Source organism: Mustelus asterias, chromosome 16, assembly GCF_964213995.1.
Source record: "Mustelus asterias chromosome 16, sMusAst1.hap1.1, whole genome shotgun sequence".
Classification (NCBI taxonomy): Eukaryota; Metazoa; Chordata; class Chondrichthyes; order Carcharhiniformes; family Triakidae; genus Mustelus; species Mustelus asterias.
Genome location: NC_135816.1, coordinates 24,366,306 through 24,438,394, shown reverse-complemented (window position 1 = coordinate 24,438,394; position 72,089 = coordinate 24,366,306). Strand labels below are relative to the sequence as shown.

The window sequence follows — 72,089 nt, the reverse complement described above, 5'->3', positions numbered from 1 at the left end:
GATCCGGCTGGAATAAACAGCTGGAAAATTCCAGCCCTGGTGTTGGTTACTTCCATTTAACCCATGGACATGCATAATACTTTCTTGAAGCTTACTAGTTCAGTGATTTGGAACTTTTAAAAAATTCAGTGGTGTGGGTATCACTGGCCAGCATTTATTACCCATGTTTCATTGCCCTTAGAAGATGATGGTGATCTGCCTTCTTGAATAGCCGCAGTCCATGTGGTGATGGTACAGCCACAGTGCTGTTAGGGAGGGAGTTCCAGGATTTTAACTCAGCAACAATGAAGGAACGGTGATATACTTCCAGGGCAGTTTGGTGTGTGATTCAGAGGAGTGTTTGCGAGTATATGATGTTCCCATGTGATTACTGCCCTTGTCTCTCGAAGAATAGAGGTCATGGATTCAGGAGGTGCAGTCAAAGTAGGCTTGGCGAGTTGCTGCAGTGCATCTTGTAGATTGTGGGAGGACTGAATGCTTACGGCCTGCCAATCAACTGGTTTCTTTGTCCTGGGTGGTATCAGAGTTTTGTTGCAACTGTCCTCATCTAAGCAAGCACAGAGCATTCCATGACACCCTTGACTTGTGATGGTGAAATTATTTCGGAAGTGACTAGGTAAGCCACCTACGCAAAATATCCAGCTTTTAACTTGTTCTTGCAACCACAGTAATTATGTGACTGGTCCAGTCAATATTTTGTCCAGTGGTAACCAACAGCATGTCGTTGGTGGACGATTGTTATGGAATGTCAAGGTGATGCGGTAAAAGTCTCTCTTGTTGGAGAAGATCATTGCTTTGTGCTTGTGTGGTGTGAATGGTAGGCGATGTCCTTCAAAGATGTATTTACTGACCTTGACAATTCTTGTGAGGTAATTGGACTGTTTCTGATAGTGCAGTCAACAAGTCAGGGCCAAACTCTGGAGTTGACTCGTCCAGCCATCTTCTCCCATTCCCTTCTCAGGAAACGTTTCCCAGTCCCCACTGGAAATGGTGTCTTTCTTTCTTCCCACCTCCAACCCTAAGGCCTCTGGGGCCACATCAAAAAATCTTCAAGGGAGGGGAAACCCAGGGGAGAGAATTTCCTCGGCCACAGGGGATTGGGCCTGAAAAGGCAGAAAACCCCCTTGCTTGGAAACCAGTCCACCAGGTTTCACTGATAGGCTGGATACCTGGCGCAACCACCATGACAGAAAAGACACAGAATCATAGCTCAACAATTAGAAATGCCAGAAACATTATCAGCCTTGTCCTTTCTTAGATCACGGTCTGATCAACATCTGTGTTCATTATTTATTTATTCGTGTCACAAGTATGCTTACATTAACACTGCAATGAAGTTGCTGTGAAAATCCCCGAGTCGCGACACTCCTGTTTGGGTACACTGAGGGAGAATTTAGCATGGACAATGCACCTAACCAGCACGTCTTTCGGACTGTGGGAGGAAACAGGAGCACCCGGAGGAAACCCACGCAGATGTAGGGAGATTGTGCAGACTCTGCACAGGCAGTGACCCAACCGGGAATCAAACCCGGGTCCCTGGTGTTGTGAGGCAGCAGTGCTAACCACTGTGCCACCACTCTGCCATGGTTAGAATCACATCACACGGCCGTCACATTAGAATCTGGTTACTTGCGTGCCGTCTTGGCTGGGAAATTATACTTGGTACAAGGAGATGCAAAGGGAGGAGGAAAACTGAATAAAAACAAATATTTTATTGCTTGAATCAATGGGGTTGGCTTGGCAACAGGAAGGAGTGAAGTAATCTGCCTGCTGTGAGCAGTTGCTGAATCTGAAAACACTAATTATTATTGTTTTCCTCACCTCATTTTAACTGTTAGATCACAAATGGAAATGGTGATGAAAAAAAGTGGAATAGACAACTAAGGCACAAACGTGGCCTTGCTGTATCTATTATTCTGGTGCTAACAGTGATGATTACCTTAGGTTCACATACAGCCTAGGGATTCAGGGATTATTTAAATTTGCTCCCTCTCTTTCTCCTCTTCCTCATCTTCCTTCTTCTACTTGCAGCTTGTCCTGCTCCATGTGTCCTCTGTACGTTCTCCCAGCCATACTCAGTTCCGAAGGGAAGGTAAAGACTGGCAGAGACTGCTTTTATGCAGAAGCCTTGAAGTCAGTAAAAGAGTCCTTCAGCTCCTTCATAAGGACGTAAGAAATAGGAGCAGGAGTAGGCCATCTAGCCCCTCAAGCCTGCTCCGCCATTCAGCTTCACACCATTTCCTGTCAATCTGAAACAAAATTGCAAAGCATAGAGTAATATTTGTAGAATCGCACAGCCACAGCCAGAAGGAATCAGCAAGAAACTCAGCTTGTTGATCCTAAGAGATGTTTAGGAACCAAAATGGTGTCAGATGTGCATGTACACAGTTCCACCATGAATCACACTGGATGTTATTTTGGTGGAGGTATTAGCATGCATGCAGTGAAAGTGTACCAAAAGTAGGTACAGCACGTACAGTCTGCAATACTGATTTGATGTCAGGGGTGGCTGAACACTGTATCTCATGCCCTGTCCTAACCTTGCACAGCTAAGTAGTGATAAGCAGCAGGGAGGACCACACCACTGGTGCTCTTTGAAGGGAACATCAACTACAACAAGTTGAGTTTCTTGCTGATTCATAGAATCATAGAAACCCTACAGTGCAGAAGGAGGCCATTCGGCCCATCGAGTCTGCACCGACCACCATCCCACCCAGGCCCTACCCCCACATATTTACCCACTAATCCCGCTAACCTACGAATCTCAGGGCAATTTTAACCTGGCCAATCAACCTAACCCACACATCTTTGGACTGTGGGAGGAAACCGGAGCACCCAGAGGAAACCCACGCAGACACGAGGAGAATGTGCAAACTCCACACAGACAGTGACCTGAGCCGGGAATCGAACCCGGGACCCTGGAGCTGTGAAGCAGCAGTGCTAACCACTGTGCTACCGTGCTTGTGGCTGTGTGATTCTATAAATATTACTCTATGCTTTGCAATTTTGTTTCAGATTGTCAGGGAATGGTGTGAAGCTGAAGGACTCTTTTACTGACTTCAAGGCTTCTGCACAAAAGCAGTCTCTGCCAGTCTTTACCTTCCCTTCGGATCTGAGTATGGCTGGGAGAACGTACAGAGGACACATGGAGCAGGACGAGCTGCTAGATGAAGGAAGATGAGAAAGAGAGGGGGCAAACTTAAAAAGTCCTTGAATCTCCAGGCTGTATGTCAACCTAAGGTAAACAGGAGGCCCTGTATCCATTCTAATTAAGGGAGAAGGAGGGCACCTCAATCTTGAGGCCTTCAGACTGAAAGAAAGGTCACAGTTGAGGGGAAGCCTCTCCTCTGCTGCTGGGAGGTCACATTCAGGCACTGTTGTGTCTGTGAGTTGGCTACTGATCTATGGCCTTAGTTGGCCTATGAATGAGGCCAATGAGGCAGCACGGTGGCACAGTGGTTAGCACTGCTGCCTCACAATGCCTGGCATGGGTCACTGTCTGTGTGGAATTTGCATGTTCTCCCCGTGTCTGCGTGGTTTTCCTCCGGGTGCTCCGGTTCCCTCCCACAGTCTGAAAGACGGGCTGGTAAGGTTCATAGACCCGGACAGGCGCCAGAGTGTGGCGACTAGGGGAATTTCACAGTAACTTCATTGCAGTGTTAATGTAAGCCTTACTTGTGACCAATAAATAAACTTTAACTTTGAAGTTAACTAGCTATTCGCCACTAGCGGACAGGTAGTCAACCCTGTCTCTGATCCAGCCTTCCCCATATGGCTCAGCGTTGAGATGGTGTCAGCACTGGATGATGATGTGAAGTTATCGGCTTGCTGTCTCAGTTTCCTGCCCTCTTGGGGACCAGAGCTGAGGTATTCAAGGTGTAGCTGGATTAGAGCACAATAGCTTTCGATAATCATCTCTTCTGGTCTATATTTCACTTCTTTGGCTGTATGGGTGTACATGGCTGTAAACATTCCAGAAATGTTTCAGCAGATGGGCTTGAGGGAGTACCTTTGCTGCATTTGTCAACGTGTAGGTTGCAATATGGAGAGCGGTTGTGTAGGAGGACATTGCAAAAGTCCGATAGCTATTACAGATGCTGCAAATGCTTTAGCAGAGGATTGGAGAACTTGCTAATTACAAACTGGGATGTGGAGATTGGTCCAGTTGTGTTGACCATGTTCATACGCAATAAATGGGCTTTTTCATGTGACCACATAAATTACCATTAAGCAATGAGGCTCATTCTGCTTCGTAATTCGAAATGCAAAAAGGTTAAATAAAATTAATTCCCAGGCTGGTTTTACCCAGTGCACCTAATGTGCATTGCTACCCCAGAGAGGTGAGATGAGAAGACAAAAGATAGGTAAAATGAGAAAGCCTGCAAACTGAATTTGCAGTAATCTCACATGGACGCTGCATATGATATATAGGAGCTGTCTTCATATTTTTCTTGACAATTATGTTAGTGCATAAGCTGAAGATAATTAATGTAAGTACTGGAACTTCTCTCAAAGGTTCAAACTCAATGCAGCTCCCACAAGTATTGTTGGAGGCAAGTGAAATTAGCATCTGAAAATTCATGAATATTAATCCCTTAAAATACAAGAACTGTAAAATGTTAAATGTTAATTCACAACTGCTGTAAATATTTATTTTGAATATATTTTAGTATTAAATTGTATTTAGTATTCTGTTTTATATATACATTTGAGAGTCTTGCTATTTCATTACTGTTCCGTTCTAAAGCTCAAAGGAAAGTCTTGCCATCAGTACCCAATGAAAACCCTTTTGGCTTTATCTATTTTTGTTTAAATATTAAATACTTTTCTTTCAACATTAGGCTGGTGATGCGTTCATTAGGGATGGTAATAGGGCAAACCCAGGAAGTGTGAGCTGCAGCAGGAGAGGAAAGAATGGAAAGGGTTAAACAGACAGCCTGACTGTAGTATCCACACTCACTACAGGCAAACACTGGAGAAATTACAAATAACTACATCCCAGACAGCACTAAACAGTCACACCCCAGGTGAGATCTTTCCGAGGTTACGGCAACAATAAGAGAAGCGATACCACTTATCGAGACTCCACAATGTCTAGAGGAGCCACTGTGCCTCTGGAAAACTAATCAAATATCAGAGAAATGGGAAGAATTAACACACCATTGAAATCAGCTTGGTTGTGGGAGAGCAAAGAATCCTAGGATACATTGGTTGTGGGAGAGCAATTTGGAGATAGTGACCACAATTCGGTGTCTTTTGTTATTGCAATGGAGAGGGATAGGGCCGTACGGCAGGGCAAGGTTTACAATTGGGGGAGGGGTAATTATGATGCGATTAGGCAAGAATTAGGGGGCATAAGTTGGGAACAGAAACTGTCAGAGAAAGGAACTAATGAAAAGTGGAATTTTTTCAAGGAACAAATACTGGATGTCCTTGATAGGTATGTTCCTGTCAGGCAGGGAGGAAATGGCCGAGTGAGGGAACCATGGTTCACAAAAGAGGTGGAATGTCTTGTGAAAAGGAAGAGGGAAGCTTATGTCGGGATGAGGAAACAAGGTTCAGATGGCTCGATTGAGGGTTACAAGTTAGCAAAGAATGAGCTGAAAAAGGGGCTTAGGAGAGCTAGGAGGGGACATGAGAAGTCCTTGGCGGGTCGGATCAAGGAAAACCCCAAGGCTTTTTACTCTTATGTGAGGAATAAAAGAATGACCAGGGTGAGGTTAGGGCCGGTCAAGGACAGTAGTGGGAACTTGTGTATGGAGTCAGTAGAGATAGGAGAGGTGATGAATGAATACTTTTCTTCAGTGTTCACCAAGGAGAGGGGCCATGTTTTTGAGGAAGAGAAGGTGTTACAGGCTAATAGGCTGGAGGAAATAGATGTTCGGAGGGAGGATGTCTTGGCAGTTTTGAATAAACTGAAGGTCGAGAAGTCCCCTGGGCCTGATGAAATGTATCCTAGGATTCTTTGGGAGGCAAGGGATGAGATTGCAGAGCCTTTGGCGTTGATCTTTGGGTCCTCGCTGTCCACGGGGATGGTGCCAGAGGACTGGAGAATGGCGAATGTTGTTCCTCTGTTTAAGAAAGGGAATAGAAATGACCCTGGTAATTATAGACCGGTTAGTCTTACTTCGGTGGTTGGTAAATTGATGGAAAGGGTCCTTAGGGATGGGATTTACGACCATTTAGAAAGATGCGGATTAATCCGAGATAGTCAGCACGGATTCGTGAAGGGCAAGTCGTGCCTCACAAATTTGATAGAATTTTTTGAGGAGGTAACTAAGTGTGTTGATGAAGGTAGGGCAGTTGATGTCATATACATGGATTTTAGTAAGGCGTTTGATAAGGTCCCCCATGGTCGGCTTATGATGAAAGTGAGGAGGTGTGGGATAGAGGGAAAGTTGGCCGATTGGATAGGCAACTGGCTGTCTGACCGAAGACAGAGGGTGGTGGTCGATGGAAAATTTTCGGATTGGAGGCAGGTTGCTAGCGGTGTGCCGCAGGGATCAGTGCTTGGTCCTCTGCTCTTTGTGATTTTTATTAATGACTTAGAGGAGGGGGCTGAAGGGTGGATCAGTAAATTTGCTGATGACACCAAGATTGGTGGAGTAGTGGATGAGGTGGAGGGCTGTTGTAGGCTGCAAAGGGACATAGATAGGATGCAAAGCTGGGCTGAAAAATGGCAAATGGAGTTTAACCCTGATAAATGTGAGGTGATTCATTTTGGTAGGACAAATTTAAATGTGGATTACAGGGTCAAAGGTAGGGTTCTGAAGACTGTGGAGGAACAGAGAGATCTTGGGGTCCATATCCACAGATCTCTAAAGGTTGCCACTCAAGTGGATAGAGCTGTGAAGAAGGCCTGTAGTGTGTTAGCTTTTATTAACAGGGGGTTGGAGTTTAAGAGCCGTGGGGTTATGCTGCAACTGTACAGGACCTTGGTGAGACCACATTTGGAATATTGTGTGCAGTTCTGGTCACCTCACTATAGGAAGGATGTGGAAGCGCTGGAAGGAGTGCAGAGGAGATTTACCAGGATGCTGCCTGGTTTGGAGGGTAGGTCATATGAGGAAAGGTTGAGGGAGCTAGGGCTATTCTCTCTGGAGCGGAGGAGGCTGAGGGGAGACTTAATAGAGGTGTATAAAATGATGAAGGGGATAGATCGAGTGAACGTTCAAAGACTATTTCCTCGGGTGGATGGAGCTATTACAAGGGGGCATAACTATAGGGTTCGTGGTGGGAGATACAGGACGGATATCAGAGGTAGGTTCTTTACGCAGAGAGTGGTTGGGGTGTGGAATGGACTGCCTGCAGTGATAGTGGAGTCAGACACTTTAGAAACATTTAAGCGGTTATTGGATAGGCACATGGAGCACACCAGGATGATAGGGAGTGGGATAGCTTGATCTTGGTTTCAGATAAAGCTCGGCACAACATCGTGGGCCGAAGGGCCTGTTCTGTGCTGTACTGTTCTATGTTCTATTAACTACAGTGCTTTGATATGGCAAGACAGGATATGTTCAGAAAATGATTAAAGATAAAGTACACAGGACAATGGATCAGCATAATGTGATCAAAACAGAACTTCAACAAATTTGAAGTAACAATATAATGACTTAATCGAAATGTAGCATTTTGTAACATGAAAATGTGTAAGAATTTGTAAGCATCTATAATTAGCAGAGTAGCTTGGGAGCAAGCTGGAATTACAGCTCTGAATACTGCTCTCCCTCATGCATGTTGAATAAAGCTAGTTTTGTTGAAGTTCTATATGGTCTTGGAAGACTCAGTTCATTTATTCCCTCTAACAGGGACTGATTGTCCCCATTTTAACTCCAAGTGGGTTTCGGGCAGATGGATGATACTAGTGCAGGAATCAAGCTATTTTAACATATTGCTGGCTCCAACCTCTAACTGCAACAAGCAAGAAGTGGACTGGAAGCACTCCCATGGACACCCATCAGCACTTGGATAACTGTGGAGATGGAGGTAGATTCACACAGGTTTGGGTGAGTGGGGGGTGGTAAGGAGAGGATGCCCAAAGCACGAGAGGCCTAAAATGTCCTTGTGGAGCCTGGAAGTGTACTCCTGCCCTCATAGTCCCACAAAGGTAAGCATAAACCTTTCCTGTTTTGCCCTCTTCTTCCTGGCAAGTCTCAATTCTCATTGGCATGGAGGCAAAGCCATGGTGACTCAGGCCTAGCTATGACATTGTTCTCTGGTTTGCATATTTCAAATATGACCTTGCACACTTGGGCCGGAATTGTCCCGTCCCACCCGCCTCAGGAATTGTAGCAGGCAGGACATGGACTATGCGACGGTCCGCTGACCTCGGGCAGGATTTTCTGGCATTAGGGTGAGCATTGCCAGAAAATCCCACACTTGATGTTTAACACAATTCAAAGTTAAGGGACAGCACCCATTGACATCGAATGGGGTGACGTGTGATGATTAGGTGAAAGTGCCCAATTTCAGAACCCGCCTGGAAAAAACACTTGATAATATTCTCTACAATTCAGTGAGGAATCACCATAATGATGACCAAATGGATATAAAATCCTAAATTCAGGAAACTCGTCAAAGATGTTGGGTAGAATCATTCACTTCCACCAGTATCACGATTTATGGCGAACTTGGCGTTATTCAACAAACCTGTTTTCCAATGGTGGGAAGAAATGTTGGAATTTTGTTCTCCTGCCTTTGAGGCTCCCTGACGAGCAATGTCGGGAACCTTATTTACATGGATTAACATGCCATCAATGTTCATTAATAGACCAACTCGGTGGAATCACGTTCTTGCTCCAAATTAAGTTCCCCGTTCAGCGGGTAATTACAACATTCAGTTTTATGATGAATATGAGTGGTGCTCACCTGGCAAGCTCACCAGCAGTGACCTGGCTTCTTCCAGTCCTCCATGTGTCACAGACCTCAGCTGCCTTTGCCTCCACCAACTGTGGAGCCAGGTCCATGAGCTGATTACCAGATTGTGACCCTGATCCTAGCCTAGAACTAGAACTCACTGAGGTGTGTGTATCTGCGCTGGTGGAAGGTGCAGGGGAATGGTGTGCCTGTGCTTCTCGGAGGATACTGAGGCATCCTTTTCAGCGGTGGCCTGGGGGCTGGAGCTGTGGTGTGTCCTGGCTACTGTCCTCCCCCTTTTCTTGCTGGTACTGGAATAGAGCAGAGTGATTTAGTGATTGACTCACAATTAAAGATCACTTACAGTCAATGCCTAGGGATGTATCCTCACTGTGTTGTTAGGGGAAGCTGATCTCACTTTCCGTGCAGACATAGCCGTGCTCCTCTCTTGTAAGTTCATCAGCCTGCTCCTCAAAACTTCTGGGGGGACAAATTTCAGGTGTAGCACTTCCAATCTTGGCCCATTCTGTGCTATCTTGTCCCTGCAAAAAAGACAGAAGAATTGCCTGAGGGTGGCAATTGGTTGAATGAGCAGTTCAGAAGCAAGCATGCCTATTGCCTCTGCTGAATGATATTAAGTGATTAAGAAGCTATTTGTCTTGGAACTGCAATGAGATAGAGAGCTTAAAGTGGCCAGCACACATTCAGTGCTGATGTTCCATCTGCTGGTCACACAGAGGGTGGTGAGTGTCTGGAACAAGCTGCCAGAGGTAGTGGTAGAGGCGGGTACAATTTTGTCTTTTAAAAAAGGTTTAGACAGTTACATGGGTAAGATGGGTATAGAGGGATATGGGCCAAACAAATGGGACTAGCTTAGTGATTAAAAAAGGGGCGACATGGACAAGTTGAGCCGAAGGGCCTGTTTCCATGCTGTAAACCTCTATGACTCTATGTGACATCTCTGTGCACTCTAACCCTTAGCTGCCTGATGCCCTTATGAGAATGAGAGTTTGCGATGAGTAGATGATTCACTTACCCTGGTGGAGGGCAGTAGATCATTCATCCTTTTCCTGCACTGCAGCCTGGTCATTCTTTGGATCCCCACGGGCTCTGCCAACCCTGCAACCTTCTCCTCGGCCACCATGGCAGGGTCTTCTGCTGCCATCCTGAGGAAACAGCACCTTCTGCCTTTCCTGGATGGCTTGGCGGAAAACTTTGAGGAGCTATGGGGCTTTGTTCTCCTGGACGTGATTGCCCACACAGATCCGGAACTCCTGGCCAGCGGGGGATGAGTGGTTGGAGGTGCTCTTTAAGTATGGTGGCAAGTTCTTTGACCCCATGAGGTACTGGTGGCGCAGGTGATTTCCTGCCCAATCCGCCATGAGATTCCTGGTGAATGCCTAACTAATGGGCTAAACACCCGAAGATCGCACATGTACAGCCATTCTGTCACCCAGCAGGAATCACTCTGACTTCCCTACCTGAACCTACGCTTCAGGGTGGAAGCTTCCACCCATTGTTTTGAGATGGACTCAAGTTTGATTACACTGCGAACATTTCTGCTTTGGCAATGTAATGATTTTTTTAAATATGAGATTATCATCTTTCCAGAGCTTCTACACAAAGAGAGAGATGTATTGCATCAATCCATTCCATGACATTAACACAGGCTGATGAATGGTGCAATGATAGGTTACAGAAGCAACAAAGGGAATGCCTGGCTCAGTAAGATATCAAGGGATTGAATTTCCACAAGTGTTTGCCTGACTCTCTCCTGCAAGGTCTGCAGAAGCCCTAGATAAATGATGTAAACAGTGGATGACTAGATAAACTCGGCAGAAATTCAATCCTGAGAAGCCAGGATCACAAGGATCTGTAGAAACCAGTTAATTTTGGTGTGCCAGTGAAGCTGCTTTGAAAAATAGACTTTACATTTTCTGATGTGTAACCTGTAGTTTCCTGAGTATATAATAACGATCCTGGGGTCTGTAACTTGTCAGGTCCAATCTGTTCTGTTCTCTTAATAAATTTATTTTTATCTTAGAGAATATGATATCTTTCAGCTTTATAAAAAAATATAGATCCCACTGGTCCTTAACCCTCCTGAATGTGAGAGGGCAAGGTGCTATCTTGTTATCAGCTTCCTGTGAGTGCTGGTTTTAAATTAGCCACAGGGAAACCTGTGATGGTGGCCTGACACTGACTCTAATTTTTGCTCGACATCTCACACAGAAATGCGGTTCAGATCTGTAACTAAGCAGAGTGCTCCTCTCCACTCGCTGTGCCTTGTCGTTTCAATCACCATCATTTTGAACTTTTTTTTATTACAGCTCCTTTCAATCTTTTTTCTCTGATAAAGCACACGTTGAGTTCTCTGTGCCTGTCGCACTTCAGCCTACTCTTACATTCTGCTGGTTTTGAGAAACTCTGGTTTAGACCGTGGAGGTGATTTAATAACTGGGCACATTGGAGGGGGATTCGTAGGGTAAATACATGGGGTTTCGGGGATTGGGATTGTTGTCGGTGCAGACTCGATGGGCCGAATAGCCTCCTTCTGCACTTTGAGGCGTGACTGATAAATAGACAAGGCTGATGTTGCCAGGAACAGAAGGCTTTTATTCGCTAAAAAGGAACGATGTGGAACAGACAATAAACAGAACAATATTGGGCATGAGGATCTCCCGACTGAGGCCGGAGGGGAAGGGCTGCAGCCTTTATACCCTGAGGGCGGAGCCTCCAGTTGAAGGTGCAGCCGAATTAAAGGTGTCAGGGAGTGCCTCATATACGAACAGTAGTGGCAACAATATATACAGCTCAACCGTGCCGAAGGCACAACAGTGGTTTACCACACACTTTAAGGATTCTATGATTCTATGACATCTCATACCTGCTTCATCATCTTGTGTGTTTTGTTAAATAAAGACTTTGGCTGCGCAGTTGGGCTCCACAGTCCTGCTGATGTTGGCACTGCAACAGCTCCAAACTCTCAAAATGGCCACACAGTCACACGCTTGCAGTCACTTCTGGCACAGTTTGTATGGTGACCCATTGCAAGAGAGGGCACTAGCGCAGGAGTCAGGAATGTTAGGAGTGTTCAGATCATTCAGAGCCAGCCTCTCCCCTCAACTCTATTGTTCTTTTGAGGGACAGGCATTCAACTTGCAGATGATGTGCTTTTGACTTCTGTCATAGTAATGTTTGTGGGAGTACTGTAGTTTGTTTTTGGAGCTGCTTTGGTAAGTTTTTGGATACGTTCAGTGAGGGCAGAGGATCTGGTCACCTGTCTACACCAGGTCTGACACAGGTATGAGGACTGCAGTGCAGTGCCTCTAGGGGATTTTCACAGCAACTTCATTGCAGTGTTAATGCAAGCCTACTTGTGATCCGGGGTCGTTCTCTGGGGACCCAGGTTCGAATCCCACCATGGCAAATGGTGAAATTTGAATTCAGTAAAAAATCTGGAATTAAGAATCTACTGATGACCATGAAACTATTGTCAATTGTTGTTAAAAACCCATCTGCTTCACTAATGCCCTTTAGGGAAGGAAATCTGCCATCCTTACTTGGTCTAGCCTACATGTAACTCCAGACTCTCCAATGCACATACACAGCTTTGCAGGCCCCCCATGTCAATGGGGAGAGGTACAGGGCCTGCAAGGGCTGTCGTTTCATTAATGTGTGGTTGGTGTGAAGCCATACACAAATCATTATGTTAGTGAATGCCCACTATTCCAGCAGCAACTGTAGTCATCTCAGAAGGAGCAGGAGGAAGGGCAAGAGAAGAAAAGGAAAAGGAGGAAGCCAAGAGGGGCTGTCCAGATGCACCGACTCAGACTCTGCTTCCCAAAGAAGTTCATCCTTTCACCATCATATTTCACTACTGCCCCACCTTCCACTTATCGGTGTCCTGTGGCCAAGATCCTACAAGAAAAGACACCGACAAAAACCTACCTATAACATCTTTACCATTCAATTATACAAACATAAATGAACTAGTCACTCTTACGTATTCCCTCAGTGTCAGACAGGCGGAGTACCTGTCCTGCGGCTCCTACGTTGTATTACCATAGTGCTTATGGAAGATCTTAGACTTTCACTGAGGTGGTCTGCAGGCCAACCTTGAACAGCTCTTGGCCTTAAGGGCTGAGCCCAGCTTTGGACTGTACCACCTTGGCATGGGCGGCAGTAGCTTGGACTGGCTGACAGATGGACAACTGCGAGGACACTGCTGGAGTGGCAGTGGTGGGAACATTAATACATTCATTCTGAGACAGGACAGCAGGTTGTGCTCCACAGGACCACTCGAGTGGGTATCTGAAATAACAGTAAGTGTGAGAAATCCTCAGCAGTTCTGGCAGCAGCTGTGGAGAGTGAGTGAAAGTGAGTGTAACATTTCAGATCAATGACCCTTTCAAGAGAATTCTGATTCTCCGCATACACTGCCAGACCTGCTGAGTGTTCCCAACATTTTCTTTCTCGTATTAGAAGGAGGGAGTGGAGTGATGGCGAGGGACGCAGGGTGGGGTTGTGTCTGATTGACAGCAGGACTAGGGTTTGGTGGGGTATCAGAAGGGACATAAGGGACAAACCAGCCTCCCATCCATTGACTCTGTCTACACTTCCCACTTCAGCAAAGCAGCCAGCATAATTAAGGATCCCCGGACATTCTCTCTTCCACTGTCTTCCGTCGGGAAAAAGATACAAAAGTCTGAGGACATGTACCAACCGACTCAAGAACAGCTTCTTCCCTGCTGCTGTCAGACTTTTGAATGGACCCTACCTTGCATTAAGTTGTTCTTTCTCTACACCCTAGATATAACTGTAACACTACATTCTGCACTCTCTCCTTTCCTTCTCAATGAACGGTATGCTTTGTATAGTGCGCAAGAAACAATACTTGTGACTGTATGCTAATACATGTGATAATAATAAATCAAATCAAATCAAATCAAAGGCAGCAGGATACTATTTGTCCTCAATGTTCTCATGGATGTTGGATTCAAGAGGTTATGATACAGCCGGCTCCCTAATGTGGAGAGCACCATCTCCTCTACAATGCTTGGCTAATGGGTGCAGCTGTCCCCGTGACGGTTCTGGTCTGCTCCCTTTGATTTTGTGTCATGTTGTCATGTTGTTTCAGCGCTACATGTTCTCAGGCCCAGACCGAGAATCGACCTTGCTTCCCAGTGTCAGGAAACACACAATGTCTCTCCCCCTGTTGACTTCCATCATCACATCTGTGAACCTAGGTACTCCTTTATGCCTCTGCTTGCAGTCACGTCCAGTGGGGTGGAATGGGTTCACACCAGGGTGGGGGTGAAGGGTGTTGGGGGGACTCGGTGGTGGGATACGGGTGTCAATAGCAAGAGCAGAGGATGGCTTCCTGGGTATGCATTCTCCCCACCCCCCTCCAACCACCAGCTCCACTTCCTGATGCCAAGTGCCCCATCTGGGCAAAGAGTGACTTTGAACAAGGGACCTGCCTAGCGGGCTGCAGGCAAACTCTCCAGGGTTCCCTGGAAGGCTGCCCAGATGCTGCGTTCACCTGTCCGTAGTTGAATACCAGCAGCAGTGGTGTGAGGCCCTTAAGTAGGCACCGCAAGTCTCCCCACGTGGAATCAACTGGAAGGAGGCAGGAAGGCAGCAGAATCTCCATCCCACACTCTCCCATCCGCTCACACGGCCCCCCTCTCCCAACTCCAAACTCACCTCCACCAGGGTAGTTAAATTCCATGTTGTGTTTGTACATTCCCTCAGAGTACAGCCTCTGTTTCTTTTGGATATTATTAAGCAAACTCCAAATTCTTAAATACTACAACCTTCAGCTCCAAATGTGATGCTGTGGAAAAAAAATTAAAGTACCTATATTTATGCAGAATCTACAGTATTAAAAAAATTGACTCAATCAAGTGGATAACCAGGTATAGATTTTGTTCCCGTATTATTTTTTCTCTTTTGTTTCTTAGTAAGGGAAGTTAGCAGGGATGTCAGTACAGGCAGTGCAATGTTCCTCCTGTGGGATGTTTGAGGTGAGGGACACCAGTAGTGTCCCAGTTGAGTACACCTGCAGGAAGTGCACCCAATTCCAGCTCCTTGAAGACCGTGTTAGGGATCTGGAGCTGGAACTGGATGAACTCAGGATCATTCGGGAGGCAGAGACAGCTATAGATAGAAGCTACAGGGAGGTAGTTACTCCTAGAAATGAAAATACTTGGATGACTGTTAGAGGGGGTAAGAAGCAGTCAGTGCAACGATTCCCTGTGGCCGTTCCTCTGTAAACAAGTATACCGTTTTAGATACTGTTGGGGGGCCGACTTACCAGGGGTAAGCCATGGGGTACAGGTCTCTGGCACAGAGTCTGTCCCTGTTGCTCAGAAGGGAAGGGGGGGAGAGGAGTAGAGCATTAGTCATTGAGGACTCCATAGTTAGGGGGACAGATAGGAGATTCTGTGGGAACGACAGAGACTCGCGGTTGGTGTGTTGCCTCCCAGGTGCCGGGGTCCATGATGTCTCGGATCGTGTTTTCAGGATCCTTAAGGGGGAGGGGGACCAGCCCCAAGTCATGGTCCACATAGGCACCAAAGACATAGGTAGGAAAAGGGATGGGGATGTAAGGCAGAAATTAAGGGAGTTAGTGTGGAAGCTCAGAGCTAGAACAAACAGTTGTTATCTCTGGTTTGTTACTCGTGCCACGTGCTAGCGAGGAGAGGAATAGGGAGAGACAGCAGTTGAACACGTGGCTACAGGGATGGTGCAGGAGGGAGGGATTCAGATACCTGGATAATTGGGGGTCATTCTGGGGTAAGTGGGACCTCTACAAACGGGATGGTCTGCACCTGAGCCAGAGGGGTACCAATATCCTGGGGGGGGAAATTTGCTAATGCTCTTCAGGAGGGTTTAAACTAATTCAACAGGGGGATGGGAACCTGAATTGTAGCTCCAGTGTAAAGGAGATTGAGAGGAGTGAGGTCATGAATAAGGTTTCAAGGTCGCAGGAGTGTACCGGCAGGCAGGAAGGTGGTTTGAAGTGTGTCTACTTCAACGCAAGGAGCATCCGGAATAAGGTGGGTGAACTTGCAGCATGGGTTGGTACCTGGGACTTCGATGTTGTGGCCATTTCGGAGACATGGATAGAGCAGGGACAGGAATGGTTGTTGCAGGTTCCGGGGTTTGGATGTTTCAGTAAGATCAGGGAAGGTGGTAAAAGAGGGGGAGGTGTGGCATTGTTAGTCAAGGACAGTATTACGGTGGCAGAAAGGACGTTTGATGAGGACTCGTCTACTGAGGTAGTTTGGGCTGAGGTTAGAAACAGGAAAGGAGAGGTCACCCTGTTGGGAGTTTTCTATAGGCCTCCAAAAAGTTCCAGAGATGTAGAGGAAAGGATTGCAAAGATGATTCTGGATAGGAGCGAAAGTAACAGGGTAGTTGTTAAGGGGGACTTTAACTTTACAAATATTGACTGGAAAAGCTATAGTTCGAGTACTTTAGATGGGTCAGTTTGTGTCCAATGTGTGCAGGAAGGTTTCCTGACACAGTATGTAGATAGGCCAACAAGAGGCGAGTCCACATTGGATTTGGTACTGGGTAGTGAATCAGGCCAGGTGTTAGATTTGGAGGTAGGTGAACACTTTGGTGATAGTGACCACAATTCAGTTACGTTTACTTTAGCGATGGAAAGGGATAGGTATATACCGCAGGGCAAGAGTTATAGCTGGGGGAAAGGAAATTATGATGCGATTAGGCGTGATTTAGGATGCATAGGATGTGGAAAGAAACTGCGGGGGATGGGCCCAATTGAAATGTGGAGCTTGTTCAAGGAACAGTTACTGCGTGTCCTTGATAACTATATACCTGGCAGGCAGGGAGGAAGTGGTCGAGCGAGGGAACCGTGGTTTACTAAAGAAGTTGAATCTCTTGTGAAGAGGAAGAAGGAGACTTATGTAAAGATGAGACGTGAAGGCTCAGTTAGGGCGCTTGAGAGTTACAAGTTAGTCAGGAAGGACCTAAAGAGAGAGCTAAGAAGAGCCAGGAGGGGACATGAGAAGTCTTTGGCAGGTAGGATCAAATAAAACCCTAAAGCTTTTTATAGGTATGTCAGGAATAAAAGAATGACTAGGGTAAGATTAGGGCCAGTCAAGGACAGTAGTGGGAAGTTGTGCGTGGAATCCGAAGAGATAGGAGAGGCACTAAATGAATATTTTTCGTCAGTATTCACTCAGGAAAAAGACAATGTTGTCGAGGAGAATACTGAGATACAGGCTATTAGACTAGACGGGATTGAGGTTCATAAGGAGGAGATGTTAGCAATTCTGGAAAGTGTGAAAATAGATAAGTCCCCTGGGCCGGATGGGATTTATCCTAGGATTCTCTGGGAAGCTAGGGATGAGATTGCAGAGCCTTTGGCTCTGATCTTTATGTCGTCATTGTCTACAGGAATAGTGCCAGAAGACTGGAGGATAGCAAATGTTGTCCCCTTGTTCAAGAAGGGGAGTAGAGACAACCCTGGTAATTATAGACCAGTGAGCCTTACCTCTGTTGTGGGCAATGTTTTGGAAAGGATTGTAAGAGATAGGATTTATAATCATCTAGTAAGGAATAATTTGATTAGGGATAGTCAACACGGTTTTGTGAAGGGTAGGTCGTGCCTCACAAACCTTATTGAGTTCTTTGAGAAGGTGACCAAAGAGGTGGATAAGGGTAAAGCAGTTGATGTGGTGTATATTGATTTCAGTAAAGCGTTTGATAAAGTTCCCCACGGTAAGCTATTGCAGAAGATACGGAGGCATGGGATTGAGGGTGATTTAGCGGTTTGGATCAGAAATTGGCTAGCTGTAAGAAGACAGAGGGTGATAGTTGATGGGAAATGTTCATCCTGGAGTTCCGTTACTCGTGGTGTACCGCAAGGATCTGTTTTGGGGCCACTGCTGTTTGTCATTTTTATAAATGACCTGGATGGGGGCGTAGAAGGATGGGTTAGTAAATTTGTGGATGACACTAAAGTCAGTGGAGTTGTGGACAGTGCGGAAGGATGTTTCAGGTTACAGAGGAAACAGATAAGCTGCAGAGCTGGGCTGAGAGGTGACAAATGGAGTTTAATGCGGAAAAGTGTGAGGTGATTCACTTTGGAAGGAGTAACAGGAATACAGAGTACTGGGCTAATGGTAAGATACTTGGTAGTGTGGATGAGCAGAGAGATCTTGGTGTCCATGTGCATAGATCCCTGAAAGTTGGCACCCAGGTTGATAGGGTTGTTAAGAAGGCGTACGGTGTGTTAGCTTTTATTGGTAGAGGGATTGAGTTTCGGAGCCATGAGGTCATGTTGCAGCTGTACAAAACTCTGGTGCGGCCGCACTTGGAGTATTGCGTACAGTTCTGGTCGCCGCGTTATAGGAAAGATGTGGAAGCATTGGAAAGAGTGCAGAGGAGATTTACCAGGATGTTGCCTGGTATGGTGGGAAGGTCTTACGAGGAAAGGCTGAGGGACTTGAGGCTGTTTTCGTTAGAGAGAAGAAGGTTAAGAAGTGACTTAATAGAGGCATAGAAGATGATCAGAGGATTAGATAGGGTGGACAGTGAGAGCCTTTTTCCTCGGATGGTGATAGCTGGCACGAGGGGACATAGCTTTAAATTGAGGGGTGATAGATATAGGACAGATGTCAGAGGTAGGTTCTTTACTCAGAGAGTAGTAAGGGCGTGGAATGCCCTGCCTGCAACAGTAGTGGACTCACCAACATTAAGGGCATTTAAATGGTCATTGGATAAACATATAGATGTTATTGGAATAGTGTCGGTTAGATGGGCTTTAGATTGGTTTCACAGGTCGGCGCAACATCGAGGGCCAAAGGGCCTGTACTGCTCTGTAATGTTCTCTGTTCTATGTTCTATGAAAGGATTGACACTGAGTTGCAAACAATCTAAGAAAGGACAAAGCAGTGTTTGGAATTGGGAGCAGTCTCTCGCTTATGGTCTAACAAGACAAGTAAACATATTTGTTAGTGTTGGAGTACTAATTTAACACTGGAAATGTGAAAGACCTGGTGTCCGTGACCAATCCCAGAAGTCTTAGGACCCTATTTTACCATTTTGATTCTAAGTGCTGGGCGGACTTGAAACAGGGAGTGTTTCAGATTCAACTTTTAGACCCGTTCTCAGACGCCCCCATACGCACTCTGCCTGAAAAAAATATCAGCAATTCCGAATTGCGCTGCAGAAGCCTGTGGGCGGGGCTTAATGCGCCCGAGATTCTGCAGCTCCGATCGGCGCCTCCAGCTGCGTATGCGCAGAAAAAAAAAGATAGAATGCGGCTCCCCTATCACATCGCTCCCGGGCCGGATAATGCCTCCCCCCCGACATTGGCCCACCCCCCCAACATTACTGACCCCCTTATCCCCCCACACCCTCCGCCACCCAGACCGACCATGGGCCCTCCCCCACTTTTCCCCCACCGATCTCAGGCAGAGTGGCAGCAGACCCCTCCTTCCCCCCCACTGATCTCAGGCAGAGTGGCAGCCCCATTTGCCCCCACTGATCTCAGGCACAGTGGCAGTGGATCCCCCTCCACCCCCCACTCATCTCAAGCAGAGAGCCGTCGGACGCTCAGCACTTAGCTCCTCACTAACTGGAGCGCCCAAATTTGACTTTTGTGGAGCATGTCTGTTTCGTGCCGATTCTGGATGGGCAAATTTGGTGGTAAAGGGGGAAGTGCTGGTAAGGTTGGGCGTGCAGCCCATTAAGTCAATTTCAATGCATGCAAATGCATTTAAATGGCTGTCGGGCCCGTTTTGGGCACGGTCCCGATCGCGGCCATTTTCGGGCCTTGGTAAAGGGGGAACCGGCGTGGAGGCGAGTGCAGATCGCACTACTCGCCTCACACCCAACTTTACCAAGTTTACACGTCCAAAAATGGGCACAACTTGATGGTAAAATTGGGCCCTTAATGTCTCTTGACATCTTGTCAGCTCAATCAGTTTGGTTCGACTGGAAACCAAGTTTCACTCTTTTTTTCTTCAGCTGATATTACCATCACCGTTCCTCACAAAAGTAAATCAGGATATGGGATGTTAGTTCCATCAGATGGGGACAAAGTCCCCTTCAGAGTTTAGCAACTAAATGCCCAAAACCTGTGGTCATATAATTGGAAGGAAATTTTCCAATGACTTGTTTGTCATCCTGCTCCACCTGTCACCCCAAAATCACTCCCCCACCCCCCCCCCCCCACCTCCCCTCCACAAACCCACCCCACCTCCCCTCATGCCCCTATCTACATCAATGGGGATGAAGTAAAAATGGTCAAAACTTCAAGTTTTTAGGTGTCCAGATCACCAACAACCTGTCCTGGTCCCCCATGCTGGCATTATAGTTAAGAAAGCCCACCAATGCCTCTACTTTCTCAGAAGACTAAGGAAATTTGGCATATCCGCTACGACTCTCACCAACCTTTACAGATGCACCATAGAAAGCATTCTTTCTGGTTGTATCACAGCTTGGTTTGACTCCTGCTCTGCCCAAGACCGCAAGAAACTACAAAGGGTCGTGAATGAAGCCCAACCCATCACGCAAACTAACCGCCCATCCATTGACTCTGTCTATGCTTCCCTTTGCACGAAAAAGCAGACAGCATTATCAAGGACCCCATGCACCCCGGACATACTCTCTTCCACCTCCTTCTGTCGGGAAAAAGGTACAAAAGTCTGAGATCACATACCAACCGACTCAAGAACAGCTTCCTCTCTGCTGCCATCAGACTTTTGAATGGATCTACCTCACATTTAGTTGATCTTTCTCTACATCCTAGCTATGACTGTAACACTACATTCTGCACTCTCCTCCTTACTTCTCTATGAATGGTATGCTTTGTCTGTATAGCATGCAAGAGACAATATCTTTCACTGCATTCTGATACATGTGACAATAATAAATCAAATCAAATCAAATCTCCACAAAACCCACCCCAACCCACCTTCAACAAAACTGGCTTCCATCCCTTGCAAATTGAAGATCTTCTGTTGAGGACTCATGTGAGAACTTGCATTTGCTGTCAAATCGTTTTACTTTTATCTGCATCGACTGTTCACGTGTGTGGATTTTATGCCTCTCTGTTATTTCTTGTTCTTTTCCCCTCGCAATCTGCGAAGATCAGAAAAAAAAACATTTCAATTATGCCATAGCTGAGGTTATTAATATTTGTAATCTGTAGATGTCTTCAAAATGATCCCTTTGGGACTCCATGAATCATTGCTGACCACTTTGAACTTTTATCATTGCTGACTGCTCTATGTTTCCAGTTGTCAAGCCAATTCTTTATCCAATTTGTCGCTATCACATTGATTCCATAAACTTTCACCTCTGCTCTGTATTTTTATAAGGGACTTTTATCAAAGTCAGCATGTATAATATCACCAACATTTTTCATCCACCAATTTGTTAGGCATGAACTCCCTCTCATGATCCCACACATACTTCCATTTATTATTTTCAATCCCATGAGATATTCTGAATTGCTTTTTTAAAAAAATAATGAACTCCCTTATTGTACATGCTGACAGCCTGGTAGTTATACAGCCACTCTCTCATTTCCCCTGCTTATTGGGCTCAGATTCCATGCCTTCTTTGGTTCATTTTTGCAAGGAAGGGCCAGCTCAAGAGTGTTTTGTTCTCACCATTACTGATACTAGCTTGTTATTCTAAATGTATTTAATTGACTGCTATTTAAACTCCCCAGCTGCTGTGGTGAGATTATGACTCCAGATCATTCATCCAGGTCGCTGGATTACAAATCCACTAACATCTATTTTCTTTTTCGGGAATGGAATCTGCTGCCCTCTGATGTGCGCTTGTTGCGATCCGTTTCTCCGTTCCCTCACCCACATAAATCCATCGCTTTTTCCATATATTTCCTGCACCCAGATTTTGTGGTTGTAATGCTGGAGAATCCCTTTGTGCTCGACATCAAGTGAAACTGACAGCAACATCTGGCACCGTCGCAAGCACAGTTAAACACTGAAAGTTTCTGCCAGCTGATCCTTGCTCCTCTGCAGGGGGCATGGTCGACAGCCCTGCAGATGGTAATCTTTAAGGCCGGCACAGTGGCAGAGTGGTTAGCACTGCTGCCTCACAGCGCCAGGGACCCAGCTTCGATTCCCGGCTTGAGTCACTGTCTGTGCGGAGTCTGCACATTCTCCCCGTGTCTGCGTGGGTTTCCCCCGGGTGCTCCGGTTTCCTCCCACAGTCCGAAAGACGTGCTGGTCAGGTGCATTGACCATGCTAAATTCTCCCTCAGTGTACCCGAACAGACACCAGAGTGTGGCGACTAGGGGATTTTCACAGTAGCTTCATTGCGGTGTTAATGTAAACCTACTTGTGACACTAATAAATAAACTTACACTTAGAAATCACTGTATTGATGTGAACTTTCCCTTTCAGGCTACTTTAAAAAAACCCATCAATGAGGTTACATTTTGTTCAGGAGGTTTGACTGGGTTTTCACAATTACAAAGTCATAAACAAGTGCTGAAAAACTGCTGGTTCTTGGGAAATAATTTTTGTATTTGTGGATTGTCATTTTTTTTCATTATGTTGCAGCATAATGAAAAATGGAGTTTGCTTCGTATTTCAGCTTCTAACGTGCATGTCTGAAAGGGTAGAATTTTACAGCCCCTCCCACCAGCGGGATCTTCCAGTCCCTCTGAAGTCAATGGACCTCTCAATGGTTCACCCCATTTCTTGATGGGGACATAACACTCCGCCCTCTATTTCGGTTTACTGGAAAATTTATGAAAAGTTGAGGGATTTTAACTTACTATGAGAATCCTTCAATGTAACTGGTTGCTAACCCTCATTGAAAACATCAATGTTGTTGAAAACTTGGACATTCCCTTAACGTTGGACCCATCTTTAGACGATTTCCACTTAAATAGTTTTCATTATCAATATTATCATTTCTTCCGGTGGTGCCTGGCTTGGCTAGTGCTCCCACATAAATGTCGGTGGAATACAGACATGAGTCTGTGATGCCGACACGACCAAAGCAGAGGCAGAAACTTGGCACCAGATTCAAATTAACATTGGGAAAGGTGAAATCCACATCACAGTGATCACTAGAACCTTATGGATGGCTTTCTTCATGATCTTCATAATTTGCCCTTTATTCCCAATTCGTCAAATCATCCTTTGTGACAACAACGAAGGCCACGGGGGATCATCAATAGATCTATCCATGGATTTTGTGGTATACAAGCTGCCTTATTGAGCGAGTGAAGGCTCCCCCATTGGGAAGCAGCCAACAGGTTTTTTAAAATCCTGTAACTTTACCTGGACCGGAGTTATGGGTCCCGAGGTGAAGACTATCTGACTAAGGTACAGGAGCGGCCTTTTCCTTTGGTGCACAATAAAGGGTGTTGGTAACGGGAAACTGGATTGTGGCTGACTTATTATTCATAATTTAAGATATTTTTGTTTCCTCACGGCACTCGTAATTTTTGTAGAAATTGGTTTCGATAGCAGCTTTCCGTATTCAACTTCACCTATGTCTTTTCAGATTTGTACTTGAGTCTCATCCACTGTAGTAAATGACTTTTGTCACATCATTTTTGTTCAGTTTTAACCTCATGGTGAAGATAAAACCTATTTCTTTGAAATTAGGGACTTGTATATTTTGTCTTTTGTCCATATATCTGCCCTAACATTGAGGAAAGTTCTCCAATAAACAATAAGGGCAAAATTAGGAGAATAGCCGTTGGGAAAAAAAATAGAAGCAATCTAAGATAGTGGCATAAGCACACTGGCCTAGCAATTGGGCTACATTAAGCCTCGAGATGCTGGAACTGGGCTTCATACTCAGAGACATTGTACACAAGCTTTCTGACAGGTTGCCAAATGCACCTTGCATTTGCAAGCAGTGCCCTTCAATCTTCTTCAGTAGTCAGGGGCATCAAGGTCAGTATCTGAGTCCTAGGTGGGACTGGTGTGACCTCGCTCTCCAGAAAACTGCCCCCTGTTCCATTCTATCACCTTGTCTTGTTTCTGGTGAGTCACCATGTTCAGGGCATCCTAGAGTTTGTTGGGTCAGATCTATCATATTCTAAAAAACTTGCTACATTTGGAGGTTCCTATGGAATAATCAGTAATTCCAATTTTGAAACTACAGTGAATAAATTTTATTCTGGGTTAAGTACCTTTTGCCTCTTCCAAGTATGCTAATAATTTGGATCAAAACTTTTTTTTTCTATCTCCGTAACTACCACGCACATTTGTCAACTGCTTTTACCGATCTTTCTCTGTACCAACAATCAACATTGAGTGTGGTCTTTGATTTTCCACCCTTTCTTATGCAAAACCATTTGGTATTTGTCCCGGTATCAGGAACTCTCTATGTACACACAGATGTTCCAGTATATATAAGCAGCAATAAAGTTGCCATAGTCTCAGATGACTAAAGGCTGCTCTCCCCTTTGAGGGGGAGAGCTGACTGGTCGTGATCACCGCACCTCAGGCAAGGGGCAAAGTTGAGAAGGTGGGCCTTCATGAATAGCCATAAGGGAGTGACGGTTGTAAGATGAGTCAGAATAACTACATCAGGCCTACAGATGAAAGCCAATAATGAGCACAGGGCCAGTCATGCAAAGGGCAAGGAGCATCCAATCAAAGTTTGGATGGAGACGATGGGACAGATTTGGCATTGTACAATTAAACTTCTCCTCAATCTGAGAAAATTAAGGCACTGCTTAGCCAAAAACCTAAAAGCTGCACTAAGATGTGTTGTGTCTGATGACTTTGTGGCAGAATTCCAAACTTTAGTGAGAAAGGAAGACTGCAATATTTTGCATTGAATGGTGGTGGGTGTTTGTGAAGTAAATAAAGACACGTGAAGTCCATTTATCTATATTATATGAGAGCACGTAAGGTGTTTTCTGGCTAAAACAATGAACTCGTAGCCACACCTATGGCTAATCAGATATTTCTGTGGAGGAATGCTGCTTTAATGCTCTTTTGAGAAAGCAACCTGTCACCCTACACCTTACTCTCCATTATCTCTTTGACACTTAAATGCCCTTACAAGTGACCTAAATAGTTACTCAGTTGTAAATGTAATTAATTCCTGGAGCAATCAACCACGGACAATATATGCAGCCTTGCCAGAGTCATGCATATCTTGAGAAAACAATAAATGAAAGAACTATATCTCTTTATCATCTCTATCCCTCAGTGTCTATTTAATGAATGTTTCAATTCCTTGCTCTTTTTCCCAAAATGTGTTGTCTTTGACTCATTGGCAGCAGCAATGGAGGCAGACAGTAGGTCAAGACTGAGTACAGTGACCAAGGCATTAAAGCAGGGGGAGAGCTCCCAGTGAAATTACCAACATCTGCCAAACAGCTGGAATTATGTCACAGCCACTGAGCTGATTTGTGAGTAGGTGGTAAGTGGATAAGAGGCTGGTAAGTGTTTCTAGTTAATGGTCTAGAAGGTTAAGTTATATGGCAGGGCATCTCATCCCAATAGAATGTGCACCCTGTGCTATGCGGGACGTCTTGGCCCCTTTTCATGACCCAGATGACCACATGTGCTGGAAGTGTCACCAGCTTGAACAGCTCAAACTCTGGAGTTCAGCGGCAGATGGAATCACTGTGTAGCTGCCATGAGGCAATGGGCTTTGTAGATTGTACTTCTCAGGAGGTGGTTAAGCTGCATCTTAAAGACCGAGAGAGAATGGGTGATCATCTCAAGGGAAAAGAGGACAGAGGAGGGCAGGAATCCCATGAGTGCATCTTGCTCTCCAACCATTCTGTGTACTGTTGAGAATGATGGTTACTCTGGGATGTGCAGTCAGAGCCAAGTCCCTGTAGCCAAGCAGGGGGTGTGTCTCTTGTTCAACGCCATCTAGCACCTAATTGAAGGACCTGCCAGTAGGAAGGTGGTTGCCCATTAGGAGACACTCCTGCCCTTATCTCCAAACCCCCTCCTCTTGCTGGCGGCACCCTCCCTGGGATCCCCACGCTGCCCTCACCTTTCTCCAGGGATCAGGTGAAGAATCAAGTGGCAGCAGCACTGTTGGCAACTGAGAGTTACCCGCCCCTGATCTCCCTCCTGGATTAGATTTTGCCTGTGGTCCATCCCACCCATTGACCCCCTCACTTGCCACCTATCCTGACTCTCTCATTTGACTTCTCCCCCACTCACGGCTCGCCCCCGACCCACATGGGCACTGTTTTCCTCCCTTGAAAACTCACTATGACCCAGAACTTGGGAGAAGGATGGTGAGAGGGAGGAAGTGAGCGAGCACATGGAGGGCCTGCGAGTGGGGGGAGGGTCTGCGAGTGGGGGTGGGGGGGGAGGGTCTGCGAGTGGGGGGGGGGGAGGGTCTGCGAGCGGGGGGGGGGAGGGAGGGTCTGCGAGTGGGGGGAGGAGGGTCTGCGAGTGGAGGGGAGGAGGGTCTGCGAGTGGGGGGGGGAGGAGGGTCTGCGAGGGGGGGGAGGGTCTGCGAGTGGGGGGGGAGGGTCTGCGAGTGGGGGGGAGGGTCTGCGAGTGGGGGGGGAGGGTCTGCGAGTGGGGGGGAGGGTCTGCGAGTGGGGGGGGAGGGTCTGTGAGTGGGGGGGGAGGGAAGGTCTGCGAGTGGGGGGGGAGGGAGGGTCTGCGAGTGGGGGGGGAGGGAGGGTCTGCGAGTGGGGGGAGGAGGGTCTGCGAGTGGGGGGGAGGAGGGTCTGCGAGTGGGGGGAGGAGGGTCTGCGAGTGGGGGGGGGGAGGGTCTGCGAGTGGGGGGGGAGGGTCTGCGAGTGGGGGGGGAGGGTCTGCGAGTGGGGGGGGAGGGCCTGCGAGTGGGGGGGGAGGGTCTGTGAGTGGGGGGGGAGGGTCTGCGAGTGGGGGGGGAGGGTCTGCGAGTGGGGGGGGAGGGTCTGCGAGTGGGGGGGGAGGGTCTGCGAGTGGGGGGGGAGGGTCTGCGAGTGGGGGGGGAGGGTCTGCGAGTGGGGGGGAGGGTCTGCGAGTGGGGGGGGAGGGTCTGCGAGTGGGAGGGAGGGTCTGCGAGTGGGGGGGAGGAGGGTCTGCGTGTGGGGGGGAGGGTCTGCGAGTGGGGGGGAGGGTCTGCGAGTGGGGGGGAGGGTCTGCGAGTGGGGGGGGAGGGTCTGCGAGTGGGGGGGGAGGGTCTGCGAGTGGGGGGGGAGGGTCTGCAAGTGGGGGGGGAGGGTCTGCGAGTGGGGGGGGGGAGGGTCTGCGAGTGGGGGGGGGGAGGGTCTGTGAGTGGGAGGGAGGGCCTCCGAGTGGGAGGGAAGGTCTGCGAGTGGGAGGGAATATCTGCAAGTGGAAGGGAATGTCTGTGAGTGGGAGGAAGAATCGGGTGTCAGGAAGCATTGAGAAGGAAGGTTGGCAGTGGGTGGGTGGGCTGGGGATGGAAGTGTCAGTCAGGAAGTCAGCAAGTCGGAGAATCAGTGAATGGGAGGGTCGATGAGGGGGATAGGCACCAAGTAGTGGGTCAGGAAGGGAAGAAGCAAAGTGGCAACTTGTTTTTAAAAAATACTGGGTGTGCTCAGTAACAGCGCTGAAACAACAATGTTCTCAATCTATTGGAGGACAACACTCCTCAGAGCTCCAAGTTATGCTAGATTGAAGAGCAGACTTACAAAGCTAGGGATTTTTAAAGTGTAGGCCTCAAAGCAGGTCCAAAGATTCAGTGCAGAAATGTGCAGTGCAGCAGGGAGGGGCTGTTTTCAATCCCCGTAAGTATACTGGGCTCCATGAACGATTTGTGTGCGAGGCCCGGTGGCACAATGGCTCGCACTGCTGCCTTACAGCGCCAGGGACCCGGGTTCGATTCCGGCCTCGGGTCACTGTCTGTGTGGAGTCTGCATGTTCTCCCCGTGTCTGCGTGGGTTTCCTCTGGGTGCTCCGGTTTCCTCCCACCGCCTGAAAGATGTGCTGCTTAGGTGCATTGGCTATGCTAAATTCTCCCTCAGTGTACCCGAACAGGCGCCGGAGTGGGGCGACTTGGGGATTTTCACGGTAACTTCATTGCAGTGTTAATGTAAACCTACTTGTGACACTAATGAATAAACTAAAACTAAAAAACTAGACCATTGTTGGAGTGTTCCTGCTGTGGATCTTGGGAGAAGGTTCAGGAATGGATCAACAATATCTTTGACCTGTGATGTCAATATTTTTAGGGTTAGAGTACTTGGCCTTGTTTTGGGAGTTCACGGAGTTAGAGACATTTTCAAGGCACAGTGTTCTTAAATTTTAAAAAGGTGTGACTGCCATTTTGTACAGAGGATTGTGCTCTGGTTCTCAATGTCAGCTTCAAGTTAACATTAGTGGTTTTTCTATTTATTCCCTTTTGGCATTTACTCTAGGTGGATCCTATAACTATCAAGGAAGATGTGAGTTTTAAAAGGAGGTAAATGGAAATGAGAAAATTTTAGCATTGGAAAATTGATTGTAGCCTAATGGATATTTACTGCAGTAATATGACCTTTTCCCCCAGGGTCCATGCAGAAGAATATGACCAGGATGATAGACTGACATTTTTCAACGATGCTGCTGTATAAACAGAATAGTTGATGGAATTTGCACAATACACTCACATTGTCCAGAGTTACATTTTTTTATACATTCATGGGAGTCGCTGGCTGGGCCAGCATTTATTGTCCATCCCTAGTTGCCCTTGGAGGGCAGTTGAGACTCAACCACATTGCTGTGGCTCTGTAGTCAATGTAAGGAGGTCAGATTTCCTTCTCTAAAGGACATGAGTGAACTAGATGGGTCTTTCCGACAATTGACAATGGTTTCATGGTCATCAGTAGATTCTTAATTCCAGATATTTTTTATTGCATTCAAATTCCACCATAGCGGGATTCGAACCCGGGTCCTCAGAACATGAGCTGAGTTTCTGCATTAATAGTCTAGCGATAATACCAGTAGACCATCACCTCCTCTAACGCAGCAAGTCAAATAAGCATTGGTGTGATATTTGTTTAATCTTTTTCAAGACAAATAACCTGATTGGATATTAAAGTAACATCAGAAATGGACCCAGGGTGTATTTAATAGAGGCAATTGGAAACAAGGCATTCAGAAACTTCCAAACATTTATTAACTACTGACAACTATGTGCACAGATCAATAAACACAAGAGGCATCTCTTCCTGAATTATAGAGACACATGACCTGACATTACTGATAATGCACATGAGCTATTAGCAGAATAGCTATTAACCCTTTACACTGCATCATCCCCCAAGTCTTTTAATCTACTCATTAAACTACTCATTATCTACTTATATATCCTACTTTCCCTCCGTTTCAGTCACTTGTGCTGGCAGCGTCAATCTCCAACTGAGCTCTCAGCTCTCATAGAGAATGTGTAGGATGTATGCTCTCCATGTTCTTTCTGGAATGCTCTTAAATCAGCAGACAGAGATTTCTATTTCTGGTGTACAATACAAAGGTGATGAACATATGGGGCGAAGTTTTCCCAGATATCGGCAAAGGCCGATAGTGGACAGGAAAAGCGATGTTGAAACTCTTGGCATCAACAGCAACTTACTTCGCTGTACCATCCTGGATTTAGAAAAAACTGCAGCAAGGGACGGGTCCCACAACATCACCCTGGAGCCTACGCCACCAATAACTTAGATTTTTGAAGATTAGGGCACCAACTTTAAAGGCCCTCCAGTGCACAGTAGTCCACCAGGAACCCCCCTCCCTCCACCACCGTGCAACCCCCAGCACTGCCTGAACACTACCTCCTGGTGTGTGTGGGGGGGGGGGGGGGGGGGGGGTGGCTGGTGCAGCCAGGCATGTCCCTGTATTTGGAGGGGGTGAATCTTCCAATGATGATATTGGAAGTGTGAAGGAGGCTGTTGCTGCCAGGGGACTCTCCAAGGTTCCGAGAGCCTCTAGTCCTCCACCCACCCCTGCCCTGGGAACCTGCTGGGAGGCCCCTTCAATGAACCAGATGGCAGGATCACGTTGAGCTTTGCTCCTAATGCCTCCCACCACCATTTTACTACCTTTCCCAGCCCATCTCCAAAGGGCTGATAAAATTCCAGTTGTTGAATCTACTTTGAGATGTGATACAGTTCTGTACATCATGCTTTCCCCTGGCAGTTAAGAACTCTAAATGAGATTGATTCTGGTCAAGCTTGTTACTGGAATGTATATTTGCTTTGGACAGTAATACAAGACTGCCTGAAATATTTGTACAAGTCAATAAATTGTAACTGCTTGTGCTAGTTATTGCCCTAGATGCAGGGTGAGCTTCTAGCATTATTAGCAACATGGACAGTATGTATGCTGTTATAGTTCAGGTTAGAAACTCCAAAATGTTTTATGAAGCCTGCCTGAATCATAAGTTTTGCATTTTGAATTTGGCTAGGACAAGCTGGAGATGTTTCACTTCGGGTATGATTCAAGTGACCCACTAGGGAGCTTTTATCAAATAAAGTTTATTTAAGAATATAGTTAACATGCATAGTAAAAAAATTAGCAAGAATCTTTATCAATTACAAACAATCATGATAACATATAACCCTTAACAAAGATTTCTACAATGTTCAAATCAAACCAACCTCCATTAACAGCCCTTTAAACAGGTACAATACAGCATAGACGACTGCTCACGTGATAACAGAATTGAGGCCGTTAGTTGAATTCTGCAGTGAAATGCTCTTGAGACTTAGAACAGTTTGAAGACAAGACAGCTTCCCAAAACACCAGAGAGACTCTGCTCCAGCCCCCAACAACAGCAGGTTTTCATCCTTCAGGGAAACCAAATCTTCTTTTCAACTAACCAACTGGATTTTCAAGATAGCAGGGAGAGAGGGAAACACTTCTTTTTAGCTTGCTGTCCCTTCTAAAACTAAAGACTCAAACCTGCAGCTCCAAACTGAAACTGAAAATGAATCCCTGTCACCTGACCTGCCCACAGTTATTTTCTCCTCCCAACAATGACATCAGCAAAGGCTGTGAGCATGAATTTAAAAAACTCTTAAAGGTACACTAACACCACAATGGGATAAAAGCTGTTAATGTATTTATGTCTAATAAATGTGTGACTCCTATGTGTCTGAAGACCAATTCCCTCTCTTCTATGTATTGTAACATTTTCTAAACTAGATCAACCCTGGTTCACTCAAGGAGATGAGATGGAAATGGTTCATATCTCCTCTATGAAAGGAACATACTCTGTATGACATACTTGCCTGTGTCAACATCTATATGCTGTGTACTGTAAGTAAAACTCCAACTTAGAAAATATTGGTTATAGCTTCAAATTCATTCACTAATGGGTTACTTGCTGCTTGAGATACAGTAACATCTTGTCTGGATCTAGTATCTTTTATTTATCCTGTTATGTGATGTGGACATCACTGGCAAGGCTCACATAAATTGCCCATCCTTTATTGCCCTGAGAAGGTGGTGGTGAGCTTCCTTCTTCAATCATTGAAGTCTATCTGGTGCAGATATGCCAACATTACTGTTAGGAAGGAAGTTCCAGCATTTTGATTCAGCGACAGTGAAGGAACCGTGATATATTTCCAAGTCAGGATGGTGAGTGGCTTGGAGGGCAACTTGCAGGTGGTGGTGCATATGCTGCCCTTGTCCTTCTAGGTCATAGGGTTTGAGGGTTTGAAAGATGCAGTTAAAGGAGTCCTGGTGAGTTCCTGCTTGCATCTTGGACATAGTAGTGGAAGCAGATACAATAGTGACTTTTAAGGGGCATCTGGACAAATACATGACTAGGATGGGAATAGAGTGGTATGGTCCCTGGAAGGGTTGGGGATTTTACTTCACAAGGGCAGCATGGTCAGTGCAGGCTTGGAGGGCCGAAGGGCCTGTTCCTGTGCTGTAACTTCCTTTGATCTACACACTGCAGTCATGGTGCATTAGTAGTAGGGGGGAGTGAATGGCTAAGGCTGTGGAAGGTGTGCCAAATCAAGTAGGCTGCTTTGTCCTGGATGATGTCAAGCTTCGTGTTGGAGCTACATTCGTTCAGGCAAGTGGAGAATATTCCATCACACTCCTGATTTGGGCCTTGCAGATGTCGGACACGCTTTGAAAATTTCCAGTTTCTGATCTGCTCTAGTACCCATCGTATTTATGGGTTGAGCCAATTAAGTTTCTGGTCAATGGCAACCCCCCAGGATATTGATAGTGGGGGATTCAGTGATGGTAGTGCCATTGAATGGCAAGGGGGAATGATTACATTTTCTCTCACTGGAGATTGTCATTGTCTGGTACTTGTGTGTCGTGAATGTTACTCGCCACTTATCAACCCAAGCATGTCATACACATGGTAATACAGAATACAGAATGAAAAAAGGCAATTTAGCATTTTCACTTCACTTCTTGCAAAACATGATGTATAATTTGAATTGTTGCAGCTTTTTCTCAATTTGTCCAACTTCATCGTGCATTGTCACAGATGAAACTGTCAAAAAGGAAAATTCCATGAAATTTCTCCCTGATACTTCAAGCAAAAAAAAACCTCTCCAGAGGATCAGTCTTACCACATATCAGGAATGATTTCTCCCAGCTACTTAAAACATTTTCATCCAATTAGATGGCACCTCTTCCTCTTGTGGGGAGAACGCAAAGGTATTTTAACAAACTTACTGATTGCTACCCTGTTACTGTTGCAGCTTAACTCAGAGGATGCTGAGCTAAAAGTGAGAAAAGTGCAACCCATAGAATCCTACAGTGCAGAAGGAGGGAATTCGGCCCATCAAGTTTGCACCAACCACAATCCCAGGCCCTATTCCCCATAACCCCATGCATTTATCTTAGCTCGTCCCCCTGACACTAAGGGGCAATTTAGCATGGCCAATCCAGCTAACCTACAGAGGAAACCGGAGCACCCCCCGGAGGAGAGCCACGCAGACGCAGGGAGAATGTGCAAACTCCACACAGACAGTGACCCAAGCTGGGAATCGAACTCAGGTCCCTGACGCTGTGAGGCAGCAGTGCTAACCATTGTGCCACCGTGCCGCCTGGTGGCACAGTTGTGTCAACTGTGGGAAATGAAAAGATCTTGGGCATGAAATTGGGAACGGACGTTCACCCTCCCCAGGGTGAGAAGAGCTTTTGTGCAGGCATCTCCAGTGAGCTCATAGGGGAGAGCAACCTATGATCATCTCTGATTATGGCAATTTTTACCTTTACCAGTGAGCACTGTCAGCAACTGAACTGGCGGTATCATAATGTCATGTCGCCCTATTCGCTGATGTGGTGCCTATTGTTCTCATTTGGATCATGTGGGTCCATTCGATGAATTTACTTATCAGAATTAAGTGTTCAGCTATAAGAGAGGCCATGAATTTGCATTATTTAAAGGATTAGGCACCCAACTTGCAAGTAAGGTCATTTAGAAGAACCTCTGGGATTGAAAAGTGTTTGAAAGAACTCTCGTGTGTTTTTGGAGGTGTTGCAACGAGTTCCTTGATGTGGCAGGAGTGATGACAGAGGAATCGGTGACCTGTCCACACAAAGGATGCATGCAGCAGGTATGGCAGTTGCAGTGGCAGTGCCTCTGGGTTCACAACACAACAGCTGAGATGGAGCAGAGGCTGCAGAGAGGGAAAGCTCTGCTGGTCACCTGGAATAGACTGCTCCGTGCTCTCTGACAGTGACAGGTGGTTGTCTGTCAGGCCTCCAGTGTCTCAATGTGCACGCCCATCAATTTTCTTTCATAAGCCACTCAGTCAATGTCTTTATCCAAGTACCTTGTAGCAGGACTGGTCTGCGACCTCCCTCTCCAGTAAGCTGGTACTCAAACCATCCATTAGCCCCGGCCTAGTGCCAGCCCACTAATGCCCAGTCCCAACCCTATACTAGCTTTTAAGGCATGTGTAGTGCCATTATCTGAGCTGGTTGCAGTGAGTGCCAGATCAAGTGATAGTACGTGACATTGTTATCTCTCCTGCTCCTGGCATTGCTGTGGCTGGACAGATAGCAGTTCTTGAGTGTCTGAAAGCCGGAAGTATGAAGGAAAAGATTGGGATGAGAGAAGGTTGGGTGTGGTGAGAAGCAAGAGGTGCATGTCCACGTCATCCGCAGCTTGCTCATCATCCAAAATAATGGTGTGAGGATGTACTTAAATCTGAGAAGGGGCAGAAAAACACTGCCATCCTGAATGTTCTCTGAATGCTGAATGCCAGGGGCTCCATCATTGCAGTTCCCTTATGCAAAAGACAATCTCCTCTCCAAGACTGAGGAAATGCAGATATCCTTGTCTTTACTCTGTTCTACTTTACTCTTATCTCTACTCTGCTCCCTTTGGTTGGGTGTCATCTCCTCTGCAGGAGAGAGGGAAGAACCTCAGTGATTGGCAGTGTGTTGGGGTGATGTGCCTACCAGAGCTGAATAGCTGAAGTTATGTGAGGGCAGCGAGAGATGGGTGTGAGGCTGGCCTTATTGGTAGAAGTGTAAGGATGATGTGGAGTATCTGAGTGTGATAAACGTGTCTTGAATACCAGGGACTGGTGCTGGGCAATGATTGATGTGCAGTGTATTGAACAGTCTGAGAGGCTGGCAGAGCGGTGGGTGGGAATTACACTGACTGATCTGGACCCCCCCCATGCACATGGCCATTAATCTTCTCGTAGCACTGCTGCCAGGTGCCCCTGACTCCCCCGCCATCTGCTCCCAATGCTTTAGGAGGATGTTTCTTGAGGGCCTTATGGACTCCAGTAGACAATGTTATTTTCTCTTGTTTCCTTCTCCCATTAAGACACCCCATGCTGCAGTCATGGAACTGGAGCTCTTTTTCTTCCTTGCTGTTTTATTTGCCTTGTTTAGAATTACAGCAACAGTATTCAGCAGTAGGTTCTTGCCATTTAGCCCAACTTCCCTTGAAGAGGGATAGACTGCCTTTAAGAGCGGAAGGCTGGCACTATCAACAAAGACTGCCTGGCCTCTTGTTGAGTGAAGAGGCAGCCAGAGTGTGGCAGATGATTAGCCCTATACTTTGCTTGAAGCAGCATGAGCAAGTTGCAAGGTGCAACCCCTGCACCAGATTAACAATGCAAACCAATTTTTAGCCCTAAAGTTGCTCAGCAGATTGATGACACGAGTGAGCTAGTTTGAAGAGGAAATTAGATAGAAGGGTCGATTTTGCCAAACAGCAATATTTGAGCTTGGAAATGTTCAGTGATGTCACTGGTATAATTACATAAGAGGTTAATTATCTATGAAGGGAGGAACAATTACTCTGCTAAGCATAATGACACTGGGAGTACATTCTTTTTGAATGCATCCTACCTATTATTATGATGGAAATAATTTTTATTCCAAAATAATTGCAGTCCACATGAAGTAGGATGATTAGTTGGAACGATAGAAGTTAGCTGAGTTTTATTTTATACGCAAAGTACCTGAAACTTGTAAGTAATATTTTAGAATGCTTTTTAGATTGTTTTTCTGGAGTGCCTCGATGAAATCTATCTATTGGAAAACAATCAGACACAACTTTGATGAGAACATTCGTTGAGATCAATATTAGAAACATGATATATATTGGTTGGGATTTTCTGGCCATTCACACCAACAGGATTCTCTGGTCCTGCTGCAGGAAATGGAGATTTGACTGAGTGCCAAATTCTCCATCTTCATTTACAGCGGCGGCAGAGCATGAACGGCCAGAGAATTCCGGCCATTATTTCTAAAGCTGATACACTGTACAGAGCAATAGACATTCGTAGCACAGAAGGAGGCCACATGATGAATGTTGTCTGTACTTGCTTATTGATAGGCCAGTTCCAAATAATCCTATTGCCCAATTTGTAGTAATTAGCCTTTAAGGGATATCCGCATGATATCCCCACTGGAAGAGAAATGTGGGCTGCGATCCAGTCTTAGTTTCAATTTTGTGTCGTGCAGAGCACATATACACAGCTCGGATGCCTTCAGGCTTTACACTTATGTTTAACTGTTCTCATGTGCTTAGTCTTAATAAATGAACCCACTGTATGTTTACCCAATACCTTATAACCGATTGATGCTTGTACCTTTTACAGTAAATAAGTCTAAGGTTTTATATCATTATAATAACACAATGCAACTCTCTCTTCATTGTGTTCCATCTTTGGTTCAAATGTTCATCTAATCTTCCCTTAAAAGTTGCAGTGGTCTCCATTACAACCATTTCTTTTCATTCTATAACAATTTTGAAAGATAAATTAATTCCATTTTCTTCCTTGCTCTCTTAATTGCAATGCCATACAACTGTATTTTCATAATATATTTTGGCACCTTCCCAAATTCTAGGTGCACATTCTGGACACCCCCAAGTGCTTCACAGGCAAAGTTGTATTATTGAAAAGCCATTCAAATTGTAGCATTGTCAGATAATATTTTGAACTGGTGCATTGCTGATAAGGTCAATGGTGTTTTGACTCATTTATTAAATCGTATAATTACCGGCCACTGTTCTGCTCTGCAATTGGACAGGTCTACAGATGTGGCAAATGTGCCTCATCTCTTTGTTTACATGAACTACATATACGAAGAGGCAATAAAAACAGACATTTTATTTTTCAAACCACTACTTAACCAAACAGCATGTGAGGAAATGTTCTTGTTGCTTGACAGCTTCATTACTGGACATGGAATTTTATGGTCAAAACGTGTTGGAATTTGCACCAATGGAACTAAGTCAATGACAGGGAGACGCATTGAGGTGATGACATATATGAAAGTAGTCATTCCAAGCACAATGTGGGTGCATTACAGCATACACAGGGAGGCACTTACCATGAGGAACATGCCTGCCAACTTCAGGGGAATGCTGGACAACGCTTGGAGAATGGTTAAGTGTGGCTGGACAGATAGCATTCTTGGATGCCTCAAAGCCAGAAGTCTGAAGGGAAAGATTGGGATGGGATAAGGTTGGGTGAGGTGGGAAGCAAGAGGTCCATGTCCGAGTCATCTACATCTTACTCATCATACAAACTAATGGTATCTTAGAATCATAGAATCCCTACTGTACAGAAGGAGGCCATTTAACCCATCGAGTCTGTACCGTCCACAATCCCACCAAGGCCCTATACCCATAACCGTCATTCACCTTGCTAATCCCCCTGATACTAGTGGACAATTTAGCATGGCCAATCCAACTAACCAGCACATCTTTGGAGGCTGGGAGGAAACCTGAGCACCTGGGGGAAACACACAGACACAGGGAGAATGTGCAAACTCCACACAGACAGTGACCCGAGGCCGGAATTGTACCCGGGTCCCTGGCACTGTGAGGCAGCAGTGCTAACCACTGTGCCACCATGCCGCCAATACCTTATAACTGATTGGTGCCATACGAGGGTGAATTAAAGCTAAGAAAAAGCAGAAAAACATGACTGCAGCTTGGGGTGCCTTAATGGGAGAAGGAAACAAGAAGAGATGCCATTGTCCAAAAGTTCCTCAAGAAACATCCTCCTAAACTTTGACAGCAGATGGCCAGGAAGTCAGGGGCACCTAGCAGCGGTGCCACAAGAAGATTAATGGTTATAAAAGCTCATCATCTGAATTCATGTATCTTCTCATCTCTATGTAATAAAATGGGAAGTGAACACCTCAGCCTGTTGTTCCACATGGATGTTCGCTGGCTTACTCATGACAAAGTGTTGAACAGGTTCTTTGAACTGCATTCCAAGGTGAAATTATTCTTCACAGATCATCTATTCCCTTTCTCTGCACATCTGTATGACATCGCCCACTCCCAAGTCTGGGCTACTTGCCACATATTTTCTCCTGCCTAAATGAACTAAACATAGGACTCCAAGGGCTAAGAGTGAGCGATGGTGGTATAGTGGTGAGCACAGCTGCCTTCCAAGCAGTTGACCCGGGTTCAATTCCCGGCCGATGCATTGGGAATTTATTTTGTGGGCAGGTAAGTGGAGCTGAGTCCACAAAAAGATCAGCCATGATCTTATTGAATGGCCTACTCCTGCTCCTCGTTCTTATGTTAAGTATTCAATGCAAAATTGAGGCCGTGATTAAAAAGCTGGAATTTGGACTTGTTGTGTGGAGGCAAACAACAATGAAATATTTCTAACCTTGCACAGATTCTGGAGGACAAATGAGCTAAATTGCAGGATAGCATTAAAGGTGACGTCAAGTATCATATCACAGAACTGGCACAGCAGTAATGTAGTTCCTTCTTTCCCCAAATGGACAACAGAAAGAGCTGGATCCACTATCCTTTCTCAATTATTCCTGCAACTCCCATGTCACAAGTAGAGCTGACTGTAAAAGAATAAGAGAACCTCTTTGACATGGCAACTAATGACCCACTCAAGACTGAGTTCCAGCAAATGCAATTGGCAGATTGCTGGACCTAAAATGCAGGCAGACTATCCACTGCTGTCAGACAGAGCTGTCAAGGCTTTGAAGTCATTTGCCACAATGTAATATATGAAAGAGGATTTTTGACACTCACTGGAATGAAATCAAAGTATTGTCACTATATGTGCGTTGAAAAGTTTGCTGCTGAAATTTTCATCCATTCGTCCCAAGCTTATGCTCCATTAAACAAGCTCATCCACAATATTAATGGTAAGTAAAATGTTATTATTATTGTAGACATTTGCTTCTCTGTAATTTGAAAGCATGATGTTTCACCAAACGTGTGGTCATTGGAGGAGTAGTTTAAAATAAAAACTGTCTGTAAATGTACTCAAAAGCATGGTAAATGTGAATAAGGGTATGCGACCAAAAAGTTTGGGAACCACTGCAAGAGTACATTCCGGAAAGTGCAATGTTGGGACATTAATGGGAATGACTTTCTCTATTTGTTGTGGACAGAGACAATTAACGCAAGAAGATTTCTTCTAATATTTCAATATTTCTTGCAAAGCATGCTTTTAGAAGTGAAAATGTTCCTTTAGAAATATTTCCACCATTTTTATTTGTCACCAGGTGTAACCACCCAAGTGGCAAGGCAAAATGTACATGCTCTCTCTCCTGACTTTCTCTCTGTGGATAGATTTTATGTGTATTTAACTACACTTCTGGTCTGTTGACACTGAACCATTTTTATCAAAGCAACATCTATGTATCAGGCAGTATGCCAAGCCTTCATGATAAATGGGACTATTAAATGACCCAGCAGTTTACAAGGTGGTGTGGGAAATGTTCAGTCTGAGTGCATTTGGGCTTGGTGAACCTGATTGCTGTTGCACTGTATCGTCTTGTTGACTGTTTACTTCTTCAAGTTTCCTCTTGAATGTCGTGTGCTACATTGCTTAATTGGGACTATGGATAAGATATCTCAAGCTTTTTTGCCCCAGGCAAACTCCCATCCTCTGGTTTTTTGGGTCTAAAATCAAATTACATATTATGGGACTGACATTGGTCAGCCTGTTCACATTGGGTGAGCATTTTTTTAAACTGCCACATAACCCACTTACACTGGAAAATGCAGTTCGCTTCTAGCTTGGCTCCACTGTGGAAATATCAGATTCTTTTCCTCCTAGATCCATGAGCTCCCAGACAGTGCTCATTGAGGCTCTGCAGACTGCTGATAGAACATAGAACAGTACAGCACAGGGACAGGTCCTTCGGCCCATGAAATTGTGCTGAACATTATGCCAAATTAAATTAATCCCTTCTGCCTGCCCTTGGTCCATATCCCTCTATTCCTTGCATATTTAGGTGCTTACCTAAAAGCCCCTTAAATGCCCCTATCATATCTGCCTCCATTGCCAGAGCATTCCAGACACCTATCACTAACTGTGTAAAAAGATTTGCCCCTCATATCTCCTTTGAACTTTCTCCCTCTCACCTTAAGTGCATACCCCTTAGTATTAAACATTTCAACTCTGGGCAAAAGATTCTGACTGTCAACCCTATCTATGATGCAATGCAAATGAGGCCTAAACTTCAAAATGATTCTGGCCTCATGCTATTGTCCGATGTTTGAAAACCATCTCTCAGTAGCTCAATCTACCTAAATAACACTTTGCCATTTAAGTTAATGAATAATAAAATTCCACTTCCTTGTTGGAGAAGTAAAGAAATTAACGTTGGCGGAAATCATAGGTACAACATGTTAGGTGGTCTTTTAATTCTACAGATAAACCTTCCAAAGCAATGGCTGGTTTCATGATGTGGGACTAAGTGGTAATGCATTAGGACACTATAATTTATCTCTGGGCACTAGGTTTAAATCTCACCCAGTCTGTGATAGGATGGAAATCATTTCAGCTGCTGTAAGTGTGATGAATTCGTGTTGTTACAAACCTGCTCAAACTAGTTTCATCTTTTGCACAGTTGGGAATGTTTTAATTCCCAAGTCAGGAATAGTGCAGTATATATTCAGCTTAACACTCCCTGTGTTCAACCCAGTCTACGAAGACCAGTTCTAGTTGGCCAGAATGATACTTCCATCTATATTTATAACATAAGCCATTCCCCTGAGCCTTCTGAGTGATGGTACTAATCTCAGTTGAAATACCACATGGTAGATTTCTGTCCTCGCTTTCACATTTTCTATTTTTTTTCTCTTTCCGACTTGCCCCGTTTCCCCCACCCTCCTCCTTGTCTTGCGCCATTCCCATCAAGTCCCTTGCCACTTTCTCTCTAAAAGCTGTGGAATTTCTAGTTATTATTGTATTAAACATGTCTCTCTATTAAATTGTCAGTACCTTTACACCATTTTGCAACTGATCTGTGTTTTATATTCTAAACGGGAAGAAGGGAGGAGTCCCTTTGGCACAGCTTAAAATAGACGGGGAGGATCAAAGTTGACTGCTGTCATGTTAGCTGTCCTTCCCTCAACAATGTTTGTTCTATTATGAAATTCACAGCAAATGCAGAAAGGTAAGCCATCGAGGGAAATGTTAATGGATAATCTGTATGCCGATTGAATGCTTGTCTGTCTGGAAACATCTTCCCTCCACAACATTTTCAATTCTGGAAGTATTCTTACATAATCTATGTTCAGAAATGCACTTTTAACGTTCATATCATCTCGCAACTTAGATGTTAAATTCTCTGCTCTCCTCTTCTGTATTATGCGAGAAAAATGGCCTAAACATTAACTTGTTTGCTGGTTCTGCTTGTGTTCCTTGATGAGTGTTAGGCAATGTTTATTGTCACTTCCCCTGATAACGTTTCCAAGACCCGGGGGATTCATCACATACATGTAAATCTACATCTTATCACTCCACAGCACATTGTGTTAGTGCAGCACTCTAGTATACTAGATGCTCGTACAAGTAGAAATCCACCTTAGTGACCAAAATATTATTATTCTAATTCTATGAGATCTGAGAACACAGAGAGGCTTATAATTTTGCATAAAACAACTAATTATGAACGTTGACATAATTAATGTTTAAGAACAACTTACATTTGTATTCGAAGTAATAAAATATCCCAAGGAGCTAGAGCGATATCAATAAAAATATTTTTGACACTAATACATAAAAGGGGAATTCAAGGACTATGACACAAAGCTTGATCAAAGAGCAGCATCTTAAAAGAGGCAAGAGAGGCAGAGAAACAAACAGGTTTAGAGAATGAATGCCAGAACTTTAAAACCAAGGAAGCATGGCTGCCAGTTGTGGAGTGATTCATATAATGGTGTGCTGGAGGCCAGAATTGGTAGAACACAGAGATCGCAAAGGCTTGTAGGGTTGGAAAACCCTAACACAGTTAGGGAGGGATGAGGCTTTGGAGGGAGTTAAAAACAAGGATAAGAGATTTAAAATTCAAATTGTTGGACAGGGAGCCAGTGAAGGTCAGCTAGCACAAAAGTGATGGGTGAATAAGATTCAGAGTGTGTTAAAATCTGCACAGCAGAGCCTTGGCTGAGGACAAGTTTATGAAGAGGGGAAGTTGGCTATGGGAGTATTCGAATAGACAAGGCCAGAAAATTGATGACGATTTCAGCCGCAGATGAGCTCAGGGAAGGTCAGAGTCAAGCAATGATATGAAGATGGAAGTAGACACCTTGGTAATGGTATGGAAATGTGGTTGGAAACTCAACTTGAGCCAATCGCCACCCCAAGATTGCAAATGGTCTTACTCAGCTTAAGATAGTTAAGAGGGATGGAAATGGTGGACAGGCAATGGCGGTTCTGGCATGGACTAAAGACAATTGCTGGAATTTTACCGCCTTGCTCGCCTGAGGCTCGTAAGATGGTGCCTGAGGCCAATGGAGAATGCCGTTCTGTGAGGCTCACCCGCCCCGATTCGAGGGCAGGCAAGGCAGTAAAATTCTGGACAATGACTCCAGTCTTTCCAATATTTAGTCGAATAACTTCATTGTAGTGTTAATGTAAGTCTTACTTGTGACTAATAAATAAACTTTTTTAAACTTTAAAATTTTTGCTCATCCAATATTGGACATTGGACATGCAGTATGGCAAATCAGAGTCATAGAATCCCTACAATACAGAAAGAGGCCATTTGGCCCATTGAGTCTATACTGACCGCAATCTCACTCAGGCCTTATTCCCGTAACCTCAGTAGAGTGATCCAAGCAGGTAGTGGTGAGTACCATTGCTATTCATGCGAAACCTGTTATATTTTGGAATGATCTCACTGAGGGATTCAGTGTAGATGAGAAATAGAAGAGACCCAGCTAACGTCTCCTCTAATATTGCTTTGTTGGACACGGTCTGTTCATTCCAATGCATGGTGATTTAAACTATTTCGTGCAACTGCACACAATTGTTATCTTAAACGAGACAGTTTGTGAATGATCTATGCGGTATCTACTGGGATTACTGTGCACCCATATAAATAGAATGTTGGGCCAAGAATAAATCCTCGGAATGTTCCAAAGTGAGAGTGTGAAGGGAGTCATGGCAGATGATTCTCTGATTACACTTAGATAGGTAAGAATGGCAAATCACCCACTGGACAATGAAAGACAGTCATTGTGAGAGGATGTTTTAGTTTTAGTTAAGTCGGGCAGCATTGTCGGTGCAGGCTTGGAGGGCCGAAGGGCCTGTTCCTGTGCTGTAATTTTCTTTGTTCTTTGATGGTGTGGTCAACAGTGTCAGAAGCTGCATTTCAAAACAAAACTTGCATTTATATAGCACTCATTCTGAGATCTCCCTGGGGCAAATCCCATTATGGCCCTCTCATGAGACTTTCTGGCCATAATGGTATTTGTGTTCATGACGAGCGTGGCCTGGAAATCGCTCCCAATGGCAGAGGAAGGTCCTTAAAGATTGCAAGAAATAAATAAAGTCTCAGGAAAGTACAATGAAACCTAAATTTTTAATTTAAGAAGTTGTACTGAATCATGTGCGAGAACGAGGGTGACAGTGTTTTATATCTCTTGTAAAAGCATTGCATATCAAGCTTGGTATCTTAAACGGTTATCTGCAGTAACCATGGCTACAGCAGTAATGTACCCAGGACCCAGCTTTACTGAGGCAAACTCACCTGCAATGTTATGATTTTATAAACCTGTGAAGAGTTCATTTTCCTGTTAAAATATAAAATACATATTTTCCTTATGTTGTCAGGTAGATTTTAATATTAAATTGCCAGTCCATTCATCAACAAGGGCTCTGCTCATTGGCGTCACCCATAGCTAAGTTGTTCAATGGGGATGGCAGGTTGAGTCACTTGTCCAGATACCCAATTCTTCAAACCAAAAATGCCAAAATTTAAAAAGTTTAAAATAGGAACCTAAGCTCTGTCATAGATTGGCAATTGGAGGCTATCTTCGGAAAACTGTTCAAATCTCTCATCTGCAAGCCACAACTTAGGGCATTGTCACCAATATTTATGGGGATGAGAGAGGGAGTGGGGGTTGGGTGGAGTGGTGGTGGGGTGGTGCAGTGGAATTGGGTGGTGCAGTTGGCCATTTGGGAAACACAGAATAATTTTTGATATTCATTTCCCAACAGAATTGTGAGGCTGGCTGGCTGGCGGATGTATGGGTCGCCCTTCAGCACCAGGCTGCATTTGGGAAAAGTGGAGGAAGCAAAAATATTGTGACGTAGAAGTCATAGAATCCTTACAATGCAGAAGGAGGCCATTCAGCCCATTGAGGCTGCACCAATTCTCTTAGAGTATCTTACCCAGGCCCTCTCCACCTCCCTATCCCCATAATCCCACACATTAACTATGGCTATTCCATCTAACCTACACATCTTGGGACACTAAGAAGAAATTTAACATGGCCAATCCACCTAACTTGCACATCTTTGGACTGTGGGTAGAAACCAGAGTACCTGGAGGATTTGATTTGATTTGATATGATTTGATTTATTGTCACATACATTGGTATACAGTGAAAAGTATTGCTTCTTGGGTGCTATACAGACAAAGCATACTGTTCATAGAGAAGGAAAGGAAAGTGCAGAATGTAGTGTTACAGTCATAGCTAGGGTGTAGAAAAAGCTCAACTGAGTGTGAGGTAGGTCCATTCAAAAGCCTGATGGCAGCAGGGAAGAAGCTGTTCTTGAGTCGGTTGGTACGAGACCTCAGACTTTTGTATCTTTTTCCCGATGGAAGAAGGTGGAATAGAGTATGTCTGGGGTGTGTGAGATCCTTATTTATGCTGGCTGCTTTTCCAAGGCAATGGGAAGTGTAGACAGAGTCATTGGATGGGAAGCTGGTTTGCATGATGGACTAGGCTTCATTCATGACATTTTGTAGTTTCTTGTGGTCTTGGGCAGAGCAGGAACCATACCAAGTTATGATACAACCAGAAAGAATGCTTTCTACGGTGCATTCGTAAAAGTTGGTGGGAGTCGTAGCCAAATTTCCTTAGTCTTAGAAACCCACACAGACATGGGGGAAATGTGAAAACTCCACACAGACAGTGACTCCAGGCCAGAATTGAACTGGTCTCTGGCACTGTGAGGCAGCAGTGCTAACCACTGTGCCACCGTGCCTTGTCAATCAGGGAACACATCCATGAGGAACCAGGATGGATCGTGGACACTGGAGAGATCTGGTCCAGAAGGAAATAAGATCATGGGACCCCTGGAGGAGTTTTTGGGAGTATGAGGTACATGAGTGGACATTGATAACAAAATCAGACATTGCCACATAGTTTGGCTGGTGACTAGGCTGAAATGTGGAGATGCCGGCGTTGGACTGGGGTAAGCACAGTAAGAAGTCTCACAACACCAGGTTGAAGTCCAACAGGTTTATATGGCAGCACAAGCTTTCGGAGTCTCGCTCCTTCATCAAGTGAGGGAGAACTTGTGTTCACAAACAGGGTTGTGTCTGTATATGCCCTGTTTGTGAATACAAGTCCTCACTCACCTGACGAAGGAGTGAGACTCCAAAAGCTTGTGTGCTGCCAAATAAACCTGTTGGACTTTAATCTGGTGTTGTGAGACTTCTTACTGTGACTAGGCTGAAGCCAACTAAATAGAAAAAAATTGTTGCATATTGTGAGAAAAGGTACTGCATCAAGTATTGTACCATCAAAGGATAATGATGTTCAATACTTCATTTTATAGCAAATTAATGTTCTGCCAAAAAGTAAATTATATTGTATGCCAGCTGGAGGTACCTTGCATTCAATGTGATTTTAACAGCATGTTTAATATGGGGAAGAGAGAAAAAAGCCAATTCTACCTTATAAAATACTGGCCACTGCAGAGTAATTGTCCGAATTGTTAAATTAGTCTGTTGGTAAAAATTAATTAAAATTTTTCTTTTAAAATGACATGGAATTTGCCAAATTGCAGTTCCCACTGGACGTGTAGTGTCACTATTAGCAGTAACTTGACACATTTTGTGGTGAATATATGGTAATGTTACTCTGCAGACGATAATCTAGCAAGAAATAATTGGGAATGATCTCAAAGTAAATATATGGAATTACCCTCCTTTTAAACATAGATTTGATAACATGGATTTAATATCAGCTGTGGTTCAGTTAGTAGCACAATCGGCTCTGAGCCAGAAAACTGTCCTGGGTCTGATTGTGAGAAGCTATACTGACACCCTGGTGCAGCACTGAGGGTGTGCTCCACTGTCAAATGAGAATGTTAAACCGAGACCCCCACCTGCCCTCTCAGGGAGATCCTGTAGCACAATTTTAAAAAAGGGCAGGAAAATTATTCCTGGTGTCCAGGTACATCATTTAATTAAAAATGCAAATAGAATGTTAGCATTTATTGCAAAAGGAGGGAGTATAGAAATGGAGAAGTGTTGTTGGCAATCATATAGAGTATTGGTGAGACCACATCTGGAGTATTTTGTCAAGTTTTGGTCTCCTTATTTGAGGAAGGACGTGGTGGCATTGGAGGCAGTTCAGAGGATATTCATCAGATTGATTCTAGGAATGAAATGGTTGACGTACGAGGAGAGATGAAATAGTTTGGGCTTACACTCACTGGAGTTTAGAAGGATGTGAGGGGATCGGATCGAGGTATATAAAATACTAAAGGGGATTGATAGAATAAACACAGGCCAAATGTTCCCCCTTGTGGGGCAATCTCGAACAAGGGGTCATGGGTATTGGCTGAGAGGCAGTAGGTTTAAAACTGAGATGAGGTGGTGAATTTGTGGAACTCACTGCTCCAGCATGGTGGAGTGTGAATCATTAAATGGTTTCAAGAAGGAGATAGATAGGTTTCTGATTTTTTAAAAATAAGTTAAAGGGATAAGAGGAACAGGTAGGGAGGTGGATTTGAGACCAGGAAGTGATCAGCAATGATCTCATTGAATGGCAGAGCAGGCTTGAAGGGCTAAATTGCCTACTTCTGCTCATAATTCCTATGTCCTGGCCTATCTTTATCAATCAACATCACAGGTTTTCTTACCTTTGTCACATTTTTGCATGCGGAACTTGCTGAGGGAGCATGTTATCTGCTGCAGTTCCTATGTTACAGTAAGAAGTCTCACAACACCAGCTTAATGTCCAACAGGTTTATTTGGTAGTAAATGCCACTAGCTTTCGGAGCGTGCTGCTCCTTCGTCAGGTGGAGTGGGAGATGTGCTCACAAACGGGGCATACAGAGACACAAACTCAATTTACAGAATAATGATTGGAATGTTAATCAAGCTAATCAATGCTAATACAGCTCATCAAGTCTTAAAGGTACAGACAATGAGAGTGGAGAGAGCATCAAGCACAGGTTAAAGAGATGTGTATTGTCTCCGGACAGGACAGCTAGTGAGATTTTGCAAGTCCAGGCAAGTTGTGGGGGTTACAGATAGTGTGACATGAACCCAAGATCCCGGTTGAGGCCGTCCTCATGTGTGCGGAACTTGGCTATCAGTTTCTGCTCAGTGGCCCTGTGGTGTCGTGTGTCGTGAAGGCCGCCTTGGAGAACCCGAAGATCAGAGGCTGAATGCCCGTGACCGCTGAAGTGCTCCCCAACAGGAAGAGAACAGTCTTGCCTGGTGATTGTCGAGTGGTGTTCATTCATCCGTTGTCGTAGCGTCTGCATGGTTTCCCCAATGTACCATGCCTCGGGACATCCTTTCCTGCAGCGTATCAGGGCCAGCCTTCAGAAGAACAGTGACCACGACACCACACAACCCTGCCACAGCAACCTCTGCAAAACGTGCCGGATCATCGACACGGATGCCATCATCTCACATGAGAACACCATCTACCAGGTACACGGTACCTACTCTTGCAGCTCGGCCAACGTTGTCTACCTGATACGCTGCAGGAAAGGATGTCCCGAGGCATGGTACATTGGGGAAACCACGCAGACGCTACGACAACGGATGAATGAACGCTGCTCGACAATCACCAGGCAAGACTGTTCTCTTCCTGTTGGGGAGCACTTCAGCGGTCACGGGCATTCAGCCTCTGATCTTCGGGTTCTCCAAGGCGGCCTTCACGACACACGACACCACAGGGCCACTGAGCAGAAACTGATAGCCAAGTTCCACACACATGAGGACGGCCTCAACCGGGATCTTGGGTTCATGTCACAATATCTGTAACCCCCACAAATTGCCTGGACTTGCAAAATCTCAGTAACAGTCCTGTCTGGAGACAAGACACATCTCTTTAACCTGTGCTTAATGCTCTCTCCACTCACATTGTCTGTACCTTTAAGACTTGATTAGCTGTATTAGCATTGATTAGCTTGATTAACATTCCAATCATTATTCTGTAAATTGAGTTTGTGTCTCTGTCTGCCCTGTTTGTGAGCACATCTCCCACTCCACCTGATGAAGGAGCAGCACGCTCCGAAAGCTAGTGGCATTTGCTACCAAATAAACCTGTTGGACTTTAACCTGGTGTTGTTAGACTTCTTACTGTGTTTACCCCAGTCCAACGCCGGCATCTCCACATCGTTCTTATGTTACAACAGTGACTTACATTTCATTAGCTGTAAAGTGCTTCGGCACACCTAGTGAAGGTGAAAGGTGCTCTAAAGTGCAAGACTTTCATTTTTTACTCTGTTCTTTAAGTAAAAATTCTCCCAGGAAATTAACCATCTGAAACTATTCCAGATAAAATCACTCAAGGAAGCATACAGTGACTAAAGCGTTAGGAAGACAACCTGTCAACTTTAAGGTACATAAATGAAATGAGTTTGTATCCTTTCAACCGGTTCCAAATGGCTGAAGACCTGCAGCATAAAATAGTGCAAAATTCTGCACTGAAATGTCATTCGGAAAGATTCTTAAGAATTTCTGACATAGGCATTGATAATGTGTACTGGGGGGTGCTCTATTTTTAAATCGTTCTTTACAATGTGGGCATTACTGATAAGACCAAATTTATTACCTTTGACAAAGTGGTGGTCTGCCATCTTCTGGAACCACTGCAATCCATGAGATGTAGATACTCCTACAATGCCATCATTTTGACCAAAGCACAAAGAACAATACAGCACAGGAACAGGCCCTTCGGCCCTCCAAGCCTGCGCCGCTCATGTGCCCAACTAGACCATTCGTTTGTATCCCTCCATGAAGGAACAGGGACATATATCCAAGTCAGAATGACATATAGAAACATCGAAGATAGGAGCAGCAGGAGGCCATTTGGCCCTGCGAGCCTGCTCCACCACTCATCACGATCATGGCTGATTATCCAACTCAATAGTCTAATCCTGCTTTCTCCCCATGACCTTTGATCCCATTCGCCCCAAGAGCTATATCCAGCCATCTCTCGAATACATTCAATGTTTTGGCATCAACTACTTCCTGTGGTAATGAATTCCACAATCTCACCACTCTTTGGGTGAAGGAATGTCTCCTCACCTCCGTCCTAAATGGTCTACCCTGAACCCTCAGACTATGACCTCTGGTTCTGGACTCCTCCACCATCGGGAATATCCTCTCTGCATCTACCCTGTCAAGTCCTGTTAGAATTTTATAAGTCTCTATGAGATCACCTCTCATTCATCTGAACTCCAGCGAAAACAGTCCTAACCTAGTCAATCTCTCCTCATACATCAGCCCCGCCATCCCACGAATCAGCCTAGTAAACCTTCGCTGCACTCCCTTAAGAGCAAGAACATCGTTCCTCAGAAAAGGAGACCAAAAGTGCACACAATATTCTAGGTGTGGCCTTACTGAGGCCCTGCATAATTGCAACAAAATATCCCTGCTCCCGTACTCATAAGCTCTCGCAATGAAGGCCAACATACCATTTGCCTTCGTTACCGCCTGCTGCATCTGCATGCTTACATTCAGCGACTGGCGCACAAGGACACCCAGGTCCTGTTGCACACTCTCCTTTCCCAATTTACAGCTATTCAGGTAATAATCTGCCTTCATGTTTTTGTTTCCAAGTGAATAACCTCACACTTATACAAATTATACTGCATCTGCCATTGATTTGCCCACTCACCCAACCTGTCCAGATCATGCTGAAGGATCTCTGCTTTCTTGTCACAGTTCACCCTCCCACACAACTTGGTATGTCAAGTATCTCTACGTCATTGTGGCTAATTAGATTTGTCCAATCTATGTGCAGATTACAATCACCCATGATCACCGATATTGGTATCATCTGCAAACTTCGAGATGTTTGCAGATGATACCAATATCATTATTATATATTGTGAATAGCTGGGGTCCCAGCACCGATCCCAGTGGCACCCCACTAGTTATTGCCTGCCAATTTGAAAAGGACCCATTAATTCCTACTCTTTGTTTCCTCTCTGCCAACCAGTTTTCTATCCATCTCAATACACTTCCCCTAATCACATGTGCTTTAATCTTTCATGATAATCTCTTATGCGGGACTTTGTCAAACATTTTCTCAAAGTCCAAATATACCACATAGACTGGTTCCCCCTTGTCAACTCTACTAGTTACATCTTCAAAGAATTCCAACAGATTTGTCAAGCATGATTTCCCCTTCATAAACCCATGCTGACTCTGTCTGATCCTGCCACTGCTTTCTAAATGCTCCACTATAATGTCCTTGATAATGGATTTGTTTTCTCCACTACCGATGTTAAGCTTACTGGTCTATAATTCCCTTTTTTCTCTCTACCTTCCTTTTTGAATATTGAAGGGACATTAGCTACCCTCCAATCTGCAGGGACAGTTCCAGAGTCTATAGAATCCTGGAACATGACCACTAATGCATCCACTATTTCTAGACCCACTTCCTTAAGTACTCTGGGATGTAGGTTATCAGGCGCTGGGGATTTATCCGCCTTCAATCCCATCAATTTTCCCAATTTCCCCAATCTATCAAGGCCAACTCACATTTCATATCTTTATAGTTTCCTTTATTAAGATTCAGCACCCTAGTCTCCGAATCAACTACTTCACTCTCCATCTTGATAAAAAATTATACCATGTTATGATCGTTCATCCCCAAGGGTCTCGTACAGCTAGATTGGCAATGATTCCCTTCTCAGTACACAGTACCCAGTCTAAGATGGCCTGCTCTCTAGTTGGTTCCTCCACATATTGGTCAAGCAAACCATCCCATATACACTCCAGGAATTCCTCCTCTACGTCATTGTGGCTAATTTGATTTGCCCAATCTATGTGCAGATTAAAATCACTCATAATCACCGATATTCCCTTATCACACGCATCTCTAATTTTGTGTTTAATGCCATTCCCAACATCACCATTGCAGTTTAGGGGTTTATATATAACATCCACTAATGTTTTTTGCCCTTTAGTATTTCTCAACTCTACCCGTACAGACTCCACATTGTCAGAGCTAATGATGTATGACTTTGTGGGGAATTTGGAAGTGAAGGCGTTCCCATGCTCCTGCTATACCTGTCCTTCTAGGTGGTAGAGGTCATGACTTTGAGCGGAGGTGCTGAATTGCCTTTGTGACTTGCTGCACAGTGTACCATGTCGACAGCACACACTGCAGCCATGGTTTACCACTGGTTAAGGATGTGTTGATGATTTTATCTGACTGCCCTTGCCAAAGTCTAAATTCAGAGCTGTGGCACAGTCCCACTTTCCTCTGGTACTTCCTTCCAGTGACAATTATTTATGTGCCTCCACAGTGAGGGTGAACAAACCATTTGGTTCTATGGGGCTATTACAGGCAATCCCAATCCTGATGGACCTGGAACATTAACTCTGCTATTCCCTCTCCACAGAGGCTGGCAGGCCAGCTGAGAACCTCCAGCATCTTCTGTTCTTATTTCATTCCTGCCCTTACCAGATGTCCAATGTTTGCACTTCCAGCCGGGAAAACAAGCTCTCATATCTCATATCTAACTCATATTGTCTTCTCATATTAACTAAGTTAGGCGATCACTCCTGAAAAATTCCTGGTTTTATTGGTTATTCACCAGATAGACAATCCATAATCCTTCACCAAAACCTAACAATAATGTTTGATTTTTAAACATTTGGGTGCGGCTTTTCTTGTGATGGCTAGTCATGGGCTGAGTACCGATGTTTTCGTCTAATCATAGAATCCTACAGTGCAGAAGGAGGCCATTCGACCCATCGAGTCTGCACCGACCACAATCCCACCCAGGCCCTATCCCCACAACCCCATGCATTTACCCTAGCTAGTCCCCCTGACACTAAGGGATAATTTAGCAAGGCCAATCCACCTAACTCACACACCTTTGGACTTTATAATAGAAAGGTTGCTCATTTGCCTTTGTGAATAGAGTAAATAATGTTCTCTGCTTCCATTATGTTGGCTGAATATTGTTATGTTACTGAAATTTTATTAAACCTGACAGTCTATCAACATAAATGGTTGAAGTAGCAAACATGCTGATGTTTCCTGAGTTTAATAACTGTATCTGTTAATGTCAATTAGCTCATGCAGACTGTTGTCAAAGAACCGATGATGTCATTAGCAGATGGAAGATTTTCAATTAATGGTCTGGCCACAAAGCAAACATTGTGATTCAGATTGGCCACTGCTACAGAACCATCTGATTATCAACTCCATTGATTCACACTCAAAAAGTTGAAAGCCTAGTCACTAATCTTTAAGTTAGGACACAAGATCTTGCATTTACATATAGCATTTAATATAGAAATACGCAATGTTGGGCGGCACAATGGCACAGTGGTTAGCATTGTTGCCTCACAATGCCAGGGACCCGGGTTCGAATCCCAGCTTAGATCACTGTCTGTGTGGAATTTGCACATTTTCCCCATGTTTGCATGGGTTTCCTCCGGGTGCTCCGGTTTCCTCCCACAGTTCAAAGATATGTGGGTTAGGTGGATTGACCATGCTAAATTTCCCCTTAGTGTCGGGGGAATAGCTAGGGTAAATATATGGGGTTATGGGGATAGGGCCTGGGTGGGATTGTGATCAGTGCAGACTCAATGGGCCGAATGGCCTCCTTCTGCACTGTAGGATTCTATGATTCTATACTTCACAGAGAGGTCACAAATGGACACTGAGTCAAAGAGGGAGATATTAATTGAGATGGATGACTAAATATTTTAAGTGGCAGGAAAGTGGGAGGCAGAAGGATTTAGACAGGGAACTTCTGAACATAGTGCTTAGATGGTTGTAGACTTTGTAAACAGAGGGAGGATACAAATTAGCCCAAAGTTAGAACCAGAGGCTATGAGCAAATGGACATTCTGAGAGTGGGTAGACATTCTGAGGGAGAAAACAGTAATTGTTGAATCCCTGGTGATGTTTGAGGGCAAAGCAGTGCAAGGGGTTAATAGGACAGGAAAGAGATTGGTCTCTGACACCCAATTGGATGTAGAGTTTCACAGAGGAGGTGCGGGCTTATCAGAGGTGGATTCAAGGCTTGGACAATGGCAATAGTGTCTGGAGGAATAGTGATAGATTGGGGATGCAAAGTGCCCAAAAGGGAGAGATGGAATATGGCATGAATGGGTGACAGGAAGAAGAGAGAAGGGCTTGAACAAGGGGAAGAAAGTAAGAGATGATAAAAGTACTGGACTTTGGTCTGGAGTGGCTGCTGAAATGGCAGTGAATGGTTGGAAGGAATTCAGAACACAGAGGCGTGCCAGAGATTAGGAGAACCACATCCTGAGCAAAACTGGAGGGCTTGGAGGATCATGTAGTGGAATGAATCAGATTTGTCCATGAACGGAAACCAGCTTGTTGCATCGATTGAACCAATGTCAAGGTTTGGAGACGATTCTGGACATGGAATGAATTCAGGAGCTGCCCTCTGGGCAGACAATCAGTGAACACATTGCTGGATGTTGTTCAGTGGAACCAGAAGGCAAGGGAGGAATGGAATGTCAAACTAGGTGTCCAGCAGAGCTGAGCAGCAGTAGACAATAGCAATAGAAAGGTGGGGAACATTGGGAGTGAAATCCAAGCACCAAGAACAGTGAATGTGAGTGAATCAGGGAAGATGAAAGGTAAGTTCAAGGGGATCAGTGTAGATGAGAGAGTGGGTAGTGATGGTGTAGTGTCATTTTCACTGGACTAGTAATACTAGAAATCAGGGTAATGCTTTGTTAATCATAGAATCATAGAAACCCTACAGCACAGAAAGAGGCCATTTGGCCCATCGAGTCTGCACCGGCCACAATCCCACCCAGGCCCTCCCCCATATCCCTACATATTTACCCACTAATCCCTCTAACCTACGCATCTCAGGACACTAAGGGCAAATTTAGCATGGCCAATTAACCTAACCCACACATCTTTGGACTGTGGGAGGAAACTGGAGCACCCGGAGGAAACCCACACAGACACGAGGAGAATGTGCAAACTCCACACAGACAGTGACCCAAGCCGGGAATCGAACCAAGGTCCCTGGAGCTGTGAAGCAGCAGTGCTAACCACTGTGCTACCATGCCGCCCAGTGTGATGTGATGTGAGAAAAAAACCCTTTTACACAATGGGTGGTTTGGGTCTGGAATGCACTGCCTAGAAGTATAGGGGAGGCAGGTTCAATAGAAACATTGAAGAGGGCATTAGATGATTACTTGAATAGAAACAATGAGCAGAGGTACGGGGAAAGGGCACGAGTATGGCACTAAACCATGATGGGACAAATGGCCTCCTCCAGCACTGTAACAATGCTGTGAATGGTCTGAAATACAGGTGGAAGGAGGTGAAGAACACACAAGGTCGGTAGCGAGCAGCAGTAGCAACTTGAGGAGCCAGTCCAACCAGTGAAGCACAAAAGAGGAATGAGAAGAGTCAGTGACCCTGCAGCGGAACAGAGCTCAATCGACAACAGAAAACCAGCATTGAAAGCAGGATGGGAATCAGCAGGAAGAGATCAAAACTAGCTTAGCATCGAATGAAAGATTTCCAGCAGAGAAGTGGATAATTGAGCCCACTAAACAAGATCAGAGTACTGCAATAGAGACAAGCAAGCAGATCACATGGACTCAGGCTAAAAAAAACAATCAATAACAGTCATAATTAAAAGTAAAAGTTTTGTTAAAGTTTTTTTATTAGTCACAAATAAGGCTTACATTAAAACTGCAATGCAGTTACTGTGAAATTCCCCCAGTCATCACACTCCGGTGTCTGTTTGGGTCAATGCACCTAACCAGTTATTTATTTATTTATCTGGCTATTTATTTATATAATATTTATTTATTTACCAATTATTTATGATTTATTTTTATTTTTAGTAGGGGCCCTGTTTGAATTTACCTTTTAACATTGTCTGGATCACGAATCTTCCACAACATCATGACTTGATCTTCAGCGCATGAGGACCAGTAATTCAGCACAGCTAGAAAGGCAAGAGTTGCTACAACAGCACTTCACCATGTATTAAATTATCGAAAAATTCTGTATAAAACACCAGTACCAAAAACCTGAAACGCTGCTTTCGCTTCCCATGAAACTGCACCCCCTCCCCCCAAACCAAACTGTGTCAAGATCTGGGACGTTGTCCATTCTGCTCGGAAGATCAAACGGATAGTTAACTATTAGTTGCTGAATTAGTCATTTTGAGGTATCCACTGGGACATTCCTTGGCACAGCAGCACTAATTCGCCAAGCTTCCTGCACTCTCAGCAGCTAGCAGTGTAATTTTTGTGAGACATCTGTCTTTGTTAACGGTTGCCTCTGGCTGCACTCTTTGTGATAGCAATGTACAAAAAACAAACATGCAAACTGTGACATGTAGGGGGAGAGTGGTTCCCTGCAATCATCATTAAGCAGCGTATCCATGTGATACAACGTGTTGTCCTCGTCGGTTTCCTTTCACCATTGAAGATGGTTGTTTCTTGCATAGGTGGAGTGATTTCTGAGGGGCCATGTTGCATTTTTCTCCTGTAGCAGCTTCTTACTTCGATCATTGTTTTCATTGAACCTATATCTTTCCAGTCTGACCCAGGACATCATTGGCAGCTTCTAGCACTGTCGATTTGAAGGTTGACCCTGCCACGTCAACATCCTCACTTGGGTATTCTTCGGAGAACAGGATAAAGACCGAAATACTGTGGATGCTGGAATTGAAACCAAAAAGAGAAAATGCTGGAGAAACTCAGCAGCTTGAACAGCATCTGTGGAGAGAGAATAGAGCCAATGTTTCGAGTCTGGATAATCCTTCGTGATGAAGGGTCTTCCTGACTCGCAATGGTGGCTCTATTCTAGCAGTTCATCAGGGTTAAGCCTGAATTGTGCACAACGCTCTGTGTGGATGCCCATTTCTGCAGATCTAGCTGTCCTGGAAGCAGGGAGGGGGAAGGCGGGGGGGGGGAGGGGTGGGGGTGGGTAAGGGGATGGTCTAGTGCATGTTGGTCTTCTTTTCAGTGAGATAGTGAGGTAGTAAATTTCATTTTGGAGCATAGCATCTTGTAGTCTGTTGAGCACCTCACTCCTCTCATAACCCTGGTAATCATAGCATCATTAATGTTGCTCTGCCATTGATGATAAAGTCAATCTGATGCCAGCGTTTGGGTGCACCCAAGTATTTTTGTACTTTGCCTTCAATATAGTGGTGGTATTGATGATTTAGATATCCCAGCAGCTGCAAACATTCTGGAGAAGTGTGCCATTGCTATTGTATTTCTCCACACTTTGCTTTCCCCAGGACACCATCCCAAGCCTGATAGTCAGCAAATTTTCTTGCATTAAAGCCCCTCTTCCCCCGCCTTCCCATTTTGCTGACCAAATTGCATGACCTCACACTTATACACATTAAACTCCATCTGCACATTTTGGCCCACTCTCCTAATCTATCTATATCCATTTGTAGAGTTCTTATTTCCTCATTGCAACTTACTGTCCCACCTATTTTTGCCTCATCTGCAAATTTGGCGACAGAGTCTTCTATCCCTGTATCCAAGTCATTAATATGGATTGTAAATACCTGCGGCCCAAGGATCCAAGCCAGAGCAGTTCTGCATTGGGATCTGGAGCTCTTGTCGTTATCAAGTAGTCTTCTTCTTTTTGCCTCACCTACAATGCACTGTAGTGTGATGGTGAAAGCTAAAGGAGTGCATTTGGAATATGACGGAATGTGTGTGAAGGAGTCGGTAAGGTGTACACACACCTGCATGTGAGTTGATTACATTGGAGATGGATGGGGCTTGGCCAGCCACACTTTCCTGATCTTGCACATCTGTTCCCGGTGGCTTGACAAGTCAAGGCGACTGGAGATGTGGGTGATTGCGGTGGAACATCTGCAGCAACTTCTGCATCCGTGCCGATGAACTTAACAGCTGTCCAGACAGCTGTGCTACGATGTTTTAAGTACCAGTAAGGGAATAACATTTCCTCTGCTCCATCCGTCAAGGCGGCTTTTGTTTGCACCGAAGAGGTCTGGTTGGAGATGAGAGTTTTCCCTGACATGTGGGAACCAGTCCACATGTTCCTCTCACATAGAAGCAAAATATTGCAGATGCTGGAATCTGAAACACAAAACAGAAAATGCTGGAAAATCTCAGCAGGTCTGACAGCATCTGTGAGGAGAATAGTGGCAAGTCTGGATGACCTTTCGTCAGAGCTCCTTTCACCTGGTTTGCCCTAGGAACCTACAGTTGCCAGGGTGTGGTTGCTGCAGTGCACAAGCAGTCTTGTAGAATCAGAGGTAAGAGCTGGCTGAGTGTTGAGGACCAGTTGCAGTTATCCAACTATCAAGTAGGATGCGGCTGATTCCCGCAAAATGGAATACCTCTGACACACACTCCACATATCTCTGGTACATTTACAAATGTTTTAATTCGACAGATTATAGATGTAGAATACCTTGTTTTTCAATATAAAGGCAAAATACTGCGGATGCTGGAATCTGAAACAAAAACAGAAAATGCTGGAAAATCTCAGCAGGTCTGATAACATCTGTGGAGAGAGAATAGAGCCAGTGTTTTGACTCAAAACATTGGATCTCTTCTTTCTCCACAGATGCTGTCAAATCTGCTGAGATTTTCCAGCATTTTCTGTTTTTGTGTACCTTGTTTTTAAGTATTTTTGGAAAATTAATATTTTAATGGAGTCAAGTGTGTGAAGCTTCACTCCCTCTGCCATTTCAATCCATTTTAAACAATAAATTGCTGGCACTGAATTTACCATCATTATCCTCACAACAGTGAGGTGAAAATTCTCATGGGAAAGAACCTTAGTAAAATGTTTGATAATGGCATTTCTCCCACAATCTTCACTGGTGTCTATGGACAAAGTTACAGCTGTCATAAAGTGTCAAGCATTACACAATATCAGTCCTTTAAATAACCTTGCTGTTTGACATCACTATTAGTGTCTAGCTTCACACTGTGGTGAACAGATCAGAATATATGAATGGAGAAAAGAAGCCATCATTAAGCTGAATGAGCACCAAGTCTATATGCTTGGATACCATTCTGCAGCAACATCAAACATGGTGTTCTCTTATGGAGATATTTTCTAATTTTTAATAAATTCAACAGATTAAGCACAGCACTTAGTGGGATTTTATTGGGGTAATTGGGTAAGGAGACATTAAGATTGAAGTCACATCTAGCTTTCTTAAACTCATGTTGATAATATTTGTTCTATGAGTTCAGAAGAAAAGATCCATGGCACTATTCAAAGAACAGCAGGGTCCCTGTAAAAAATGAGTTAACTGACAGGATATGTTCTTGTTCTGTGAAAATAGAATAGTGATATGAGCTGAATTGAAGAGGAAGAGCATTCTTTGCTCTACCACGATCTCTAAAAACCAATTCAATGATTATTCATCACATTTTTATTTTCGGAACCCTGTAAACAATTTAACTGTATCCATTCAGTATGAAACATTATGGGACATTTCTCAGTGTCATGATAAGGCACAATACCCTTATTGGTTCTATGCTTTTTTTCTTACCTTTTATCTTGTTAGTTCCTTATGAGGAACTATCTGTGTGGAGTTTGCATGTTCTCCCCGTGTCTGTGTAGGGTTCCTTTGGGTACTCCAGTTTCCTTCCACAGTCCAAAGATGTGCGGGTTAGGTGGATTGGCCATGCTAAATTGCTGCTTAGTGTCAGGGGGTCTAGCTAGGGTAAATGAATGGGGTTATGGGGATAGGGCCTGGGTGGGACTGTGGTCAGTGCAGACACGATGGGCCGAATGGCCTCCTTCTGTACTGTAGGGATTCTATGAATCTATGATTCTCTGAGGACCTTTCAGACTCTACCTTATCAATTCCATTCTTAATTTTAAACACTTAAGTCATAATTCCCTCAATCTTTTACTGATGAGTTAAGTCAAGCACTCAGAGATTCCTCAGATTTGATTAACTAAATGCCATTATCCAATCATTTCACTTTGAACCTTTCCTTTGTTTATTTGTGCATTATATTTATTCATCATGTAGGCTTTGTGAGCAAGACCAACATCCATTGTCCAACTCTAGCTGACCTTGAAAAGGTGATGGTGAACACCCTTCTTGAACTGTATGTTGAAGCACTCCCACTGCGCTATTAGGTAGGAAGATCCATGTTTTTGACCCAATGACGATTAATAGATGGTGATATGTTTCCAAGTCAGGAAGATGTGTGACTTGGAGGGGAACTTGAAGAACAAAATAATTACAATATCAGCAATGGAGTGTGGCTGAATGGTCTGCAAAGTCTGCAGACTTTTAATATGCTAAAGATCTTCAATCAAGCAAAACTGATTTTTGGCCAAAGTTTTTTTTAAGCATGCTGGGATTTCCTGTTGCCAAGTTGGCCTGAGACTTATCAAAGGACACAAGAGCTTGCCCCAAGTCTGGAAAATCCAGCCTGTGATCAACGGACCTTTGCATAATCCTGGCCTGCCTGCTACGATTCCTGTGGCGGGCGGGACAGGAAAATTCTGCCCAAGGTCTTCAACCAGGTAACAGCTTGTTCCCAAACAAAGGTCTGAAGGAGTTGTTTATAGAATTAGTGATGCGAGTGTTTTCTTATATGGGCATTGAAATGTGATCTATGTGCAGAAAGGTATAAACATGATGGAGTCTGGGGGCTTCCAACCCTATCTGTGCTGGCTCTATCTGATTGGCCTAATCGAATGATGCAATCGGTTTCTGATCAATTCATTGGATGGTTGCCAAAGAACTTTTGGGATATGAGAATGCTAATTCAAAGAGCTTGTGTTCAGTGAAAACCTGGGACCAGAAGAAGGCAACATCTGGAGATCTGCAACCAGGAGACTTACCTGGGCAGGGGTGAAATCATGATCAAACAGGGAATGTGACGAGCCCATTGTACTTGCGGTGTGCTGACACCTGTGATTGTGGTTTTCCCTGGGTAGAGTAAGGGATCAGGGTAGCCAATGGGATTAAACCGAGGCTTCACCTGATGCAATTTTTCAAAGCCATCTCGGCCTTTTGGTTAACATGAAGCGTTAGATCAAACCCTGGAGGAGGCGCAATGACTCATACTGTCAGCTTGGATCTTGTTTGATCAAGCCCAAGATGGGATGCAAGATCCTTGTTGTGTCAGCTTAGATCTGGTTTGTCTCTCATTTGGGGACCATGATTGGACTTAATTGGCATTTTTGATTAGGAATAAAGTACCGAGAAAGAAAGACAACATCCGGAAGAAGGAGACTGAAAGCCATGCAGCAAAATCTTGGCCAGATTTCACGTGCAAGTTCAAATCAGCCTTAAGTTAAGTAACGGATAGTGAGTATTTAGTTTGTGCATTGCAGGAGGTAGTGACTATTTTATAAGTTGCTACAAAATAAAGAAAATTGTGTTTAAACATTTAAAATCAGCTTAGTGTCTTTATTCGCGATTAGAGGCTAAGATACACAGTTTTGCACAACAGGAGTACTGAGTATAATTGCCAGTAAGGGTTTTAGTATAGAACCAAACTGTCATCTGATCCTTAATTATCAAATAGCATATCTATAACTAAATAACTGTCAAAACTAAATAACAGGGTGGCACGGTAGCACAGTGGTTAGCACTGCTGTCTCACAGCGCCAGGGACCCGGGTTCGATTCCCGGTGGAGTCTGCACATTCTCCCCGTGTCTGCATGGGGTTTCCTCCGGGTTCTCCGGTTTCCTCCCACAGTCCAAAGATGTGCGGGTTAGGTGGAGTGGCCATGTTAAATTGACCCTTAGTGTCAGGGGGACTAGCTGGGGCAAATGCATGGGGTTATAGAACATAGAACATAGAACATAGAACAGTACAGCACAGAACAGGCCCTTCGGCCCACGATGTTGTGCCGAGCTTTATCTGAAACCAAGATCAAGCTATCCCACTCCCTATCATCCTGGTGTGCTCCATGTGCCTATCCAATAACCGCTTAAATGTTTCTAAAGTGTCTGACTCCACTATCACTGCAGGCAGTCCATTCCACACCCCAACCACTCTCTGCGTAAAGAACCTACCTCTGATATCCGTCCTGTATCTCCCACCACGAACCCTATAGTTATGCCCCCTTGTAATAGCTCCATCCACCCGAGGAAATAGTCTTTGAACGTTCACTCTATCTATCCCCTTCATCATTTTATACACCTCTATTAAGTCTCCCCTCAGCCTCCTCCGCTCCAGAGAGAATAGCCCTAGCTCCCTCAACCTTTCCTCATATGACCTACCCTCCAAACCAGGCAGCATCCTGGTAAATCTCCTCTGCACTCCTTCCAGCGCTTCCACATCCTTCCTATAGTGAGGTGACCAGAACTGCACACAATATTCCAAATGTGGTCTCACCAAGGTCCTGTACAGTTGCAGCATAACCCCACGGCTCTTAAACTCCAACCCCCTGTTAATAAAAGCTAACACACTACAGGCCTTCTTCACAGCTCTATCCACTTGAGTGGCAACCTTTAGAGATCTGTGGATACGGACCCCAAGATCTCTCTGTTCCTCCACAGTCTTCAGAACCCTACCTTTGACCCTGTAATCCACATTTAAATTTGTCCTACCAAAATGAATCACCTCACATTTATCAGGGTTAAACTCCATTTGCCATTTTTCAGCCCAGCTTTGCATCCTATCTATGTCTCTTTGCAGCCTACAACAGCCCTCCACCTCATCCACTACTCCACCAATCTTGGTGTCATCAGCAAATTTACTGATCCACCCTTCAGCCCCCTCCTCTAAGTCATTAATAAAAATCACAAAGAGCAGAGGACCAAGCACTGATCCCTGCGGCACACCGCTAGCAACCTGCCTCCAATCCGAAAATTTTCCATCGACCACCACCCTCTGTCTTCGGTCAGACAGCCAGTTGCCTATCCAATCGGCCAACTTTCCCTCTATCCCACACCTCCTCACTTTCATCATAAGCCCATTATGGGGATAGGACCTGGGTGGGATTGTGGTCAGTGTAGACTCGATGTGCCAAATGGGCTCCTTCTGCACTGTAGTATTCTATGATTCTAAATTAATTGGAACTGATTTAACAAAATATTGGAATAACACAAAATTCAAACACTGCAGTATACTTTCTGTCAAGTTTTAGTGACATTTCTAGATGTGTATAGTTAGGCTTTCTGATTTTAGGATACAATTCACTGATTGTTCCCCAATCCCCAGGATGCTTCCTGGAATGGAACGTTTAAGTTATGAAGAGTTTGGATAGGTTTGGATTGCTTTTGTTGGAACAGAGAAGACTGAGGGGTGACCTGATCGAGGTGTTTAAGAGGGGCATAGACAGAGTGGATAGGGGACAACTGTTCCCCTTAGTTGATGGGTCAGTCATGAGGGGGCACAGGTTCAAGGTGTGGGGCAGGAGGTTTAGGGGGAATGTGAGGAAAATCTTTTTTACCCAGAGGACGGTGATGGTCTGGAATGTGCTGCCTGGGAGAGTGGTAGAGCCAGGTTGCCTCACATCCTTTAAAAAGTAACTGGATGAGCACTTGGCATGTCATAACATCAAGGCTATGGACCAAGTGCTGGTAGATGGATTTAGGTGGGTGTCGGTGCAGACTCAATGGGCCCAAGGACCTCTTCTGCACGGTATGATTCTACAATTCTATGAAAAGATGAATTCTAAATTGCAGATTAAATGGATAAATCCTGACGATGGAAATGTCTTCAAGTCATATCGAAGCATACAAGCAAAATATTTCATCCCTTCTCTCCCCATCTAGGTATTAGAAACAAAATAGCCAAGTGATTGAATCAAGTTGCAGTGATTATATTTGAAAGATTGGAGAGACTAATAATTTATAGCATTTAATTCCGTGCTCTTTAAGGCACCAGCTAAAATGGGTTTTCCTAGGGTTACGCTAGTAGATTACTCTTCATATACCTGGAACCAATAATGCAGTGGAAGGAGGATCAGTTCGAAATATTTTATGTATGATTCATAAATAAGTTAAATAGATCTGTGGATCTTGGTTTTCCTTTTGGAAGATACGACGAAAGGGGCATCACAGTGGCACAGTGGTTAGCACTGTTGCCTCACAGCGCCAGTGACCCGGGTTCAATTCCGGCCTCGGGTCACTGTCTGTGTGGAGTTTGCACATTCTCCCCATGTCTGCGTGGATTTCCTCCGGGTGCTCTGATTTCCTCCCACACTCCAAAGATGTGCAGGTTAGGTTGATTGGCCATGCTAAATTGTCCCTTAGTGTGAGGGGGATTAGCAGGCTAAATATGTGGAGTTAAGGGGATAGGCCTGTGTGGGGTTGTTGTCAGTGCAGACTCGATGGGCTTAATGGCTTCCTTCTGCACTGTAGGAATTCTATGACTAGTTACTCATGAAGAAAAGAAAGTGCTGTTGAAATTATAACAAACATAAGAGCTGCCAAGATATACCTGTTGTGTAGGAACGTAATCAAAGTTGACTGACAAATACTGAGAAAGAAAGCAGCAATCTAAAGCTCAATGCGAAGAAAAGTTTTATGTTTTATTTATTAGTGTCACCAGTAGGCTTACATTAACATGCAATGAAGTTACTGTGAAAATCCCCGAGTTGCCACACTCCAGCGCCTGTTCGGGTACACTGAAGGAGAATGTAGCATGGCCAATGCACCTAACCAGCATGTCTTACGGACTGCGGGAGGAAATTGGAGCACCCAGAAGAAACCCATGCAGAACATATAGACTCCACACAGACAGTGACCCAAGCCGGGAACTGAACCCGGGTCTCTAGTGCTGTGAGGCAGCAGTGCTAACCATTGTGCCACCGTGCCACCCCAATGACGATAATAGTGTGGTGTAAGTACAGAACAGTGAAGTGGAGATCACACGAAAGAGCAAACCTAGTGCAACAGTTTTGTGTACCAGGGATCAGACAAGATGGAAGATGGAGGTAAATAAACCAGTTTCCATGACATGAAATATGAGAGTTGAGTTGACAGTTAAAGTGAAAGACAAATAACGGGAGCCTTTGAGTTAGTTGGTCTGAAGAAAAGACTCTGATGGAAATATATGTTGACATATCTGAAATATGGATATCAGGTTCCTAATGAGAGTGATTTGGGCTCAATAAAGAATGAGGGAAGTGAATGAGAGGGAACACTATTCTGCTGTTTTTCATTTAGCATTAGGTTTGAAAGCTTTGAAACAGTTTGGGCTCAAGGTCTTGGAGTGGTGCATGAGCAGGCAGACATGAAGGCAGCAGGGGGAATAAAATATATTTTGATTGTAGTTGGGAGAGGGATAATAAAGAAAAGGACACTAACTTCCACTAACATTTTTGTGACCCCCTGTCAGCTAGACAAAATAAATTCGTTTCCAGCTTCGACATTTCTGACCTCTTGGATAAGCGCCCAAGTTGGTTTTCCAACAAGACACTGTTACTTTATAAGCTTGTTGGCAGCAATCTGATTTTGTGCTTTGCTGTCAGAATGGATAGAAACTATGGAGAAGTTATCAGAACAGGTACAGCCAGTAGGAAATAATCAGAGCTGATGGAGCATATGGAAGATGTAACCAGAACGGAATAGCGTCTGGAAGGTTTAACATGCAAGTAAAGCACATGGCGGGTTCTCCTGAGCAAAGCAAGGCAGAGGGCGGTGGTGATATTGTGGGGGAGGTGGCAGGGGGGTGGTGGTAGATGTCGATGGTGGCGGGGAGAGGTAATGTCAACATGGGTGAGATAGTAATGAAAGATGTAAGGTGACATTAAGCAATGCTGTTTGTCATCTAATCTGAGCACCAATTCTAAGCATTCCCGTTACTTTTTTTGAGGTGAATAATATTAACACTGGCCACATTTTTCAGTGTTTTCACAGATATGATCTGCTTGATATTTTTAAAAATCTGGTCGTTCTGGAGCACAAACAAGATATGTTTCTTAATAAAAATGTACTGGAGACCAACATGAATAATTATAATTGCAAGTTAATTTTTTTTTATCAATTCCGACTGCAGATAAGGGGATTTATTGACACGTGACATGAAAAGATGTTCTCAGGAACTTCAGTGGATCTTTGGTTTATCAAATATGCAAATGCTTCCCAAGGCCTGAAGCTGTAATGCTGGAGGGAGAAGAATGATTTAAAATAAATCCGAAGTTTTCTTTTTGCACCAACGGGAATAGACTTGTGGGAAAGCTTACCGCAAAATGCCATTGAATATACAATTTAAATGGGTTTAAAATTGTAATTGTAAGTCGCTGAACTGAGAAGCAATATAAGATCTGTAGGTGGAGCTTGATGTGTCAAAATGAGAGTTTTCATGTACCTATCCTTTAAGCCCCTTTCAAATAGACATTAACATTTTCACATTATCTTGTTGGATAGGAGATGCCAAAAAAAGAACAAACAGATGTAACATAATTAGTGTATAGGTTGTCATTATAATTGAACTAAACATTTTCTTGGAGAAGAAATCCCCGTTAGAAACAGCTCATTCCGATAGTTATAGTAAATTTAGTGCATGCCCTACCACATTATGTAATAATGGCCTATGTAGCTAATGTTAGTTTAATAAGATTTGCCAATGTTATGTGACAATCTCTGATGATCAGTGATACTGTTTAATGCAGTTCCACACTTTGATCACCAGGTGACTCTGCACGGCAGATTTTCTGCCAACCTACATTGTGTCAGCCATCTTGGTGGAGGTGAATTTTGACCATTCTTTTAATTTTCAATCGCATAGTTATAGTTTAGTTTTTCTTTTGCCCCCTTGTAGGCAATCATTGGCTGAGTACTCTCTACCCTGGTTGTTCTTACATGAGGCAAGGGGGCAATTATAACTCTCTAAATGAAGCCTGTTTCATACCTATATAGAATCACAAAGAATGGAGGATGACATTTGGCACATCGAGTCTGCATTGGCATGTATATTAAGCTGATCTTTCTCTTTGCCCTATGTGTAACTGCAACACTATATCCTGCACCTACTCCTTTCCTTCTCCCCCATGTACTCTATGAACGATATGCTTTGTCTGTATAACGCGCAAGAAACAATACTTTTCACTGTATGCCAATACATGTGACAATAATAAATCAAATCAAATCAAAAATACATTTCTGATTGCTTTAAATTTTAATTCAAGCTCTCTTTACATATCTTTAGATTCTTGCTCCACTCTCCCCTCTCCATCTTCTCTCCCCAGCACCCACTCTTCCCGCTTCCCTTTAACTCTGTCCTCCGGTCTCCAGCTGTTGCAGTCTGGCTGATTGTTCACCCGACTCCACCTGAAGACTGTGCTGTCTTCACTTAACTGTGCAATGCCATAGTGTCTGACAATGTTCGGCGGGTCTGAAGAGACAATGACTACAAAAACAATGACTACCTCAATTATGACTTTAAGAGGACTCCACTTGGAGGACCATTGTCTGTCTAAATCATCCTGGTAATCACTACAGCAATTCAGATAAATTTTAAAAAGCAAAGACGGGAAGAGAAAAATTGGTAAATTTCCATCTGTTCTGTGATGACCCATTTATGCGGTTGGAAAATTTGTGACTGCTGGTACATGGGGCTGGACAAAGCTGATTCGCTCAGTTGGCTGGATGGCTGGCTGGCTTATGATGCAGAGTAATGCCAATAGTGTGGGTTCAATTCCTATACCGGCTGAGATTATTCATGAAAGCCCTGCCTTCTCAACCTTGCCTCTTGCTGGAGGTGTGGTGATCCTCAGGTTAAATCACCACCAGTCAGCCTATGGTCATCTGGGACTATAGCGACTTTACCTGTTCCCTTACAGAGCTGTGTAAAAGAGGTCCAGATGGTCAGGTGTAGGGGAAAGGTAGAGGTACAAAGGGCAGAGTGAGAGAGAGGTACAGAGAGGGGGGGGGGTACAGGGGTAGACCAAGATGGACAGGGATAGAGGAGCAGACAACCCAAATTAAGGGATAGAGGAGCAGTCAGCCCAATTCAGCAGTACAGGCCGTAGGTAGAGGGAGAATAATTAGAGAGGGATAGAGAACAATGGATGGGAGGGGAGGGTGGGATGGGGATAGTAGGAGGAGCAGAAAGGGGGACAGTGGAGGGCCGCAGGAAGGGGGAACATTGAGGGGGAAGGGGGACAGTGGGGGGGAGGGGAACAGTGGGGGGGAAGGGGAACAGTGGGGGGAAGGGGACAGTGGGGGGAAAGGGGGACAGTGGGGGGGGAAGGGGGACAGTGGGGGGGGGTGAGAAGGGAGACAGTTGGGGTGAGAAGGGAGACAGTAGAGTGGGTGAGAAAGGAGACAGTGGGGTGGGAAGGGGTAGTGGGGGTGGGATGGGGGATGGAAAGGGGACAGTGGGGGTGATAAGGGAACAGTGGGTGAGGTGGGAAGGGGACAGTGGGGGGAAGGGGACAGTGGGGGAAGGGGCAGTGGGGGGTGATAAGGGGACAGTGGGAGGTGGGAAGGGGACAGTGGGGGGGGAGTGGGACAGTGGGGGTCAGTTGGGAGATCGGGAGGAAAGACAATGGGGACAGTGTGAAGAGGGTAATGGGGGCAGGGGATAAGGAGGGCTGCAGATAGGCAGGGGTAGGGTACAGGGCGTGTGGGAGGGATACCAGGAGCAGTGAGCTGTGCAAACTCAACCAATCACCAAAAGGTGCATCGCGGACAGAGGAAAACTTCAATAAATATTAAACACAGCCCGGGTTTAAGCGGTTTCTGTGTGACAGTCTGGGACACTGGACAGTACCTCGTAGCCCTTTCATGTGGCTTTTTTCTGCCTCTGTCCCTTTTATCCTCTTTAGTATTTTGAGATCGCGCAGTAACTGCGCTAAAAAAAACCACCACTCCCCCACAACCAGCTTTTTCTCTCTCTCTAATTTCAGAAAGACGATTGCTCGCTTGTGCTCGGATCTCCTGCTGCTCTGCTGAGAGAGAGAGAGAGAGCTGCAGGGGTTTGGTAAATTCTCTCTCTGCTCCTGCTGTAAGAGGGCGATGGTGTTTGCGGAGGGAGCTCGACCCCAGCTCCTGGATTTGCTCTTGTTTTGGGGACCTGCTCATTGCTGGTGATGTCTGCTGGAGGCTCTTCAGACCCGCCGAACAGTAACAGGGACTACCGCCTTGTGTCTGTGTGCAGCAGCGGCGTGAGTCCATCCGGCTTCAGACTTGTGGGTTTACTATAGATGCATCCAGGGTGAAAGAGAGAGGGGGGAAAAAAAACTCCTGGATATTTTCCTTTAGTAAAAAAAATCCTTATAGCCACTGGAGGCGTGAGATCCTCGCTGAACGGTGGCTGATGGAAGTTACTATATTGATGAACTGGAATCTGAGCTGCTAGCTGTCAAACCTACAATCAATTGCATACTTGAGTTGTGTGGACTGCTGTTTTATTTGGCCACTGTTCAGAGGTAGGTTTGAACGTCACCCAAGCTGTGTTTTCTCAGGGCTACGAGATTGACGTGTGAATCTTTACACCACCTGTATGACTATGTTTATTGCTAGCAATATTTATATATCCCCCTCTCTGCCTGTAATTGCAGTATTTAAGGTTGGATGTGCAAAGTCAATTGAGATTTTTCTTTGTATTACAACACTGCCTGAGATTCACGATTGGGGTTCTCCACCCCCCCCCCCCCCACCTCCTCAAAGCACTTAAACAAAAATTGGACCTATTTCCATATATGATTAACCCTTTAACGCAAGAAAAGGGATGAACAAGTTCTTTAGCATTGTGTGTTGTTTGGCAGAGGGTAATGCCATTTCTCCACGGGACTTTCGCATTTATTCAGCTTATGGCATTTAAAATTTAATGGTGTAAGAAAAAATATGATTTTTTTTCCAATCGCATAATCGTGACACAAAGTGGTTGTGTGTGTGTGTGAGAGAGAGAGAAAGGAGAAAGCTAAATAAGCTACCTTTCCAATTCATGGGATGTTCCATGGAGCACACCACACTTAAGAGGAATCCACCTGCCACAGTGCTACCATTGGGTCACTTCAGAGGATTTTCAATTAATCTCTAACGCTTGTCTGTACAGGCGAAAATCACCCCCACAAACACACACACAGCAAAAGTGGGGGCGGGTGGTAGACACTTCTAGAGCTAAACTGTAAAGCAGATTATCACAGCTACCCATGACTGTTGGTCATCATTCTCTGGTACGCTATTTATTGTATTCCCCGATTCTTCCTCCCCCCCCCCCCCCCAAAGTTTAGATAAAATGTAATTCTACAGAGCAATTATTTAAAGCTTTCGTTTAAAATGCAATTGTGTACATGCAATGAGATCAGTCTTAGTCTGTGAGTACGGACCCACAGTCACGTGGAAAACTCTTGACATTGAGCAGTTTGTAGAGGGATTTTGTTGTTTTTAAACCTCTCTGTTTGGAGTGGCCAAAGTGCTGAACTGGACCTTTCGAAACAGGCTAGATTTGTGAAGTGGATGCAAATAAAAGGTTGCATCTCATTACCCTGTGAATGTAGAATAACAATCTTTACCATCTCTCACAATTGCATGTGTTGTTGTTCTGTAAACTTGTCAATTAAATGACAAGCCAAATCCTCGCTCCAGTTACCATTATAAATGTTCATCATCACATTGCTAATGGCAAGTGTCTACATAAACCAGTTGTACTGTAATTTTACCCTCCTGCCGGCGGCGGTGCTGTAGACCCAGTTTTGAGTCCATTAGTTCTTCCCCTTGTACTGCAGAGACTCCTATGCTTCAACCAATGGTACTTCTCTGCTTCCCAAATGGATGTTAAATTTGCTACTTAATTTTCAAAAATAATACAATCTCAAAAATATAGTATATTAGAAAGGACAGACCATAATGCATGCCTGTAACACCTATCTCCCATGGTGGAAAAGTAGAATCAATCTGAGGGTGTCAAGAAAAATATCTTGACAAGCTCTGACTTTTACACCATGGCAGATAATATGTATATAATATATATATATATGTTCATGGGGAATTAATTGATTAGGCGAAGCAAGGTTGTTTGGCAGAGGATGATTGGACTATGGTACCAAGATGTCATTCAATTTTTGAACATACAGTAATTAATTGTGTTGAGGACCTGTCACAATTTACTATGTTACACTTGAAAGTGTTATGTGTAAAGTAGCTCAGATATGTTAAAAAGCAACACTTTGCAATTAATCAGGAAGGATTGTGTAATAAATTCTTCTGTCCACATTTATAATTGCAATCACCTATATAAATTTACCAGCTTGCAATTATGTCCTTTCAGCATTGTTACAGCACCTCCTCTGGAATAATACTGGATTTGCAGATTGACAAGTTTACACTGGAATGAGTTTTCATCTACAGTGCTGTGGAGGTTATGTTGTTGGACGAGTAATGCTGCCTTCAAAGCGTGGCACTTTGAGTTCACAGTTTTTAAAAAGAAGATAGGCTCAGTAAGAATGATCATGACAATATTGGGTTGTCCTTGCACGTGTGTTGTACTCTTTCAATCTTTATGAAGATGAATCAGGTTGAAGTTAGGGCAGATGGCACTCAATGTGTAAACTATCCTTCCCTATCCTTCTAATTTCTACCAGTCCTACATCCATTTGAGATCTCTGCGCTCTTCTCATTCTGGGCTTTTGGGCATCTCGATCGCTCCATCATTAGTGGCTGCCTGATCCCTAACTTTGGAATTCCCTCTATAAACCTCTCTGCCTTCTCTTTTCTCCTTTAAGATGTTCCTTAAAGTCTTTCTCTTTTGACTAGCTTTTGGTCACCTATACTCCCTCTTTGACTTTGGTGTTGACTTTTTGTCAAATTATGGTCCTGCTAAGCTCCTAGGTACATTTTAATATATTAAAATATATGGCTGGTATTGTAAGCAAATTTAAGAATATACAGTATAAGAGATAAAACCACCGTTCATGTACAAGCTTAAAAATACATGTATACTGTCCACTGAGTTGAGCTTTCTAGATAAATAGGATGAAATACTGTTGTAACATTAAGACAATAATATTCTTCCTCTATTACCTTTGTGTTTCACTGACTCTTTGTTATCTGAGTTCTGATTTTTTTAGAAACCTTTTGACCTCTATGGGTGTTTAGGGAAAATGAGCTTGTCCACATTACAATGCTTGATGACTCCCTGAATAGCCAGACATTGGTAACTGTGCAAAGCCCCAACTCATCTGCTCATGCATCTGCAGCTCAGTATGGAGCTGTGTCACAAGGCTAACAATATTTTAGGCAGTTACTGTTCACAATACTTATTAAAAACATTTATAGCCAAGTCTTTTCTGTGGAAAAATGACCATAAAGTCTTGAAGCATGAACAGCGGTTCTGAATTGAGCAATAATTTTCATTCCATCAAGTACAATTGCAGATAAAGAAAGATAATTTGTTCTATGTTTTTCTTTACTGTAAAATTTAGGCCTAAAATGGATGGGACAGTGTGACCATTTCAAGGATGTGCTCTGATCAATATCTCCAAAATCAAATTTCGCAAAATTATAATTGGTAGTTTGGTACAAAGCTTTGTTTATCTAACCCTAATCATAAAGGAATGATAAACAGAACATCAAAGCATTGATGTTTAACTTGATTAAAATGGAAAAGAAATTGGTCAGACTAAGACAGGATGCATTTTAGTTTATACAGTGCAAACTAGATAAATGCATATTCTCGTATTATATCTTGGTCATTAGTTTCCTGAGAAGATGCTACTTTCTAAATATGAATGCTGTTCTTCTCATGTTGTAGGTGGTAATGTTGGTCTGATATTGATGAAACCATCCTTTTGCTTGAAATATGCAATTACTTAACCAACTGAAATAGCAGCAATGAAAATAGAAAATTCTAAACAATTCATCAGGTCAGTCAGATCTGTGGAAAGAGTAACAGAGTTAACAAGCTGAATTTTCAGTACCGATGTGGGTAACTCGGGTCAGGAAATTTCCTGACTCTCCAAGGCCACCTTGATTTAAAAGGCCCCATTGGACCCAGTTTCACTCTGAGCAGATGTGGATGGGATTGTATCAGGCACCTGCCAGAAGCAGGTGACCATGGGGGTGGGCAAGTGCCAAGATGGGCTGGTTAGCCCTCATCCCTCACATCATCTCAGCACCTCCACCCAAGCCTCCATAGTCTCTCATACCCCCATGCCATCTCCATAGCCAATGACCCTGGTATCTACCGTGGGCCATGTGGAGAAGAAGAAAAGTCTAACAACCTAATCTCTCACTCACAGACTTGATAATGGCAAAAATCTCCCATTT

The 72,089-nt window shown here is 44.5% G+C and overlaps 1 non-coding gene across 1 annotated transcript; it reads left to right on the top strand.

The window, feature by feature from the left end:
* The first annotated feature begins 37,631 nt into the window (after nt 1-37,631).
* trnag-ucc (transfer RNA glycine (anticodon UCC)) lies at nt 37,632-37,703 on the top strand. Its single transcript has one exon. It is a non-coding gene; the product is annotated as a tRNA-Gly (tRNA).
* The last annotated feature ends 34,386 nt before the right edge of the window (nt 37,704-72,089 follow it).